Source organism: Lotus japonicus, chromosome 6 (genome assembly GCF_012489685.1).
Source record: "Lotus japonicus ecotype B-129 chromosome 6, LjGifu_v1.2".
In the NCBI taxonomy this organism is placed as follows: Eukaryota; Viridiplantae; Streptophyta; class Magnoliopsida; order Fabales; family Fabaceae; genus Lotus; species Lotus japonicus.
In genome coordinates, this window is record NC_080046.1 from 4,028,004 (window position 1) to 4,091,990 (window position 63,987).

Genomic DNA, 63,987 nt, shown 5'->3' on the forward strand with positions numbered 1-63,987 from the left:
ATATCATTCATTCGAAAACTTTAGTCATCATTCTTAGATAAGTAGTGCATGTGTTCTTTAAGTTGGACGACACATCATCTTATAGTAAGTAATATGCTTTATCAATTACGAAGCTTGTTTTCTCCTCATCCAGCGGGTACATTGGTATTTGATTATACCTTTGCTCAAATCCATGTAATCAACGCACATCCGCAACTTTTCATTCACCTTTTTTACAAACACGGGATTAGTGAGCCAGGTTGCATACTAGAAGATCATATTTTCTTTATCCGCAAACCCTTAGAAGTAGTGTGCTTAGACTTGCCATATACAAAACAACAACTAGAAGGATTATCATGAGTTTTATACCGTTCTTGTTTACTAGTGTATCCTAGGCCTACTTTTTCTAAGGGTGATCTTTTGTCTTCAAGTAGATTGTTTGAGTTTTTGTGCCATCTGGTAAAGTTTCCCAAATCATTAGTAAGTTCAATGATCTTCATATTTCAAGTGTTGTGAAGATCGTGACTCATGTATCTTCCGGAAGTGGTCAACACTTTTCCTTAGTTTTAGGTTAGTATTGCACACATTAGTTGCGCGTAAAATGTCAGTAAACTATGTTAAAAATACCTTTTGAAAATAAAGCTTAGCATATTTTTTTTTTCAAAAGCACAATTTTATTAATGAAATAAAATATATACAACGAGAACTGAGCAACATGCCATAAGCAAAAAGAAACCCCCCGCGCGCCTTAGTCATAACTCACAAAGATTCGGGTGATTAGCCTTAGTTTGCTCCGCTAACCCCTTAATCATGAGATCTTCACTCCACCTAGTCTTCCACCAACCCATATGTTTACCAAACAACCAAGTTGACCGGGCTCTAGTCATCACCCTAGACTCCCCTCAATCGGATCCACCCTCCACGCTTGAGCATCCACCGGCGTCTTCGGTTTATTCTTGCTACTCTTTGGACGACCTCTCTTATAAATTTGAATCATTTCAAAAATAATGTTAATTTTAATAATATACAAATATATAGTTAATAATTTGAAATTTTGAAATTTTAATTATGTATAATTAAGTTTTTTATGTATATAATTAATACTAGTAATAGGTATGATTAAATGAATTTCAAAAAAATAGGTATGATTAAATATATTTTAAGATTTTCAATTAAAAAGTAATTAGTAAATGTTGACATTTGAGTTATATACAATTTACTATTACATTTATTAATTAATATACTTATCAATATATTTTTATAAATAAATAATATAACCGATATTTATTAATATTATAATGTATTCCAATTAAAGTTTTTAATTAATATATCACTAATACTTTCTCAAATAAATTTTACTTATATATTATAACCTAAATGATGACACATTCTTTCATTAGTTTTTTGGATATACTTGTATTATATTTAATATTTTAAAATTCAAACAAAATTTTAATATAATATATCACTACTTGTTATGAATAAAGAGTAAGCAAGTCAATAAGAGAGGAGAATAGAGGAACAAGAGAGATAGAGAAATAGTGTGATGGGGATGCTCTGCTAGGTGCAGACTCCCTTGTATTTATATTATTAGGTTTGGAGTGTTGAACAAGTATACATGTGGGCCTGACTCATGGACTCTTAACTTTGATGGTCATCCATATATTTCATAACACTCCCCCTTGGATGACCATCCATTAAGAATGTGCCCCATTAAAACCTTACTAGGAAAATCCAGTGGGATAAAAACCTAGTGAAGGAAAAAGAGTACATCATTCTATAGTCCGTCTTTGTACATTGCCTCATTAAAAACGTTATCATGAAAAGCCCAATGGAAAAAAAAAACATGGTTAAGGAAAAAGGAGTACAATGCATTCCAATTGAGATCTTTGAGCCGACGAACTCCTATATTCTACACAAGCTTTTCAAATGTTGTAGTTGGAAGAGTCTTTGTAAATAAGTCTGCTAAATTATCACTTAAACGAATTTGTTGGATGTCTATGTCACCGTTCTTTTGTACATCATGAGTGAAGAAGAGTTTCGGTGATATTTGCTTTGTCTCATCTCCCTTGATGTATCCTTCTTTTGATTGAGCAATGCATGTAGTATTATCTTCATATATAGTTGTTGGCGGCATCTTTCCAGAGGACAAATCACCAATATCAAGTACGCATTGAATCACGAATCTCAGCCAAACGTATTCTCGTCTTGCCTCATGTAATGCTAATATTCCTGCATGGTTAGTTGAGGTGGCTATCATAGTTTGTTTCCCAGATCTCCATGAAATGGTTGTTCCTCCACATGTAAACAAGTAACCTGTTTGAGATATTTAGACAAATATCCTACATCTGCATAACCAATTAGATCAAGCTTGGACATAGAGGGAAAAAATAAAATCATATCCAATGTGCCTTTAAGATAACGAAAGACTTGTTTTATTCCATTCCAATGTCTTCGTGTAGGTGAAGAACTATATCTTGCTAATAAGTTAATAGCAAATGATATATCAAGTCGAGTATGACTAGCAAGATACATTAATGCTTTGATAGCACTAAGATATGGTACTTCAGAACCAAGTAATTCTTCAATCTTTTCTCAAGGTCTAAAAGGATCTTTATTTACATTTAATGACCTTACAATCAATAGAGTACACAATGGACATGATTTGTCCATATAGATTCCTTTTAATACATCTGCAATATAAGTCCCTTGGTACATAAATACCTCAGCCTTTAGATACTCAATTGATAAGGCTAGACAAAATTTTCATTCTCAACCATTTTATCTCAGATTCTTTCTTTAGCAAATCTACAGCTTTGGTAGCTCTTCTAGAGTCCCAATAAATCATTGTCATTAACATTAATTATGACATAAGCAATCTCACATCTCATCATAAATATGCATGAGTTGGTTGGGTCATTTTGTGACCGTCCTTAACCAAATAATCATCTAGATTGCTTCAATCTAGTAATTTGTTCATTGTTGAGAACATGAATTGTGTGCTTTAGGCATCTTACAATCTTCAAGGAGTTTTATAGAGATATCAATCTCAAGTGAGCCATACAAATAGGTTGTAACTCCAAGTATCCACCACGATTGTCACATGTGTCTTAAATATGACAACATTATTTCATTTTACTACAAAGACTCTTTAAGCCTTATCGTCTTTATACCTTTAGGGTATAGACATGAGGTTCAAAGACCCTTAAATTCAGCAAATGAATTGCTTCTTTCTATTTATGGCCAATCATACCCATTCATTTTTTGGTTCAAGATTCTCGCACATATTTCTAATATTGAGCGCTGTGAGACCCAAGTTTTTAAGCTTGGAATAAATTAGTGAAATTTCTTATTCACGATTAATTTGATGCAACATGAAGGAAAACCTGAACAAGTGTTTAATGAATGGAGTAAATTGTGTAGGAGAAAGTTCAGGTAAAGGCTAAGGATTGTATCAAAGTCGATAAAAGTTATAGCACGATTAGTATTCGCTTAGACCTAGGACAAGAACCCTAGGAAAAGATTAATTCCACCTTTGGAACACTGTAGGAATAAATTCCAAAAATCTTCAAGAGGAGTATAAGACTTTCTCTTATTCCTTTCCATAACAAGCGTTTCGATACGAAACCCTAGAATGTAAGAACGTCGAATTCCAATACTCGGAAGTTTGCCGAAACCGAATCACTGATAGTTCAGAAACCCTAAAATCAACGGACGATGAAGACTTTTTCTATTCGGAGCATCAAATAAAGATTTCATCCGCGCATGCCCACTCTAATCGACGTTCCAGATCTTTCTTCAGAAGGAAGTTTCTGCATCCGAGGTCAAAATCATAAAGTGCATAAAGTGCATTTTAAGCCGGTACACATTAAAAACAAGCCTCAAAAACCAAAAATCATACTGATATTTCTTTGGAGAATTAGAAGATTCAGCGGGAAGAATATCATGTCTAAAATACGTTGGAATCAGTAGGAAAAATCGGAATCGCGAAATTCTCATTTTTCCGCATTTTCCATTTCCTATATATAGTATATGAAAGAAAAAAAAAACAACAAAAAATCACAACACACACACACACGGCCGTAGCTTCAAGAGGAGGAAAAGGAAGAAAAGTGATTTTGCCAATTCTTGACCGATCGTCGTTCCGTTCGTTGCTACGCGTAGGCCTCGAGGTACTGATGCTTTTCCTTACCTCTGATCGCTTTTTCCATAGCTTTTCTCTAGGTATTTCTGTGCTCATAGTTTTGAGGTTTTTGCAAAACTATCCTGAATATCTCATTTTTGATTCTAAACATCTTCCCTACGTTCTCCTGAGTATGTTTAGCTAATAATACTCCGCCGAATCTCGAAAAACTACCGTCGAGTTTCCATTCTGGTGAAAATACCCATTTTGGGGCAAAGCTTCGTCCTTTGGACTGAAAACTATCTCCTTAGCTTAGTGCTAGTAGGATTAGTTGTCATAAACGTCGTTGGTGACGTCCCCATCCAATTTGCTTTTTGAAATTTCAGTTTTGAATTTCTGAGCTAAAAATAATGACCAAAATACCCCTGCGACAGTTTTTGATCCGATAATTTTTCCGAGTTTAGAATACCCTTAGTTACGGCTTATGATAGCATAGGAACCAAGTTTGATCGAAGAAAAATCGAGCCACCTAATTACCTAAAGTGGCCGAGCACTCTAAGGGGGGAGGAGGAAAATTCCTTTTTCGAAAACTTGTCCTTTCGCGCTAGATTTTCGTACCTCGGAGTATGTATTACTTCGGGTAACCTTAGTGAGCATTGATAGCTTAGTTTCCGATAGATGTTGATGGAATTCTGTGGTTTTTGCTCTAAGGTTTATTTGAGGAGTTTCAAGGAGAAGAAGACATAGAGTGTGAAGGAACGTTTGAGGAGAACGCTGGAATAACTATAGGTAAGGGCAACTTACCTTACTAGCTAATGCTTTAGGTGTCGATGCTTTCGACATTGATTTACTGTTTATGCACTTGTTTGTGGTTGATTGGAAAAATGTTTTCTGAGGCTTCGGCTGACAATGTAGATGATGCATCTACTGATATGTTTTTGAGATTGACTTACATGCTATGTGCTATGTGGGTAATCTAGGATGTGTGGTGCATGCCTTATATGCTAAGTGCTACGTGATTATTCTAGAATATGTTGAAATATGACATGTTCGTTGACTGTGTTGATGTAATTATGTCTTTCGCTGATATCTGCGATTCTGAAAAGTGAGAATAGCGGGCAGGTCATGCCGATTTTATTCTGAGATTTTGGGGAAAGTTTGATAGGACGAATGAGATTCGGGCCTTGTTATGGTTTTTCATGGATCGAGACATTCTCTGGAGTCATTTGGGATTTGGAGATCCCGGGAACTTATAAAATTCGCGATAAGATTAAAAGGATATTATTTTGTAAAGAAAACTCATAAGACATTAAACAACCTCTAAATATTTAAGTATTGGTAATAATCTCGAAGGAAGCTTGGGAGTCAGAATCTTAGTTTTGGAAAACGAGAAGTGTCGTCGGATCCAAGTGTTGAGAAAGTTGAGAAGTTTTGAGTATGTTGATACTCTTGTGCTGTGGGAGCAGTTGTGTCGTTGGGCTATCCGAGGGATAAGCCGGGAAATTGATAGTTTCCGAGTATGTTGATACTCTTTGCTCGTTGAGCAGTTTTGACCATCGGATGGAGATGAGTCGGATGATTTGGAGATCATCATGAGGTACAGTTTATGCCTTCGGGTACAGTTTATGCCTTCGGGTACAGTTTATACCTTCGGGTAATTCGGACATCGACGGGGGATATGATCGACCGTGAGGTTAGGATCGACCTGTTGATTGTCGGGCATAGCGGAGGGAAAAGTCGACCCGCAGGGTTAGGACTGATCCGGCTATGTCAAGGTTGTAAGTGACACCCGAGGGTTATGGTCGACACAATGCCAGTGTTAGGACCGACTCGATCGTGCCCAGCCTACTTCTTCTGGAATCGTCGAGATTGACGTTGCATGGGCATATCATGCACTCTAATTATATTCGTTGGGATTTGGATGAGTTGAAGTTGATAAACTTCATTCTGGGTATTTGATGAGTAGATGTTGATAAATATCGTTACGTGCTTTGATGATTGAATTGTACTAGAGATGTGATAACATGCTATGTTTAAACCTTAGGGTAGACAATGCAGAACTTATATGTATATATACAATGTATATATATACCCCTTATACTTTACCTGTTGTCTTGTATTCTCTATATTATATTCCGTAAGTTGACCCTTGCACGTGCTACCTGTGTTTGGGGGGCTATGTATGCCCTTTTTGTCAGATGTCGTCGATGGATTCCTTCGTGATTCTTCGTCGTTCGGGGAAGACCCGGAGCGAAATGACTACTACTGAGCCGTCGACGTGGACCCGGACTTCATGCATGACCAGATGAGAGTCGATGATGGAAGTATAGGGGATGGGTATTTAGAGTATACTAAGGTTGGGTGTTAGTGTCATAGCTCTGACTATTTCTCATTTTTGAGGGCTTGTGTTGCTGACACTTGACCTATCCTTTTGGGATTGTACATTTTGCCTACGGGCGTTACACTTTTCTACTTTCCGTCACTGGAGGTTACTCGTGACGAGGTTGCTACTTACAGCGGGGACTGTATTTATATTATACATTAGTTCTGTTATCTTTTGTTGGGAGTTTATTTCTTTCAGACTTTGGTTCTACTATCAAAAAAAAAAATATATTCACGTTTTTCCACCTTAAGTTTCTTTTTGGATCCTAAAGTGACGCCACCGAAATCGGGGTGTTACAAGCGCTACTTCATCATGTTGACAATTCTTCATATTCTTGGTTCCTTGGTTTAACTTGTAGAGACATAATCATATGAGATCTCTTAAATAAATAATTACAGGTACCTGAACCTCTTCAGGAGGAATAAACATTTTTGTAGTCTCTACACTTTTCAAGATAGTTTGCCTCATCAACAAGACCATCTTCCTTCTCTAGGAAATATCTTTTTGAACCAAGTTTTAGGCATGCCTTAGTCTAATAATGAATTTTCCAACTGGGATATTAAGTTAGAGAAGGATATTTGCAGCATATAAGGAATTTAATAATTCTTTTTAGGTCAGAGAATGCATCTTTTGAACTTCTGGTTCATAGTGCGAGTATACATATGCATTCTTTACAAATTTTCAGAGCTGCTTAATTTCCTCTCCACCTAATGCTGAGAAACAACAAGTAAGATATGAAATATCTATCGGTAATGGCTCAAATTGATTACATAATCTCAGCTTTCCTTGTGGTGTCACTTTAGTGCGTTGTGGTGGAGCAACTGAAACTATGTAACGCACATTGAAAATTCTTAGATGAGAGATATTAGGTTCCTGACCATGAACCAATTACAATGGGGAGAATTCCAATGAATTGTTGGCTTGATGCATGTCAATGCTGCTAATTGCAAAATCACATGTTCATAAATAAGGATATTTGTTCCCATATGTAATTGTCTAGTCATAAATATGAGGCGTTTAATTAAACAAATAAGCTAGATCATTTGAATACGAACATGTGCAACTAGATATTCAAAATCATGTCATTTACCAACTAGATCAAGGTTGGAATTTTCACTCTATCAATATTGAGAGTTGATGACATATATTTGGTCATTTAGTCGATGCATCGATAAATTTATGAAATACTTAAATGACTCATAAAAAGAGTGAATACGTGCACATGTATCGCATCAAATATACTCAAGAATAATGAGGGATTCAAATCCATACTTTTACCAATTATTAATTGGTCATGAGAACAATATATAAGAATTCATTATATTGAAGAATCTTCAGGTTCTTCGATGAGTGCTCATATGAATTCATATACTTTCGCATCATAAGACTCGGGATGGTCTAACCGGTCATGCCAATCACATTCAATTTGTTCCATATATAGAACTTTCTCATTCAAAATAATACTTCAATGTTTGAAGTAAAATTTTCTGACATTTTTAAATCCTTCAAGGATTTTGATATTTTCAACTTATAGTTTATCGTTACATCAATTAGATGTAAATAAAGCCCTTCAAAACTTTCAAATTTATAAGGAATATGTGTACATGAGAGTTGTGTCACAAGATGAGTATTGCATCTCATAATTTCCTTTAACGTGTATCCATGGCGTGGAAAAACACAATAGGTTTGACATCTTTACATGTTTGGATTACTACTGATCCAAGCAATAGCTAGCAACAATGTTTATATATGCTCTTTATATTTGTATGCTTTGATACCAATTTAGGGGAAGATAAAGGGAGCAGAAAACATGAGATCAAGCGCCAATGTGAGACTCTAACTCACACTTCAATTCTCAACATTCTCCCCCAAAGTGTGAGTCATAACCATATTATTATGCTCCCCCTCAGCAAGCTATTAGCAATTGCAATGCAATTCGCTTCATCCCCGTGCCAATAGGACACGTCGCCTGACCACCACATTGTGTTAGGAAGACTTTCGATATAAGGAGTCATTATCATGGCTATACCAACCATAGACTCTAATAGCATTTATAGGATTGCAACCACATTTGGGGTTGTTTCTTGAAAAAAAATAAGATTATTGATCTCTGGATCTTTTCAAGATTGTCAATGATCCCTTTTAAGATATAGCTTTGAAATTTCATAGGCTTCTTCTAGAGAGACACCACAAAAATTTCATTTCATGAGACAATACCATATATGCCATTGGATGTCCTTCATGGACATTTAAGGAGGTATGTCTGTACCTGAATTTGCTTCCAAGTTGGAATCTCTGGCGAAGCATTTCCAATTTTTCAACGATCATGTTGATGAGCGCTACATGTGTAAGCGTTTTGTTAATGGACTGAGGCATGATATCGAGGACTCGGTGAGGCCATTAGGAATTATGCGCTTTCAGTCGTTGGTTGAGAAGGCCACAGAGGTGGAGCTGATGAAGAATAAGAGGTTGAACCGTGCTGGAACTGGAGGGCCAATGAAGTCAGGCTCTAAAAACTATCAAGGCAAGGGGAGATTTCAGAACAGGAGGCCATATCAGCGTCCTGCTGGGAGAGGGTTTACTTCAGGATCTTACAGACCCATGACGGGTACTGCTGGTGGTTCTGGAGATCAGACTTTGAACAGGGAGGTGACCTGCTTCAAGTGTGGAAAGCCGGGACACTATGCTCGTGCTTGTCCCGACACGAGACCCAAATGCTTTAATTGTAACAAATTGGGGCATACTGCCGCTCAGTGCAGGGCACCCAAGACGGAACCAACCGTAAACACTGCTCGTGGAAAACGCCCTGCTGCTAAAGCGAGAGTCTACACCATGGATGGTGAAGATGCCGAAGGAGTCGACGGTCTGATCAGAGGAGACTGCGAGATTGACTGTAATCTCCTAACTGTACTTTTCGATTTCGGTGCAACACACTCATTTATCTCTAGAGAATGTGTGACCAGATTGAAACTTCCTATTACTGCTTTGAGCTTCGATCTTATAGTTACCACCCCTGCCAAAACTCTACTTGCTAATGCTGCATGTATGTATTGTCCGGTAACATATAGAGATAGAGTCTATCATGCTAACCTAGTATGCCTAACTCTCAAGAACCTAGATGTTATCCTAGGAATGGATTGGTTGTCCCACTATCATTGTCTTTTGGACTGCAACCGAAAGAGAGTGGTATTTCCTGACTCGGATCTTTTCGAGTATCTATCTGCCAATCACATTAGTGTCTCTTTGAACGAAGGATCTCAAGAGTACTCCGTATTGCTAAGCTTAGAGAGTAAAGGGAACCCGGAAGTTAACAATATTCCAGTTGTGAGGGACTTCATGGATGTTTTTCCTGGCGATGTACCTGGATTGCCGCCTGTACGCGACATCGAGTTTGCTATTGACATCGTACCGGGAACAGGGCCGATTTCGATTGCACCATATCGTATGGCACCTGCGGAGTTAGTAGAATTGAAGTCTCAACTAGAGGATCTTCTGTCGAAGAGATTTATCCGACCAAGCGTTTCGCCTTGGGGAGCGCCAGTCTTATTGGTGAAGAAGAAGGACGGGAGATCTAGATTATGTGTCGACTACCGACAACTAAACAAAGTAACCGTCAAGAATAGGTATCCGTTACCTAGAATTGATGATTTGATGGATCAACTTCGAGGAGCTGCGATATTCTCAAAGATAGACCTGAAGTCGGGTTACCATCAGATCAGAGTAAAGACTGAGGATATCCAGAAGATGGCATTCAGAACTCGTTATGGACACTATGAATATTTGGTAATGCCATTTGGGGTGACAAACACACCTGCTATATTCATGGACTACATGAACAGGACTTTCCATACATTCTTAGATAGATTCGTCGTGGTGTTTATCGACGACATTCTGATTTACTCGAAGAATGCTGAGGATCATGAGGGGCACTTGCGCCAAGTTTTACAAGTGCTGAGGGAAAAAGAATTGTACGCCAACCCTTCCAAGTGCGAATTTTGGCTCGAAGAAGTCAAATTCTTAGGCCATGTGATCTCTAAAGAGGGTATAGTTGTGGACCCAGCAAAGGTAGAAACCGTATTGGCATGGGAACGGCCAAGGACTGTGACTGAAATCAGAAGTTTTGTCGGTTTGGCGGGATATTATCATCGTTTCATCGAGAACTTTGCCAAGATTGTTGGACCCTTGACTCAACTTACGAGGAAGGATCAACCTTTTGCATGGACCGAAGCGTGCGAAACTAGCTTTCAGACGATGAAGGAACGTTTGACGACGTCACCTGTACTCGTTCTACCGCAACCAAAGGAGCCGTATGAGGTGTATTGTGATGCTTCGCATCAAGGTTTGGGATGTGTGCTGATGCAACATCGGGAGGTAGTTGCTTATGCCTCACGACAACTGAAGGTTCACGAGAAGAACTATCCGACTCATGACTTAGAGCTAGCTGCCATTGTATTTTCACTGAAAATCTGGAGACATTACCTATATGGATGCAATTTTACCATATTCAGTGATCATAAGAGTTTGAAGTACTTGTTTGAGCAGAAGGAGCTGAACATGAGACAACGACGCTGGATGGAATTTCTCAAGGATTACGAGTTTACCCTACAGTATCATCCTGGGAAGGCTAATGTTGTTGCTGATGCCTTGAGCAGGAAGATGCATATCTCGTCAATGATGGTTAAGGAGCTGCAACTGCTGGAACAATTTCGAGACTTGAGCTTAGATGTGAGATTGTCCGAGGGAGAACTGAAGTTCGGAATGATCAGAATCGCCAATGGATTGATGGAAGAAATCCGAGACCAACAGTTACAAGATGAATTTCTACTCGGGAAAAGGAACTTGGTAATTCAGGGTAAGGACCCGGAATTCAAGATAGGAAGTGACAATATCCTACGGTGTAAGGATAGAGTTTGCGTACCTAACAACCCTGACTTGAGGAGGTTGATTATGGACGAAGGTCACAAGAGCAAGTTGAGCATTCATCCTGGAAGATGAATTTTTGGTGGCCAGGAATGAAGAGACAAGTGGCTGAGTATGTAGCTGCGTGTTTAACATGTCAGAAAGCAAAGGTGGAACATCAGAAATCTTCAGGTATGCTACAAAGCTTGGATGTACCAGAATGGAAATGGGATAACATATCGATGGATTTTGTCGTGGCCTTGCCAAGAACTCAGAAGGGATATGATTCGATTTGGGTAATAGTGGATCAATTAACTAAGTCGGCTCACTTTATACGTGGAGAAACTATCGGAGATATACATAGCTGAGATTGTACGTCTTCATGGAGTACCGACTAGTATTGTTTGATTTGTTTCCGATCGAGACCCAAAGTTTACTTCACATTTTTGGGGAGATCTTCAGGAGGCTTTGGGGACAAGGCTGAGATTAAGTTCTGCTTATCACCCACAGACTGATGGACAGACTGAGAGAACTATCCAATCATTGGAAGATTTACTACGAGCTTGCGTAGCAGTTGGGATAACCTATTGCCATTGATTGAGTTCACTTACAACAACAGTTTTCATACGAGCATAGGTATGGCACCGTATGAAGCTTTGTATGGCCGCAAGTGTAGGACACCTTTGTGTTGGTATCAAAATGGAGAGAATCTGTTAGTAGGACCAGAACTTCTGCAACAGACAACCGAGAAGATCAAGCAGATCAGAGAGAAAATGAAGACTTCTCAAAGTAGACAGTAGAGTTATGCAGATCAAAGGCGCAGAACTCTAGAATTTGAAGAAGGAGACCATGTATTTCTGCGAGTTACACAGACTACGGGAGTTGGTCGAGCAATTAAGTCAAGAAAGCTTACGCCAAAGTTTATTGGACCTTATCAAATTACTCGTCGAGTAGGACCAGTTGCTTATCAGATTGCACTACCACCATTTCTATCGAACATTCATGACGTGTTCCACGTGTCACAACTGAGGAAGTATATTGCGGATCCGACGCATGTTATCGAACTTGATGACATCGAGTTGAAGGATGATCTGTCTTTCGAGACACCGCCAATTAGCATTGGTGACACAAGGATAAAAAAATTGAGAGGAAAAAAGATTGTGTTAGTGAAAGTCATTTGGAACAAAGACACCGACGATGCGACATGGGAGCTGAAGGAAAAGATCAAGGAACAGTATCCCGAACTTTTTACTGAACCTTAAGTTTCGAGGTCGAAACTTTCTTTTTGGAGGGTAGTAATGTAAGACCCAAGTTTTTAAGCTTAGAATAAGGGAATAAAATTCATATCCACGATTAGGTTTGATGTATCGTGAAGGAAATCCTGAACAAGAGTTTATCGAATGGAATAAATTTATGAAGGGGAAAGTTCAGGAAAAGTCTAAGAATTGTATCAAAGTCGATAAAAGTTATAGCACGATTAGTATTCGCTTAAACCTAGGGCAAGAACGCTAGTAAATAACTAATTTGCACTTAAATACACGATGGAAACTAATTCCAAAAATCTTCAGAGAAATGTTAGAACTTCTCTTAATCCTTCCATGACAAGAGTTTCGATGCGAAACCCTAGAATGTATGAACGTCCGATTCCAATCCTCGGAGGTTTGCCGAAACTAAAACCCTGATTGTTCAAGAAACCTAAAATGAACGGTTGATGAAGACTTTTTCTATTCGGAGCTTCAAATGAAGATTCCACACGCGTACACCCGTTTCTCTTGATGTTTCCAATCTTTCTTCAGAATGAAGTTTTCTCTTCCGACATCCACTGCAAAAAGTAGTTTATCGGGTAAAATAGATTTACACCGACTTTGGATTGTTTACCTTAATTCCAAGAAACCTCTTTTGAGTTTTGGAATTCTGTCACCAAAACCTATCTTAGAATTCACGAAGGATGGCACAGGAAAAATCGAAATCGCGAAATTTTCATTTTCCCGCATTTTCCATCCCCTATAAATAGGAGAAAAAAATCAAAACTCTTCACCATTTCCATACCCAAACCCGCGAGCTTCAAGGAGGAGGAGGAAGAGAATATTTTCGCCGTTTCTTGCTTGATCGTTGCTCTGACAATTGCTACTTGAAGGTATCGAGATATAGATGCTAATCCTTACTTCTGATCGTCAATTCCGTCGTTTTTCTCTATGTCTTTCTGTACTCTAAGTTTTGAGGTTTTTGCAAAACTGTCCAAATAACTTCATCTTTCTATCTAAACCTCTTCCCTACGTGCCCAAGAGCATGTTTAGCGGATTACATTTCGCCGATTCTCGACGAACTGCCGCCGAGTTTTAATTCTGCTTCAAATACCCATTTTTAGACAAAGTTTCATCCTTTATACTGAAAACTCTCGACTTAGCTTAGCGCTAGTAGGATTAGTCGTCATAAACGTCGTTGGTGACGTCCCCATCAAGTTTGTTTTTCGAATTTCCAATTTTGAAATTCTGAGCTAAAAATATTGACCAAAATACCCCTGCGACAGTTTTCGATCCGATAATTTTTCCGAGTTGAGATTCACCTTAGTTACGACTAATGAAAGCCTAGGAACCAAGTTTGATTGAAGAAAAGTCGGCGCACACAATTAATGTGTGTGGCCGTGAGCTCTCCAAGGGGGGGGGGGGAAATTCCTTTTTCGAAAACTTGTTCTATCGGGCTAGATTATCGTACTTCGGAGTATATTCTACTTCGTATAACCTTAGTAAGTATTGATTGCTGAGTTTCTGACTGATTATGATGGAATTCTGTGGTTTTTGCTCTAAGGTTCATTTGAGGAGTTTCCAAGAGAGGAAGGCGTAGAGTGTGAAGGAACGCTTGAGGAGAACGCAGGAGGAACTACAGGTGAGGGCTACTCACTGAACTACTAGTTAATGCTTTAGGTGTCGACGAATTCGACTTGATTACTGTTTATGCACTTGTTTGTGTTTGACTGGGAAATGTTTTCTGAGGCTTCGGCTGACAATGATGATTATTCATCTGTGAACTGTTTTTGAGATTGATTCACATGCTATGTGCTAAATGGTTAATCTAGGATGTGTGATACTGTGCTATATGCTAAGTGCTACATGGTTAATCTAGGATGTGTTGATATATGTGCCATGATTGTTGGACTGTGCTAATTTAACTATGCTATTACACATATATCTGCTGTACTTCAGAGTGAGGATAACGGGCAGTTATGCCAAATTTATCATGAGATTTTGAGAAAGTTTGACGGGACAAACGGAGGTTCGGGCCTTGTATTTATTTAGTGGATCGAGACATTCTCTGGGAATTACTTGGGATTATAGGATCTTTGGAACTCATAAGATTTGCGATAAGACTAAATGGAAACTATTTTACAAGGAAAATTCATAAGATATTAAACAACCTCTAAATCTTTAAATAATGATAACAATCTCGAAGGAAAGCTTAGGATTGGAATATTAGTTTTGAGAAAGGAGAAGTATCGTCGAATCCAAGTTTTGGGGAAACTATAAGTTCCTGAGTAGGTTAATACTCTTTCGCTCGAGGAGCAGTTTTGTGGTTTGGCTATCTAAAAGATAAGCCGGGAAACAGGTAGTTTCCGAGTATGTTGATACTCTTTTGCTCGATGAGCAGTTCATTGTTTGGCTATCTAAATGATAAGCCGGGAAACGGATAGTTTCCGAGTATGTTGATACTCTTTTGCTCGCTGAGCAGTTTTGACCATCGGATGGAGATGAGTCGGATGATTCGAGAAATCATCATGAGATAATACATCTTTATAATTAATTGTCTTTTGTCGCAGAATCGACATTTACCTTAGGGTATGCTTTTAGAGACAATAAGTTAGCTAGAACACGTGGCGACGTGTCGAGTGAGGTCGGAGACGTTGTTTGGCTAATCACTTTGCATTCATGCACACATTTTGAGGTTAATACACGGTGGGATGCCGGACCTCGGTGGATTCCAAAATGGTCATAAGACCCGAATTTCCACGTAAGAACACTGCGGTGATTCTTAGTAGCAGAACGAAATGGCAGACCTTTGGGTTTACTGCTGATCTGACTACCGTTGTTGTTGGTGTAAGAGGCACGCGGGCCGAAATGGTCCCACCGTGGCTGGTGTTAGGACTGATCCATTGATGCCCATCCCTCCGGAATGCATCTTGTCAACCGTTATTTCATTCATGCAACATGCATACTGACTTAGTTGCCGAGTGTGATTGATACTTGTTAATCTTATTTGATGCATGTTAATTATTATTATTGTCGTTTATTTTCATTGTGAAACATACAACTCTAGGATGCTATCTCTAACTTATAAGCCTAAGTAGCTATCCCTTAACTTTACCTATTGGAGTTATTATTTACATATGGGCCGGGCGGGTCGTTATAAGTCCACTGACCCCCCCCCCCCCCGGTAAGGCCAACAGGAAGGTGATTAGGACATGGGCCCCAGCTTGAGGATGTGGGCCCGAGTTGTTTTGTCTTGTTATATTGTACACATGTATTTATCTTATTCAACATAGGGATTTGGGCCTTGCATGTAAGGCTCAAATCCATGAACATTCTAGATAAGGATCATTCCTACTATAAAAAGGATGTCCTCACCTTGTACTAGGGACCTTTTTCATCATTTATGAGATTATTTCCTTATTTATGTATTACTTACCTCTTTTAGCTCTGCTAGGGCTTTTCAAGGGTACTTTATTACCATTGTCATACCTTAGACAGGAACAACATAATTCTTTGGAGTTGACCCTCGCGTCTTCTGTGTGTGCTTTGGCGGACTACGCCCATTGTCAGATGTCCATGGCGGACTGGTTCACGATGGTTCACCCTTCGGGGGGGACTAGGTTTGAGATGCTAGATCAGGATGACCCCGGCTCATGGGTGGTCGACCCCGCTGGCCACCGAGCGACTTACTCGGGGAGGATTATGGAGGACCGTGTCGACCGTCTGGGACACTTGACGGAAGGAGTGCTGGTGTGAACTCCTCTAGACAGGATTAGTGTAGGAGTAGAGTCATAGCTCTGACCGTCATGCTTCATTTGGGGACAGGGTAGTTTCCTGACCGATAGCTTTTTGTGTGGTTTCTTTACGGAAATCACAGAGAGTTGGTTGGACTAGGAGGTCTTGTCTTAGGCCGTTTGGGCTTACTTATTCTCATTTTTGAGGGATTGTGTTGCGGACACTTGACCTTTCCTTTTGGTTCGTACATATTGCCTACGGGCGTTACTTTCTGTTACTTCCCGTCACTGGAGGTTACTCGTGACGTGGTTTGCTACTTACAGCGAGGGCTGTAATTATATTGTACAATAGTCATGTTATCTTTTGTTGTAGATTTTTATTTCATTAAGTCTTTAGTTTTATTATTTAAACAAATCGAAAAAAAATATTCACGTTTTTCCGCTTTAATTTTCTTTTTGGTTGCTAAAGTGACGCCACCGAAATCGGGGTGTTACACCTTGCTCATGATGATTTGACCCACATTCTTAGCTTGATCAAAGACAACCAAGAGTTCAACCAAGAAGGTTTGCAACTCGACAAGGGCAACTGCCTGAGCATGGTCAAGACACTGGCCAATGAGAAAGGTGAGCAGATCCTTAACCTCATGGCTAGCCTGAGGGTCAGCCTGAATTCGGTCGAGGAAGCCTTCAGCGAAGACCAGGTTCTTAAGCTTGGCTAAGTTCTTAGTGATTTGATTAGCATTGGCCACCCCACGAGACTCAGCAGTTTCAGCGACGTCAACCTGGACAGCTGGAGAGTCAAGGTCCAGGGTACCATCGACGTCAAGGTCCAGGGTACCATCGAGAAAACCTGGGACAAGGCCGTGGTCCTCGAAGAAGCTGAACTTCCCTTGGCTTGTGGGGAAAGTAGAGCCATTCCAGAGTCTTGTCGAGCCTTAGGCATAGGGGAAGCTTGAGTCGAGGTCTGGGCCCCGGCGCCAACAGCAACAGGAGACTTAAGAGGAGGCATGACGTTAACCACTTGGTCAGGCTGAACGATTGGGGGCACCTGGTGCTCACCACGTTGAACTTCGACGTGTGGCACATTCTGCTCACGGGCAGGAGGGGAAGTGCTCTGAGTGTCCTGCGGAGGAAAATTAGAAAGGTTATCTCGACATTCCTTGGTATAATAAGGTTCACAACCAGGATGCTGCCAAGCAATTAGCTTTGAATTGAAATAGAACGTCAACTTGTCCCACACAGGGTCTAATTCGCTAGAGTCTAAACTCGAACTCGAGGACTCCAAACTGTGCAAAGGACTAAACAGAACGACTGGTGGGATATTAGGAGGTAACCACGTGGCTCGAGGCACAGCCATTTTGGACATACCGACCCTCTGAAGAAGGAAAGTGAGAATCCTTAAGGGGACATAAAGAGAAAGTACAATATGATGTGATGGACTACAACAACCAATGGTTACCTTATGAGTAGATTGTTTGAGAGGACTAGAATCCACTGAGCTCTCAGAAGGCTGTGAAGACTCTCTACTCGAACCTCTGCCAGACTTGGTTTTGGACTTCTTTTTCTTAGGAGCCTCCTCGATTGGTGTCTTCTCGCCATGTTGGCTAGAGACTTCAACGTTTGCAGAAACAAGTAGCTCGTCATGAGTTGGAGGGCTAGAAGTGGAATGCTCTTGCATCTCGACCTGCATCTCGACCTAGGAAAGGGAACAATGCATGAGTAAAACTCGACAGCGTCAGTTTAAGTACAATCATCAACATAATCAAGAACATGCAAACCTTGTCAACAGCTGAACTACCTTCCCCCACTTAAGGTTGGCTTGTGGATTTTGCTGGAGAAGGCCTACTAACAGTGGAGCCACAAGTAGTAGGGGTGGCCCCTCGTTTTCGGCCCTGGGGCAGAGAAAGGCTTATCATAGGACATGAATAAGCAAATAAAAAAAAAAAACTCTTGCTCAACCAGAAGATACCTTGTTTAAGTTAAGCTTGTCAGCCAAACTGACATCGTCATTATCATCATCATCGTCAACTTCAATTGTAACCAGAGGCACTTGGGGAGAAGCCTGAGGAGTTGATCGAGGAATGGGTTCAGCTGCAAAAGTTTAAAAAGAAGTGTCGGATAACCAATAGTGCAAGGAAGCCAAGTCGAAATGGTTACCTTGACCAATACGTGCGTTTAGCGATATGTGGTTGAAGATTTCGACCGACATATATAAAGGATAATTCCACATGTAGTATTTAGTCCAAGTCACTCGCTTCCGGGGAGGCAACGCCTCATTATAAATGTTCTTTATACTTACATGGTCAACCCACTTGGGAAGAACCAGAGGAAAGGCAAAGGCATACTGGCAGGTAGGCAACGATGGGAACGTAAAGCCAGTTTTTCGAGTGACAAAAGAAAGACCATCCTCATGAGAAGGGATGACCAATCGAGATTTCTTGGCTTTAGATTCCCACTTTTGCCTAAGGACCTGAGCAGCTTTGGCAACAGTTTCCCGAAGTCGAGGTTCCGGAAAATACACTACACCAAAGAATTTATGAAAAGCGTTGATTTCAGCTAGATGCATACCTTTGGTCTTCTTGGGAATCTGATTCTGCAAAAGAAAAGCATTGGTCATGCACTGAATACAATCCACAAGCTGCATTGAAATTTCAGTCCAATACCCGGACCACCAGGTTTTGAAGGACTTGGTCACGTAATAAGAAGGAACAAAAGGAAAAGGACTAAGGTCGAGAAGCTTCTTGTTGTAATAGTAAACGGTTTTGTCGAAGACACTGGTCTTAGTGACAGCGCCAGGATAAAGGACAAGAGTGCTATCAAACAAAGTGTTGGGCATATCCTGACTTAGCCCAAATTGTCGAGAAACGAGCTGGGGGTTATAGCCACACAAGGTATGATCATTGTTGGCAAAACCTATCATTAAAACTCGGGGAGACAAGATGGTTTGCCAGAGTTCAAGCTGATGCTGGGAGAGAGCTCCTGAGTCAGGAAGGTTAGGGTATGAATTCCTAAGCCATCGTGGGCCGTAGGTTGGTTTGCTATAAGGGGCAAAGCTGGATCGGTAGTGTTTTAGCTCGAGAAACATGCTAAAGTACTTCTTAAAATCAGCTTCGAAGTTGGAAGCATCATAAGGAGGGGTTAAAGTTTCAAGCCGATGAGCATCAATCCGGGTATTAGAGATTGCAGGAGGAGTCTTCTTGGCTGGGAGAAAAGATTCAAAAACCGCATTCAACCAGAGTTGAAGCAACCATCGAGGGCCAGCAGCATTCAAAGAGATGATTTTAGGATTTCGAATATCAGTCACTGCTTCGTTAATCATTTGGTACAAATTGCCAAGAACTAGCCTAGCCAATGCAAGCTTTCGACCTTCGTTAAGCAAGTTAGCTAAATGAAGTAATTTGGCGGGGATCCTCAAGGATTTGGTGCAGAAAACGTAAGCAGAAAGCCAGTACAAAAGAAAGGCAACATGCTCAGCATCAGACACCTCACCCTCCTCGACATAATGGTCTTTAACAAATCGGCTGAAGGCCACATTCTCCGCCGAGATTGCGATTGGCGCAGTTGGGGCAGCAATGGAATGATAATCATCGCCCATGGGCCAAAGGCCAGCAATAGCAACAACATCGAGAAGAGTCGGAGTAATCATGCCAAAAGGGGTGTGAAAGTAGTTAGTAAACCTCTCCCAAAGTAAAAGGAACTCAAAAGCATGGCCAGGTTATACGAAATCAGTGACCTCGACAATTGGATTAAGTCGAAAATCGTGACCTTCTTCCAGTGCTGAGCTTTACAGGCTTCTACTCTATTAAGCCATTTAAGGTAAGCACCGTCATTGGCAGAAGGGTTGAGAGGGGCAGATCGAAAAGCTCGCTTAGGGTCACTCAGGAAGGGCATCCGATAAGAAGATCAAAAAGCTAAAATAAGCTCCTCCTCTCGAATACTAGGGTGAAAGGTGGCATGTCCCTCAGGAAGACTATCAGGTGCACCCCTTTTTGCCTTTTTCAAAGGACCTAAAATGGCGCGCAAAGTACCATTAACAGTAAAAGGAATGAGTACCTGGGATTTCCAGATGGCTCTTTTCTCCTCAGCATTTGGGGGATCTGGAATAGGTACACGCTTAGCGTCAGGCATTTTGAGTTCAGAAGCCAATGGAACAACCTTGCTGGGGTCAGAGGCCATGAGAAGCGATTGAAAAGTCACCGGAGGAAAAGAAATAGCAGAAAAATTTCAAGAAAATCTGTGAAGATTCAAAGAGTGTGAAGCTTGTAAAAGCTTCAATGGCGTATTTATAGACGGAAAGAGGGAGCGGATGTGAAGCTGCATTATGCCATATTGTATAAAATTTAAAATCCCAACGGTTATTTTATTATTATAACCACTGCCTCCTAGCTTGTAGGTTAAAAAGGGGAATGATGGTTCCTAGCGAAAATACTGCACCTAGCAGTGAGAAAGTCAGACGTTATGACTGTTGATTGGACTTGAAAACGAACGGCTAGGATTGCAAGATGGTTAATTTTCCAGAGGAGATCAGCTACAAATCGAACTTAAAAAATGCTTGGTTTCTCCAAGATATGGTAGTCGAAGACCAACATTTTTGGGGGGCATCTGTTGGCCCAAAATAGTTTGCCCAAAATCAAATGGGCTTGTCGCAGAATGGAGCCAGAGAAATCAGGATAAACACTAAGTTATGTTGCTGGCAAAACTCGACAAGAGATACGTTAGAAGCAGTTGCTACAAAAAAGGGTCAATTGAGCACGTACTCGTAGCTCACGGAAACGGTTGGAGGAGCGTTTAGTCACTGGCCAAAGCCTCCACGTGGCGGACAAGCAGTTGAGACACACCCCTTTCCCACTACGCATGGAACTTCCGAAGCAAGCATCAGGTCGTGGGGAAACCAGACCCACTAACTCACTCATCGAGAGGAAGAAACCACCAAGAACGTGTGAGACCATGGAGCACTATAAGTAGAAGAACACTCATTCAGAAAAAGGGTTCTCAACTCAACTCTCAAACTCACTAAAAAGCTCACATGTCCGCATCAAAGAGACTCAACGAGCCTAACATGATCATGGAGGAGTATGTTGCAGAACCAGCCATTTACAATTTTTGCACTTAAGCGTTTTCGAATGTGTTGTTATTCTCTTTGAATTTCTTGTCGATTTTCTTTGTTTGTTTAATGTAATTGCAACTTCCCGAATTGTGTACTTTGTTTTTGCTTAATGAAATTTACTTTTATGCGCCTTTAGTTGGTCTTTGCATCTCGAATTACTGAATTAACTCTTGGACCTACGGTTGACGAGAAATTCCTATTTTGCACACAACGATTTGGCAAGACGTTTTCTCAAAAGAACCCTTAATTCGCAAAATTCTTAAACTTTTTCCAATCGAGTTTGGAAGATGTTTGTGTAACACCCCGATTTCGGTGGCGTCACTTTAGTAACCAAAAGTAAACTTAATGCGGAAAAACGTGAATATTTTTTTTTCGATAATAACTAGGACAAGACTGAATTAAATAAAACCCAAAAGCGACAAGCAACAGAACTAATGTACAATATATAATACAGCCCCCGTTGTAAGTAACAACCTCGTCACGAGTAACCTCCAGTGACGGAAAGAAAAGTGTAGCGCCCGAAGGCAATATGTACAGACTGAAAGTAAAGGTGAAGTGTCCGCAACACCATCCCTCAAAACTGAGAATCAGCTGGCCCATCGGCCTGAAGCAAGACCTCCTAAGTCCAACCAACTCTCTGTGATTCCTGTAAAGAAACCACACAAAAAGCTATAGGTGGGAAACTACCCTGTTCCAAAAGAAACAAATGATGTTCAGAGCTAAGACTCTACTCCTACACTAATCCCATCTTGAGGAGCTCACACCAGCACTAAAACCTACATGCTAGCATGATCGTCGTCCGAATTCGAAATCCAGAACGACCTAGTCTATGTACACCATCCGTCATCCTCTCGCTACCGCGTCGCGCTCCTATTCCAGCATCCCAACCTAGTTTCCCCCGAAGGGTGAACCATCATGAGCTAGCCCACCAAAGACATCTGACAATGGGCGTTTGTCCGCCAAAGCACACACAGAAGACGCGAGGGTCAACTCCAAAGAATTATATAAATAATACCACCGATAGATACAGATAAGGAAATAGCCACTTAGGCTTATAGCTAGGGATAACATCCTAGGGTTGTATATTTCACAATGAATGTAAACAGCAATAAATCACAGTTAACATGCCTCAAGTAGAACTAACAAGTATCAAACACACTCATCAACTAAGTCAGTATGCATGTTGCATGAAATGATATGCAGGTTAACCTAGTCAACCAATATGCAATCCGGAACGGATGGACATCAACGGATCAGCCCTAACACCAGCCACGGTGGAGCCATTTCGGCCCGCGTGCCTCTTACTCCAATGACAGCGGTAGTCAGATCAGCAGTAAACCCGTAGGTCTGCCATTTCGGTCTGCTACAAGAGACGTCTATAAACGCTCTTACACGGCATTCCGGGTCTTATGACCATTTTGGAAACCGACGAGGTTCAGAGTACGTCCTGTGTTAATACCTCATTAATGTTGCATGAATGCAGGATGATTAGTCAAACAACGTCTCCGATCTCACTCGACACGTCGCCACGTGTTCTAGCTAAATTAAAGTCTCTAAAAGCTTACCCTAAGGTAAAGTCGATTCTGCGACAAAAGACACTTCTTCACAACAACACATAACTCACGATGATCTCCAAATCATCCGACTCATCTCAATCCGATGGTCACATCTGCTCAACGAGCACAGAGTATCACACTCTCGGAAACTAACGGTTTCCCGGACTTATCCCCAGGATAGCCCAACAACACATAGCTGCTCCAACAGCACAAGAGCATCAACATACTCAACACAGCTGCTCCAACAGCACAACAACAACAACATACTCAATACCTCTCAACTTTCTCAACCCTCGGATCCGACGACACTTCTCGTTTTCCAAAACTAAGATTTGCATCCAAAGCTTCCTTTCGAATTTATTATCATTAATAGAAGATTTAAAGGTTGTTTAATGTCTTATGAGTTTTCTTTTCAAAATAATATCCTTTTAGTCTTATCGCAAAATCTTATAAGTTCTCGGGATCTCCTAATCCCCAACTAACACCAGAGAATGTCTCGATCCATACAACATCATAACAAGGCCCGAATCTCATTCGTCCTATCAAACTTTCTCAAAACTCTCAAAATAAAATCGGCATGACCTGCCCGCTATTCTCACCATTCAGAATCTCAGATCTCATTGCAAAAGCATAAATAACTCAGCACAATCAATCAACATGTCATATATCAACATATTAAGCAATAACCACATAGCACTTAGCATATAAGGCATGCACCACACATCCTAAACTACCCAATTAGCACTTAGCATGAAGATTCAATCTCAAAAGCATTCAGTAGATGCATCATCTACATTGTCAGCCGAAGCCTCAGAAAACGTTTTTCCAATCAAACACAAGCAATTACATAAACAGTAAACAATGTCGAAAGCATCGACCCTAAGCATTAACTAGAGATTCAGTGAGAAGCCCTCACCTGTAGGTTCTCCATAATGATCGTCTAACGCTTCCTCGCAAGCAAAGTCTTGTTCCTCGGGAAACTCTTCAAAAGCACCTTTAGAACAAAACCACAGAAATCAATCAAAATCTATCGGAAACTAAGCTATCAATACTTACTAAGGTTACACGAAGTAATCTATACTCTAAGGTACGATAATCTAGCGCGAAAGACAAGTTTTCGGAAAAGGAAATTTTCCTCCTCCCCCCCTTAATAGGTTCGGCCACTTTAGGTAATTAGGGGACTCGATTTTTCTTCGATCAAACTTGGTTCCTATGCTTTCATTAGCCGTAACTAAGGGTATTCTGAACTCGGAAAAATTATCGGATCAAAAACTGTCGCAGGGGTATTTTGGTCACTATTTTTAACTTAGAATTTTCAAAACTGAAATCCCAAAAATCAAATTTGACAGGGACGTCACCAACGACGTTTATGACAACTAATCCTACTAGCACTAAGCTAAGGCAATAGTTTTCAGCCTAAAGGTTGAAGCTTTACTCCAAAAACTCCAAAAATGGGTATTTAAGGCTAAAATTGATTCCGGCGGAATTCCGGCGACATAACGGAAAATCTAACCCGGCAGAAGTGATCTTGGGCATGTAAGGAAGAGGTTTAGAATCAGAAATGAAATATTCAGGATAGTTTTGCAAAAACCTCAAAACTATCAGCTCAGAAAAGTCTATAGAAAAGCTATGGAAAAAGCGATCAGAGGTAAGGATTAGCGACTATACCTCGGCACCTTGAAGTAGCAACTGTTGGATCGACGATCAAGCAAGAAATGAAGAAAATCTTCTCCTCCTCCTCTCCTCTCAAACTCGCGGCCTTGGTGGGGAAAATGGGTATGGTTTTGTGTTTTTTTCTCATTTCTTGGCTATATATAGAGGTTGGCAAAACGCGGTAAAATGAAAGTTTCGCGAATCTGATTTTTCCGGCGTCATTCTCCGTGAATTCCAAAATATGTTTTGGCGAAAGAATTCCAATACTAAAATGAGTTCTCCTTGTATTTTTGACGACTAATGCAAAGTCGGTGTAAAACTATTTTACCCGATAAGTTGCTTTTTGCATCGAATGTCGGAATAGAAAACTTCCTTCTGAAGAAAGATTAAATCATCAAGAGAAATGGGTGTACGCGTGTAGAATCTTCATTTGAAGCTCTGAATAGAAAAAGTCTTCATTGTCGGGTGATTCTAGGGTTTTGAAATACCAGGGTTTCGGTTTCGGCAAACTTCCGATGATTGGAATCGGACGTTCGTAGATCCTAGAGTTTCGCCTCGAAACAATTGTGATATATGGAAAAAGAGAAGTTCTAACATTTCTCTGAAGATTTTTGGAATTAACTTCCATCGTGCCTAAAAGTGAAAACTAGCTATATACTAGGGTTTCTGACCTAGGTTTAAGCGTATAACGATCGTGCTATAACTTTTATCGACTTCGGTACGATCCTCCGACTTTTCCTGAACTTTCTCCTTCATATATTTATTTCGTTTGGTAAACTCTAGTTCAGGTTTCCCTTCACGATACATCAACCCTAATCGTGAATAGGATTTTATTCACTTAGCATAAGCTTAAAAACTTGGGTCTTACAGTTTGTTTACTAAATATCACCGTAAACACCAAGGAAGCATGGGCACTTTGGAACAGTAGTCGTGTCATGTCTTATCCGTGTGTCTGATACATATTTGTGTTGGAGACTTCTAGAAATTTGTAAAATACAGCTAGAACTTCTAGTTGTACTTTACAAATTTGTACTTTAATTTTTGGTACTTTTATACTCATACAAATGGGGATGCGAAAACAATTAGATAAATGATCAGAGTTATCTGTCCCGTGGCATGCAATAGTTGACCCCAAAACTCTATAGCGGTAAAACTCTATAGCTGGTGGCGAGTAGAAGGATGGTTGCTTTACTTTTTTTTTTTTGGTACATCGGAAAGATAAATTGCACCCTCCAGAAATTGATCCTTGGACCTCCCCCTACCCAACCCATATGTCCCCTAACTCTTACCACTTGAGCTATCCTACGGGTACATGATGGTTGCTTTACTGAAGACATATAAGTAAATAAATTTTTATATATACTAAAATATAAAATATTATCTAAAGTTACTCAACGGCGTGTCTGGAAGGACCCTCCTCCTTTTGTCTCGGCGTAGTTGTAACTGGGTTCTGCTAGCTAGTTTTCTGTTTTAATTGTTACTTTTCCTCTTGTAACAAAAAAAAAAATGCACATTCATCAATAATGAATAGAAATAAATAGCTTAAGTTGAATACATAACTAATGAATAATGCCATGAGTGCAATTAAAGAATGTAGAGAGTAACAATTGTACATGGACATTCCACCAGGCTGAGACAGAATGCAATACAAACATGGTTGACTTGGCAATTCCAATAACCAAATTGAAGAATTAATAAATTCATCGAGAAACTGAAGAGCTCACCTGAGCACCGGTCTGAGCAGCAGTTGTAACTACTTCAATGAGGTCAGCAGGTGCAATGGGTCCCGTCGATCGAGCACCCACCTTCGGGAAGTTCTTAGGCACCAGTGAGTTTGTAATCGGACGCCACCCATTTTGGTGGAACTTCCTGTGATTTTCAGGGTAAGAGTATGAAAACTTGTATCCAGTGGTAAAGGGTTGAGGTAGAGCAGAAAATCGAGCGGAGGAGAAGACAAGAGTCATGCTTCAGTTATGAAATGCGCACTTTAACTTGGTCTGACTCCGCTTTCTTCGCATGGATCTGAATCGAGGAAAGAGGAACACACAAAACAAATGAATGGGGGGAGGAAAGTCCTCCACATATTCTCTTGGATAAATCAAACGGTCCAAACTCTTACACTTTGTTTGGATGAAAGGAATAAGGGTGGAAACGAGAAATGAATGAGGGATTATGGATGTTAAGGTGTAGCGTAGTTGTTTGGATAAGGAAGGGGTAAAGGGAGGGGGGTGGGAATATGACTAGAAAACACCCATTTGAGTTTTCTCCTTAACTTTTTCCGGCCGACAGAAAATCCATAATCCATAATATATATATATTCAGGGAACATTCAAAGGACTCAAAAATCCTATGTGGCAGCCTCAAAATTCACTTTAGGAGCTTCAAATCCGAGGTGGCATGTTCTCATTCATTCTTGTTCATGAAATGCTCTCTTCCTCACTCATTCACCGTTTGCATTGAATGCTCTTCGATTTCAACAATACCCACTCTCCAATACAATAGTTAAAGATGTTTTCCTTCTCATTGGTCTATCTCCCTTCCATAATAACGGAGTTGTGCACTCTTTCCATTTTCCCATGCATGTTACATCATCCATTGGGCCTACAGGATCACCTACAAAGCTTCCATTGGCATGTCTCCTCTTTGACTTGTTTTTGGTAGAGCATGCCACCTTTCGGTGGAGATTGAGCATTGTTCTTATTGGGCAGCGAAGTGCTGCAACTTGTCTTTTGAGGAGGTTGGAATAAAGAGGAAGCTTGAATTGCAACAACTAGAGGAGCTTCAGCTAGAGGCTTATGAGAGCTCCTAAATTTACAAAGAGAAGACCAAGAATTTTCATGATAAGATGATCTCTAGAAATAAGTTCTATGTTGGTCAAAAAGTTTTGCTCTTTAACTCGTCTCAAGCTTATGCTTGGAAAGCTTCATTCTACATGGGAAGACCCTTTGTGGTAACTATTGTTTCCCTACATGGTGCTGTTGAAATCAAGAAAGAAGGAGAGAAAAAATGCTTCAAGGTGAATGTACATCGCCTCAAATGTTTATGTGAGGCTCCAACCATGACGGTAGAAGAGGTAATTTTGATGGATCCCCTCTGCCCTCTTGAAGTCCTCCTTCGGCCCTTCCATGATTCTGGGTTCTTCCTATCACTTCTCTCTTATTGCACTTTGATAAGCCAATCTGCAAGTATACAGATTTGCTCGTAGTAATATAAAAGATATCGTACCCAAGGGATTGTGTTCAATTATCGATTAAGACTAGTTCTATGATTTAGTAAGCAAAAGTAAAATAAGATTGGGGGATTTGATTTAATTGTTCAATTGCATGGAAAAATGAGAAAGCTAATATAATTTGTGAAACTTAATTTGGAAAAATAGCACCTGGGTTAGCTTCGCCAATTATCACTTATGCATAATCAAACTTGTTTGTGCGAAATAAAAATTACTCTCTATGGTGATCTAGCCTAAATTCTGAACTTGCTAATTCCTTAAACAAGACAGACTTTTAATCTGAATATTAAGTCTGTTTTACGAGCACCTAAACCAACAGATTAAAGATAAAGTTATAATTCCGGCCACCATTATTAACTTCTACCCTCATTCCTAAGGTCGTAGAGAAAAGTTAATAAATTCCGTTCCCTTAAATCCCTAATTTCTAATCACTCTTCCAAGTCTCACAGAAATTAGTAAGGTATTTGCTTGCAATCAAATAAAATTAAAACTGAAGCAGAATTCATAGATTGTAATAGAAATTCATCACACAACCAAAGTACAAATTAAAGCATAAGATCAAAAAGACTAGGCATCCCAAGTGCTAAAGAAGAATTAGTTCCTCATAGACATGAGAAACAATTCAAAATCTAAGAAGAAAAACATAAAAGATCCAAGAAAACCTGAAAAAATACTCTCCAGAACCAAAATTGTGTCTTTGGCTTGCTCAAATTCGTCTCCAGGGGCTCAGAACATCAAAAATTAGGTTTAAAACGCTATTTATAGTGTTTTTTACGTTCTGGTGGGGCTGAGATCCAGTGTGGCAGGTTACAGTGTAAGAACATGCACCCTCGCAATTCCTGGCGTCTGATTCCAATCAGGTGGTGCACATGGGTGATGTACACCGTAATCACATGTGCGCGAAGCAGGGAGCTGGAACCCCTTATTTGTCTTTTCTGCTGAAGACGTGATCCGGTGCGGTTGCGCACGCTGTAAGCCAAAGTGGCACGAAATCTGGTGCGTTTAATTCCAGAACGCTAACAAGTGGCGCGATCGCACCAGAAGTACACGGTAACGTCGCGCGGCCGCGCGGCACATAATTCCAGCCTCCAGAATTCTTTTTTAATTCCGAATTTTCTCTATCTTTTCCAAATCTTCCCCTAAAACAACAATAAAAATAAAATAAAATCATTAGAAGATAATAACAGAAAATAAATAAAATATAAAAATAGTTATAATCCTAATAAATCCATAAAAATAATATATAAACTATAAAAATAACTAAAACATATTTAAAATATTAAAATGCATGAATTACTTCTAATGTGTCTTAAAATGACCAAAATATCCTAAAAAATATGTAAACTAAATGACAATAAACTAGGAAAATAGCTCTAAATCCCGGGTCATCACACTTGTCATATTAATTGTTGATTTATGTCTCACATTGAGGACAATGTGTGATTTGTGTGGGGGTGAGAATCTTAGTAGTTGTAGTTTTAAATTTCTGTTTTTATTTATAGAAAAACAAAAAAAAAATTGCTTTTGTTTTTCTTGTTTTTAGGTAATAATAGTGTGCAAAATTTCAATGAGTTTTAGAGATACTGAGTTTGTGAGTAATATAATCTCTTTTACGCTGAAAGTTTCATATCTTTAATGAGTGAGTGAGGTGAAGTTGCTTACATTTTGAGTCACCATGATTGCTTAGAAAACTTATTTGTTGGACTCAATGTGGAATATGCTACCATGTGAGATTTACCTTAAGAGTTTTTGGACTAATGCTTGAATGGTTATATCCATTTCTCTTCTTAAGTGTGTGATTTCCTCATGATTATATGCACTGCAAAACTTGACTTGATTTTGACTGATTTTGTTGTTTGTTTGCATGCATTGAAGTGATAAAGACATTTTTCGTTCTTTAAGTTACTGGCCTAAAAGCTGACATTGCATGATTTATCCTTTGTTTAGCCCCTTTGAGTCTAATCTTTCTCATCCTTTGTTTTAGCTCATTACAAGTCTCAACTGAAAAATCATCAAGATACCCTATGGTTTTTCACTCAGCAACGCACACCAGGGCAAAACAGCAACATTCGTGCTGTTGTATCATGGTAATAAAAATGTATCTTGATGATACGTAACAACATAAATCGTCACAAAGACCATCAAATTAATGTCATCATGGACTAATCCGAACAAAACTTTAAGCTTCCTCATGAACCACCAGATAGTGGAACAACACTTTCCACATATCTAAAAACACGTTGCTCAATTCCTAAGTTGAGAGAAAACTCATTCACCACCTGTTGTTCACCAATCTTGTACGAAACCAACGGTTGATACTCTTCCCCTCCTAGCACAAAAACATCATCATCGTCTTTATTCCAAAACTCCAAAAGAATTTCAGGGCAAGGTCCTCGCACAATTTTAAACATTCCCATCCAAGATCCTTCCACGCCATATTCATTCATCATCCAAATATCAAAATGAAATTTAGAGTGCATGTACTCTCTAACATAACCAACACGGTCATTCAAAACAAAAATATTTGAATGCCTGATGTAAAATTTGTTTTTCTCTTCCTCAAATATACCTTGGGGCAGATTCAGTTTCCAAAACACATCATCACTCATGTCAAAGCAGAGCACAAATTCAACATCACCAGATTCAGCTAACCAATGATAAACTCCATTCAAATAAGCATTAAACATGGAATTAGCTATGTATCAAGCAAAGACACCAACATTGACCACTTTCCATGAATCAAAATGAAGTTTATATACCTGACCAATGAGCTTTTCACTTTCCTCTGAGAAAATATCTGCACCCACTACAATGTTCACGACCTTGTAGTCATTTGTTTTGGGGTCAACACCAAACCCGTGCACCACGTGGAAGAAGGTACAATGTGTGTGTCTTGTTTGTAAGACCCACATTTTTAGAATTAGAATAATTAAATAATTTCCGACTCACGCCTAGGTTACAATGTAAGCGTGAGAGGAAACCTAAACGAGTGTTCACTAATTTTAATGAATTAATGAAGAAGAAAGTTCAAGAAATGACTAAGAATAGTATTATAGTCACGGTAGGTTATAGCACAAGCCATATTCACTTCCGCCTTAGGGCGAAAGCGTCAGTGAAGGGTTAATCCGCTCTTAAAGCACTGTAGAAACGAAATTCAAAAATCATTCAGAGGAATATAAGAATTTCTCTTATTCCTTTCCATGACAAGTGTTTCAACACGAAACCCTGGAATGTACAAACGTTCGATTCCAATTCTCGTAAGTTTGCTGAAACTGAATCCCTGATAGTTCAAGAACCTTAAAATAAACTGTCGATGAAGATTTTTTCTATTCGGAGCTTCAAACGAAGATTCCACACATGTATACCGATTTCTTTCGACGTTTCCAATCTTTCTTCAGAAGGAAGTTTCTACATCCGGCGTTAATTGCAAAAAGTAGTTCTGCGGCATATTTTGAAGCAGACTGCGTTCAAGCCATTTTCTTATTTAAAAACGAACCCAGAGCTAGTATCGACCTTTTATGGAATGATACTTAGCTTAATTGTATAATATGACAACGTCATATATGTTCTAATTATCTAACAATTATTCTTTAGCTTAATTTCTACTCATTTATTGGTTCATGAATCATTTTAATTTACTCAAAGTGATCATAATTTATATTTTACTATTTCATAAAGTTCCTCATAATTTTTAATATAGTTATATATCAATTATATATTTTTCTCTTAACTCTGTACGCTAAATTCTTCCCCATGTCTTCTCATTCCTCTCATCATCAACGTTTTCCTCTCCACCATGGTTGACCCTTTCTTCTTCTTCATGTTCAGCACCCACACATCACCATCCACTTCTCTTCATCATCATCTCATAACAAGCATCCATTCTTTCACCTCATACACCATCACCATTTTCCTCTCCTTTGCTGTCCACGCACACCATGTTTCTTCTTCCTCATCACCGTGCTTTCTTTTCCACACATAGCAGCAACCAAGAACTCACACCACCATGGATCATTGTCTCCACCCAAAACAGAGCAGCAGCCATCATCACAAGCTTCTTTCTCCATGGCCACAAACGAGAACGCCACGACCACCACCTCACCATCACGCGAGCCACACCGCCACACACCTCCTTCCACGCGAGCCACCACCTCCTCTGGTTCAAAGTCGCAAGCAACAGCCACCAACCGAGAGCACCATGGCGAGCTCCATGAACAAGAACAGAGGAAGCAAGACGTGAAAACAGAGCATAACGACGCGCCGACATCGCCGACGTCGCAAATTTCGATCTTTGATTCCGGTGTCCTCACACCTCCGTTCATAGCGAGGTTAGTACCGTTGGAACCCTTGCGACGTCCACAACAAAACCCATATTCCGGATCGTCGTTCCGTCGCTGTTGACCGCCGCCGCTGCCGCCTTCGGGAGCTCTTTCCGGTCAACTCCGGCGACCGATGGAAAAACGGAGGATACTGCTACGATCCTTGCCGTGAGGAGAGCAAAACCCTATTTTCAATTTCATATTAGGATAATTTTACTCGACGACCCCGACGACCACCGTCGACCTTCGGCTGAACTTTCTGGGCAAACCATCAGCTCTTTGGGGAAACGGACAGCGCCGTTGAGTTTCTGGCCGCGAAAGGATGAAGGTACAACCTTCCTTTGTGTCTCTGGCGACAGTTCATCCGTCAACTCCGTGAGCCGCAACTTTCTCTAGCGACCCTTCGCCGACAAGTTTCCGAAACTTGATTTTCGTAAGCCTTCAACTCTTGTATATGTTTTAGCCCAGTTTATGATTAATGATTAATGAATAGGCATGAACTACAATACAATAGCTAGGTTGTTGGAATGGAAAAAACTTAGCGGGATTTACGAATTCTTGAACTCTTTCTTAGATGGTGTTTATGACCGAATTTGAAGGAGTTTCCTTCATACGAGTTGTAGCTCTTTCTGTTAGAAAACTTTTGCCGCTGATTTCATGTCGTTCCGATTTTTGTAGCTCAAGTTATACGCATTACAGTGAGCACGGGTTAAGCTGTCCTATTTCTCACTAACTACTGTTAGTATTTGATTTTTCCCGAATTTTGTACTTCGAATTTAGACTTGAAAATTTACAGGGATTTAGAAAACATGTTAGATAACCCATGATAAAAATATTAGACTTTTTGGAATGTATTTGATGTATTTAAAAATTAGCCAAAGCTTCTGTACAGTTTATGTTCGTTTGGCAAATTGGCTATTTTAAGTGCAAAGGTTGTTTTGGCAAAAGATGAGAAAACCTTTTATTTTAAAATGATATATTTGGTTTTAAAATCGTTTCAGTAAGTCAAAAGCTTTTGAAACAACGTAAATGGTTGTTACTGTTTTGTTGTCATTATGACGACTCGTCTTGATTTCTGAGATTTATCCTAATGGGTTACAGCCAGTATGGAGATTAGGTTTAACATGCGTTCACTTCGAGTCAATTGCCTGAAGTCGCAGTTTTAGACCTTGAGTTAGTAGGTTAACTCAAATAGTAATTATGGTATGTGTACTTGTGAAGGGTACGAATGACGGGAGCGCTTGACGACGAAGCTAAAGAATAAAAGGAAGCGAACCGACACGAAAAAGCAAAGATGTGTTGAGATTGGAATTGCAGTTAGTATGGGAATTGGCTAAGGTGAGGGCTACTAACTGAATACTAGCTAATGCTTTAGGTGACGACAAATTCGACTTGATTTATTGTTTATGCACTTGATTGTGATTGACTGGGAAATGTTTTCTGAAGGCTTCGGCCGAGTGAACTAATTGAGACGTGTGTCTCCGTTTTCTGAGGCTTCGGCCGACATTGTTGATTATTTATCACTTGAATATGTGTTGATATATGTGTCATGATTGTTGGATTGTGCTAATTTGATTATGCAATTACACATATATATGTTGTACGTCAGAGTGAGGATAACAGGTAGTTATGTCACACTCATCATGAGATTTTGGGAAAGTTTGACGGGACGAACGGAGGTTCGGGTCTTGTTATTGTTTTAGTGGATCGAGACCTTCTCTGGGAGTTACTTGGGATGATGGGATCTTTTAAACTCATAAGATTAGAGACAAACCTAAATGGAAACTATTTTACAAGTAAAATTCATAATACACTAAACAACCTCTGAACCCTTTAAATAATGATAACAATCTCAGATGAAAGCTTAGGGTTTGGATATTAGTTTTGGAAAATGAGAAGTTTCGCCGAATCCAAGTTTCTGGGAAACTAATAAGTTTCTGAGTATGTTGATACTCTTTTGCTCGATGAGCAGTTTTATTGTTTGGCTATCTAAAAGATAAGCCACGAAATTAATAAGTTTCTGAGTACGTTGATGCTCTTTTACTCGATGAGCAGTTTATTTGTTTGGCTATCTAAAGGATAAGCCGGGGAACTATAAGTCCCAAGTACATTGGTACTCTTTGCTTGCTGAGCAGTTTTGACCATCGGAGTTGGATGAGTCAGATGACTCGAGAAGTCATCACGGGTGATTGTACTCTTTTTATAATTTATTGTCTTTTGTCGCAGAATCGACATTTACCTTAGGGTATTCTTTTTAGAGACAATAAGTTAGCTAGAACACGTGACGACATGACGAGTAAGGTCGGAGACGTTGTTTGGCTAATCACGTTGCATTCATTCACACATTTTGAGGTTTATACACGGTGGGATGCCGGACCTCGGTGGATTCCAAAATGGTCATAAGACCCGGATTTCCACATAAGAACACTGCGGTGATTCTTAGTAGCAGACGGAAATGGCAGGCCTGCGGGTATACTGCTAATATGACTACATTTTGTTTGGTATAAGAGTCACTCGAGCGGAAATGGTCCCACTATGGCCGGTGCTAGGATTGACTCGTTGGTGCCCATCCTTCCGGATTGCATCTTGTTCCTCGTCATATCATTCATGCACCATGCATACTGACTTAGTTGCCGAGTGTGATTGATACTTGTTGGTCAATCTGCAAGTGTACAGAAACCTCCGGGTTTTAAAATATCGAATCACAGGGATTGTGAGTGAGAATTGTGGATTTAAGCCTAAAGTTTGCAAGTTCTTAAAACAGTAAAATTCTGAAATTGGTTTTGAATGTTGATGACAAAGGGTTTGCAAAAGAGCAATGTTGAAAATGTTGAAATTAACAATTGATGGAAAAATGCCTTGGGTTGTTGATCATCTAATCCACTTTACTCTACCTATCATATGCATGTGAAACCTTGATTTATCCCTTATTGCTTTAGCCTATGTACTTACTAGTTGATTCCTCACAAAAGTAATTCTCCCAAATTGAAAGTTAAGCTCAATTCCTTGTGTACTTAATCATTCATAAGAGGTTTTTAAACATATATATTCAGGCCAACAAAACCCTACCCTCACTCTATTCCTAGAAGCAAGCATAGAATGGTCTATTCCAATTCATGTCCCTAAATCATAACAAACTTCCATTTGATTATAATCTAGTCTATAGCAAGGGTGCACCAAAGCTAAACATGCATAATGGAATTGAAATACAAGGTTAAATCAAGAACTCATGCATAGAGATAGGATTTAGAAAACTAAAGCTTCATAGAATCTCTTAAACAAAAAGCATAAAAAGAAACTAGCCACTCATGGCTAGAGAATCCATACAAGAAATGTTAAAAGAACCTGAGAAAAATACAAGTTGGAAGCCTCTCTAAAGCCCCAAGGTTCTCCTCAGCTCTCAAACTTGATCTAAAATGAGTAAAATCACTAAGTGTTCTGAAGAAATTGGCAAAAACCTTATTTATACACAAAACAAACGAGTCTGGGCGCTCAGGCGCCAATTCAAAGCCTGAGCGCCAATTCCATGGCAAAAACATGCCTCTGGAAGGCAATTGGCGCCTACGCGCCAATTCCAAGCGCTTGGGCGTCAATTCCAGGAGGCTCAGGAAATGTAACTAGCGCCTAGGCGCCAATTCCCAGCGCCTAGGTGCTCAAGCTTCGCAGGAAATACTTTTTAGCTTCTTTGTAACTCCTCTTCAAGCATCTTTAAGTCCTCCTTCAATTCCATGCTTCTTGGCCTTCGTTCTCCTTCAGTTTCTGATCTGCAAACTTAACCAACAAGCCAAGGAAAATATCCAGAAGCTCAAAGAGCTTTGTTAGCAAAGAGGACCCTCAAATAACATAAGAAAATCATGCAAGTCCTAAACTTACTTAAAATGCAAGAAAAGTCCCTATAAAACTACAAAATTACCAAAACAAAATAAAGACTCAAAGAAAGATAAAAATGCATGAGAATGCATGAAACACTACATGAGACTCAAAAAAAAAGACTTAAAACAAACAAAGAAATGACCCTAAAAACACTACTAAAATAGGGTCATCAATACTTGTTAATCTTACTTAATATATGTTAATTGTCATTAATTATCATTTACATTCAATTGGAAGATATACAATTTATAATGCTATCACAAACCTCTAAGCCTAAGTAGCTATCCCTTAAACTTTATCTACTTGGTGTATTATTTATGTAATTCTTTGAGTTGACCCTTGGACATGCTGTTTGTGTTTTGGCGGAATACGCCCATGGTCAGACGACGATAGGTGGCGGTGTGAGCAGATGCTACTCCATGTCGAAGAACTATAGAAGACTCGAAGAATAGAGTCGGGTGTAAGGCTAGAACTTTTTGGGTAAAGAGCTTATCATTGTTGGTTAAAGCTTATAGGATTATTTTATAAGTATTGTTTGAAGTTTTGGGTAGGTTTCGGTGCATTGCTATCTTGCGATTCTCCGATGTGGAAATCGTAGGGAGTATATCGGATTTATTATTCATTGCATAATAGATTCCTCGTTGAATCTAATTCTATTCGTTAGGTTTGTAAGTTGGGTTCATCTGTTGTTACCTCCGGGTACTTGCCTTGTTTAAGGCTGAATGTAAATTTATGTACAGTTGGGAGTATGCATTTCATGATTTAGAAATACTTTGAAAAGAAAAAAAAAATACTCCCATTTATAAATCCCTTTTAGAAAATATTACATATTTACTTTAATAGGTTACTAAAGTGACCCCCGGAAATCGGGGTGTTACATCGTTGGAGGAGAGAAAGGAAGAAACTTTACCTCTCTTGTGGCTGGATTCCAGAGAATCTTTGGATTGGGGCTCTGGGGAACACCACCTAGCAGTTCAAGGTAGATGATGCCATTGGAATGAGCATGGGCTATGATGTTGTTTACACTTTGTGTGAAGATGAATGGTGGCTTCAGATCAATAGTGCGTTGTGATTTTTGATCCTCAGAGACCACTGAAATGAAAAACCTATTGTTTATTTGGTGAAACACCAAAAAGTTAGGTTTGTTTTTTGCCTTAACAATGGAGCGAGAAAGATGTCCAGTGATGAAACTGGTTTCTCTAGTGAGAGCATTATAGTTTTTTGTTAAGCTTCTAAATCGCACTACAGACTTTACAGGGAGCTTAACAATGATTTTCATCACTATCTCTTCTGGTATGTGCTCTTTAGCCATTTTTTAATCTCTACCATGGTGCTAATTAAAAGACTATGAAAATGGAGAAAGTTCCTTCCAAAACATGTATATATAGAACTGGAACAAATACATATAGGAAATAGGGGACAATGGATGTTTGTTAGGCCATAAAACACATTAAATTTTCATTTAATTAGGATTTCATATCATATACTATAATCTAAAGTCAAACCCAAAAAAAAAGAGTAATCCTTGACATAGTTGACTCTACACCTTTTTCTTACTACTCATAATAACTTGCTATATTTAAAGAAAATAAAGTTCAGCTCATTTTTTACAATTAACATTATTAAAATAATAAGCTAATTTATTTACGAATTTATCTAATATTTAATGCAAATTTCTAAACTTACTATTATTTTAAAAAGAATATAATTTTTATAGAAACTTAATAATTAATGATGCCCTATAAATTATGTGATTAATAACCTTATTTAATTTAAATAATATCAAATTTTAAGTAAATACTAAAGTTTGAATTCTAATGCAATAATAATAAACGTTTAAATATTTTTAAAATTTTAAATTAATCAATTAAATTTTTAAAATGGTAACATTAATGAATAACTTTAAAGATACTATGAAAATTAGTAAACTTTCAAACTAAGGTTGAATACTACCTTTCATACTTTTGAAATTAATTAATTTCCTATCAATACTAATACCAAATATTCTTAAACGTTTTTAATTTCAATTGATGATTTGAAAATACTAGAAAAACAACTAATTGATATTATAGATACACAAGTAATTAGGATAATCCAAATGTTTATGCCTTTGTTACATCATATTGTACTTGCTACTTGCCTTGAGTTATTTTATACTCAGGTTATTTTTAATAATATTCATTCATCTTTCAAAAAAAAAGTAATTAGGATAAACATCTAACAATTTTTCTTGTATGTTACTATGTTCTTTTTTTTTTTCTAAAAAATCCTAACCCTATGGCTTTTCTCTATGAAAATATCAAAAACATCAGATGTGGTCTAAAATATTTTACATGATTCACTATTATTCTATAATCATTTTTTTAAGAGGAAGTTCTTAATACTATTATTACTATAATATATATATATATATATATAACTTATATTAAAATGAAGTTTTGTTTTTCCCGGGAGTTCAAAAGGCAAAGTATGGAGGAATTTGATCAATGCATAATTGATGCATATTAATTGTAATTTTCTAAGCTTGAATGAATTACTTTTATGCAGTATTTTGGTGACTTAGCTCAATTCTAATATTTCACACCTATTTGGGTTTTTGATGGAAAATTGCATAATTCTTTGGTTTTAGCTTTTATGGTCATTTGCACTAAAACACGTTGAATATAGAGCTACAGAGATCCAAATTGGACGAGTAATATATCGTTGGAAAGCTTACTGGAAGCCCTACAACTTCATGTTCAGCAATTCGAGAATCTATCTCTAACTTCTGTGAATATTTAGACTTTAATTTTCATAAATTAAATCTTATGATTACTAATCATAATTTTCATCTTCCATTCTCCTTAAAATATATCACGAAATAATCTTTTCTTATTTTCTTAATTTTTTTATCAATAATCTTCCACATGAAATTATGAAAATATCAATACTCTTGGAAAATCCTATTAATTTTATTATTCATCAAATTCTCATAATCAATTTCCAATTATATTCTAAATAAATAATTTGAAAATATTACTATTGAGTTTCTTTAAAATAATTTTATCCATATTATCCCATAATATTTATCTTTACTTTTTAATTTAATTCCTAAACATTAATTATAATATTAAGGAAAATTCCATATTAATTAAAATAGTAATAATAAAATTTCGTAGAAAATTATTTATAAAGAATAAACATATATAGAACTAGGACAAATACATCATAGGAAATATTTATAAAGAATTTTCTGCGAAATTTTATTATTAATATTTTAATTAATATGGAATTTTCCTTAATATTATAATTAATGTTTAGGAATTAAATTAAAAAGGAAAGATAAATATTATGGGATAATATGGATAAAATTATTTTAAAGAAACATAATAGTAATATTTTCAAAATATTTATTTAGAATATAATTGGAAATTGATTATGAGAATTTGATGAATAACAAATTATGAGGATTTTTCAAGAGTAATGATATTTTTATAATTTCATGTGGAAGATTATTGATAAAAAAAATTAAGAAGATAAGAAAAGATTATTTTGTGATATATTTTAAGGAGAATGAAAGATGAAAATTATGATTCGTAATCATAAGATTTAATTGATGAAAATTAAAGTCTAAATATTCATAGAAGTTAGAGATAGATTCTCGAATTGATGAACATGAAGTTGTAAGGCTTCGAGTAAGCTTTCCAACGATATATTACTCGTCAAATTCTCATAATCAATTTCCAATTATATTCTAAATAAATAATTTGAAAATATTACTATTAAGTTTCTTTAAAATAATTTTATCCATATTATCCCATAATATTTATCTTTCCTTTTTAATTTAATTCCTAAACATTAATTATAATATTAAGGAAAATTCCATATTAATTAAAATAGTAATAATAAAATTTCGCAGAAAATTCTTTATAAATATTTCCTATATGTATTTGTCCCAGTTCTATATATACATGTTTTGGAAGGAACTTTCTCCATTGTCATAGTCTTTTAATTAGCACCATGGTAGAGATTAAAATAATGGCTAAAGAGCACATACCAGAAGAAATAGTGATGAAAATCCTTGTTAAGCTCACTGTAAAGTCTGTAGTGCGGTTTAGAAGCTTAACAAAAAACTATAATGCTCTTACTAGAGAAACCAGTTTCATCACTGAACATCTTTCTCGCTCCATTGTTAAGGCAAAAAACAAACCTAACTTTTTGGTGTTTCACCAAATAAACAATAGGTTTTTCATTTCAATGGTCTCTGAGGATCAAAAATCACAACGCACTATTGATCTGAAGCCACCATTCATCTTCACACAAAGTGTAAACAACATCATAGCCCATGCTCATTCCAATGGCATCATCTACCTAGAACTGCTAGATGGTGTTCCCCAGAACCCCAATCCAAAGATTCTCTGGAATCCAGCTACAAGAGAGGTAAAGTTTCTTCCTTTCCCTCCTCCAACGAGACACACACATTGTACCTTCGTCCACGTGGTGCACGGGTTTGGTATTGACCCCAAAACAGATGACTACAAGGTCGTGAACATTGTAGTGGGTGCAGAGATTTTCTCAGAGTTAAGTGAAAAGCTCATTGGTCAGGTATATAGCCTTCATTTTGATTCATGGAAAGTGGTCAATGTTGGTGTCTTTGCTAGATACATAGCTAATTCCATGTTTAATGCTTATTTGAATGGAGTTTATCATTGGTTAGCTGAATCTGGTGATGTTGAATTTGTGCTCTGCTTTGACATGAGTGATGATGTGTTTTGGAAACTGAATCTGCCCCAAGGTATATTTGAGGAAGAGAAAAACAAATTTTACATCAGGCATTCAAATATTTTTGTTTTGAATGACCGTGTTGGTTATGTTAGAGAGTACATGCACTCTAAATTTCATTTTGATATTTGGATGATGAATGAATATGGCGTGGAAGGATCTTGGATGAGAATGTTTAAAATTGTGCGAGGACCTTGCCCTGAAATTCTTTTGGAGTTTTGGAATAAAGACGATGATGATGTTTTTGTGCTAGGAAGGGAAGAGTATCAACCATTGGTTTCGTACAAGATTGGTGAACAACAGGTGGTGATTGAGTTTTCTCTCAACTTAGGAATTGAGCAACGTGTTTTTAGATATGTGGAAAGTGTTGTTCCACTATCTGGTGGTTCATGAGGAAGCTTAAAGTTTTGTTCGGATTAGTCCATGATGACATTAATTTGATGGTCTTTGTGACGATTTATGTTGTTACGTATCATCAAGATACATTTATATTACCATGATACTTCTTTCAAAATCTTTTGTAGGATGTTACTTGTGAACATTTTAATTGATGCTTTTTCGTTCTTAATGTTTAACTATTTTAAAATAATAATTATTACATGTAATACCCAATTCAGCTAAAAAAATCTCCTAGAACATTCGCTTCAAGGAGAATATGAATAATATATCTTTATTGTCGCTCCATAAAATGCAAAATAGTTGTAAGAATGGACACAAAATAGTTGTAATCACATGCTATTCCAATTGATATTTAGGGGTATTAAAATGGGCCAACGCATCTGCCCTGTTGTCAACCCCATTAAAACATGTCATCATTTCCATATTTGAGAAGTAGGTTGTATAATGCACTCTGCTCTATTTTACAACATGGTTAGCGTAACGCAAAATGCTAGCATCAGTTTAGCCGACGCTACACATGTGCCACGATGGCTGACGCTACTATCTTGCAATTAGTGTCGTTCGTATAGACCGAATCTCAAACTTTACGACATAGCATCGACCATGTGTAACATCCTCGAGGTTATATCATAATGTAAAATGGATAAATAAAATGAATATTTAAGTCTAAAATAAACTTTATAAAGAATTTTCTACAAAATTATATTATTACTATTTTAATTAATATGAAATTTTCCTTAATATTATAATTAATGTTTAGGAATTAAATTAAAAAGGAAAGATAAATATTGTGGGATAATATGGATAAAATTATTTTAAATAAAATTAATAGTAATATTTTCAAATTATTTATTTAGAATAAAATTGGAAATTGATTATGAGAATTTGGTGAATAATAAATTATTAGGATTTTCCAAGAGTAATGATATTTTCATAATTCCATGTGGAAGATTATTGATAAAAAAATTAAGAAAATAGGAAAATATTATTTTGTGATATATTTTAAGGAGAATGAAGGATGAAAATTATGATTAATAATCATAAGATTTAATTGATGAAAATTAAAGTCTAAATATTCATAGAAGTTAGAGATAGATTCTCGAATTACTGAACATGAAGTTGTAGGGCTTCAAGTAAGCTTTCCAACGATATATTACTCGTCCAATTTGGATCTCTGTAGCTCTATATTCAACGTGTTATAGTGCAAAGGGTCATAAAAGCTAAAACCAAAGAATTATGCAATTTTCTATCAAAAATCCAAATAGGTGTGAAATATTAGAATTGACCTAAGTCACCAAAATACTGCATAAAAGTAATTCATTCAAGCTCAGAAAATTAAAATTAATATGCATCAATTATGTATTGATTAAATTCCCCCATACTTTACCTAAATCAATTGTTGGTCCATCAATCCTTCGAGAAATTACTGAGGGCTCAGGAGGAGTTGATCCTAATCTCACTAAATTACAAGAATCTGCAGCAAGAAGTGGAGCAGGTGTCTATCTCACAAGGGCGACGAAGGTTTGGATGTTAGGGAAATTAGTGGGTTTGGTTTATCCTGGAAGCGACGAGGAGGCCATCAGAGGTCTTGCAGAAGAATTAGAAGAGGACCATCCCACTCCTCTTGCTACCTAATTCCATGGGTAGAACCAGGCGGTGGAGCTCTTGGAATGTCCGAGGGCTTGGCAGTGCGAAGAAACGACGTGAAGTTTAGGAAGTTTTAAAAGGCTAGACTGGAGGTATTTTTTATTCAAGAAACCAAGTTGAGCATTAGCAGATACAGAACTAGTGAACTCTTTGCCAAGTCCCTCAATTTTAATTTTGCAGAAGTTGCAGCAGTTGGGTCAGCAGGTGGTCTACTGTCTTGTTGGGATCCAAACTCTATATCTGTGTTAGATATTATATATGACAAGAGGTTTATTCTTTGGGTAGCAAAGATGTTTTCTTTGTCTGATACCATGGTGATAGGAAATGTATATTTCCCCAATTCGGATTCTCAGAGAAGAGATATCCAAAAATAAGGGGGAGGGTTTTGCTTTTGAACCTGAGGTCTGGGCAATTCATGAAATGCTCCTTCTTTGTGTATCAAGGCAGATTAATTTCCTAATCATTGAAAGTGACTCATCCCTAGCTGTTGGTTAGGTTAATAACAGGAATTACATGCCATGGAAATTGATGAATGTCCTAAATCAAATTGATTTATGGATAAAGGACGTTAGATGCTTAAAAGTGAATCATATTTACAGGGAAGCAAATTCAGAAGCTGATAGATTGGCTAAGAGGGGAGCAGATTTTGCAAAGGACCTTGTATATTTTAAAGATACTATTTAAGCTTGCTGTAGGTAGTGGAGGCCCCTTTGTACTTATTCATTCTGGCTGGTTGTGTTTTTTCCATTCTGTGTAGGGCGTGGCAGAGGGTTTTGGGACCTATGGTTAGTGTTTGTTCATAAATAAGTGCTCTTTTTCCTCTCTTGGGTTTTTCCCATTGGGTTTTTCCTTGAGAGGTTTTAACGAGGCTTGTTTATGAACTTGATTAAACACTTTTGTTTGAATCCCTCTTGCCTCTTTTACCTACTATGAGAGGGTTGTTCTCATAGACTTTTCCTTTTCAATTATACAAAGCTTTTTGTTCTCAAAAAAAAAACTCCCGGAAAAAACAAAACTAAAATAAGTTTATATATATATATATATATATATATATATATATATATATATATATATATATATATATATGGTGATGTATCTTATGAGAAAGGTAATCTTATGTAAGAAAATGAGAATAAATCACGACCGTTAGATCTAACAATCAACGGTTAAGATTAAAAGAATTTAATAGTCATGTGATTGTCACATGATCACTTAAAAAAGTCACATGACTTAATGTTTTAATCTTGACCGTTGATGATTAGATCTAACGGTCATGATTTATTCTCATTTTCTCACATAAGATTACCTTTCTCATAAGATACATCATCTATATATATATATATATATATATATATTATAGTGAAATGAGAAACTTATTTATTTGATGAAAGACCAAAAAGGTGTGTTTCTTTTTTTCCTTAACAATGGAACGAGAAAGATGTTCAGTGATGAAACTGGTTTCTTTGCTGAGAGCACTATAGTTTTTGCTTAAGATCCTGAATCGCACCAAAGACTTCATGGTAGCCTTACAAGGATTTTCATCACTATCTCTTCTGGTGTATGTTCTCTAGCCATATTTTTAATCTCTAGCATGAAGCTAATTAAGAGAGAGAGAGAGAGATAAAGTGAGTGTGAGTAAATTAAAACTCCGCTAATATGACTATGGAAAAGGTGGCTTCCAAAACGTGTATATATAGAATTGGGAGGAATACGTATAGGAGAGATGGGACAATGGACGCACGGTTAATTTGTTAGGCTATAAAAAATATTAAATTTCATTTTATTCGTTTGGGGTGGTTTTATGTGACCAGTATCTTGTACCTTTTTTCAGTATAGTGCTTTATAAAAGAATATATTAAATGCAGATATGTAGATATTAATGGAGATTTAAAACTTTCAATCCATATGCTAAATAGCACTTCTCTATATATAGAAAATGATAAAAGACTATAAAAAAACATTACATTTTCATTTAATTCGGATATTGACAGTATAATGCTTTATAACAGAAGATAATAAATCCAGATATGTAGATATTAATGGAGGTTGCAAACTTTCAATACACATTCTCTATATGGAAAATGATAAAAGGTATCAAACAAAATTTCATTTCCAATTCTAATTGGTCAATAGCACTTAATTTGCTTTCTAATATTGAACGGTTTTTTTAACCAAAAAACGGTTTTTAATATTTGCTTTCTATGAAAATAATCAAAATATAATTTTTCATTTAATCAATATATTAAAAGAATGTACTTTATATCATGCAGGTTTATAAACTTTTCAAATAGAATCTCAATAATATATAAATAAACTTAAAGCTCAATTGTTCTGTACTAGAGAATATCTTAGATAAGAAAAGTACATTCAGAAAACCCTAGGAGAGCTCAAATTAAGACATGATATAATAAAATGAAATATTCTCATTAAATGTCATCAAAGTTGTCAGATACAAGGTAAGAACCTCCCTTTTATAGTGGGTGAGGTCAACCATCTAGATTATTCCCATATTTGGGCCTTTACAAACGAGGCCCAAATCTCTATACAAATAAGACAAATTCAAAAGAATCTTCTAGCTGGCAAATGAGACCACCGATAGAACAACAAACCTTCCATCATCGCTCGTGATCCTTGCTAGACCTGTCGCGTCGTTATGTTTTTACTAGTGTTTGGGCGGGCTTCACAATAGGGATGCCCCGCCCAGTCCATCAATAAAATATATCTATTATTTTCCGATGTATAAAAAAAATATCTATTATTTTTATTTTAAATATATTTTTTCCCTTTTATATAATATAACTTTTACAGAAAAAAAATTTCATTTTAAGGGTTTGTTTAGTTTGAGAAAAAAAATTCTATTTTCATTTCTTGATTTTATTTTCTAAAAATGATTTTTTTTTTTTTTTAGATTTCCAACATTAAGAAAACATGTTTGACTAGACTTCCTGTTTTCCATTTTGAAAAAAGAGAATATATTGGAAATGTGTTTGGTTTAGTAATTTAACTAATTTTCAATAAAAAAATTAATCTTTTTAATATACCCTCTACTCTTGGAGTAAATGGAGCCCTCCTCTCTTGGGGAAGAGGAGGAAGTAAAGAATATATTTTGCAATTTAATTTTTTTAAATTTATATATTTATCAAATAGTCAAAAGTTAATTAGAATGAACAAATAATAATTTAAAATGATATGGATATATTTGAATCAAATTCGTTTCCCATATGCATTTATTTCTTACAATTTTTTATTTTTAATTAAATATTTGAAAATATTACATGGTTGTTTATTTAGAAAACACTGATAAATTATTTAAAGTTTAAAAAATTAATGACTAGAATTATTAACTGCATGTATTTAACCCGTGCAATACACGTGCAATGATCACAAATGTTTTTTTGAAAATGTTTAAATTTGAAATATAAATTTCTAATAAAGTACTACTTTTAAATATGACTTATATTTTAAATTAATTATGTTTATTAATCATGAATTTACTTTGTTCGTAAAAACAACATTGTTGTGTTCAAGCCAAATCATCCAACATAATTACCTTTTTTTATAGGAAAATGTTAGTTTGTTAGTAATGTTAGTAAATTAGTCCTCATCAGGGTTCGAACCCTGACCCTTTCATCCCACCCAACCCTTATGTCTCTAGCTCCTTACCACTTGAGCTATCCTTCGAGAACGAAACCACAACTACCATGACCACCCAAAACTCGGAAAACTTCCCACCCTGCTTTGTCCCAAATCACCACGCCCATTTGAGAAGCAAGGCCCTGTTCTGGAATCACACACAGAAAGCCCACACACCAATTTGACTCCCCTTACAAACTTGCTCCCAAGCCACCCATGGAATTTTCTGACCCCCACTTACCCGGCCCCATAAAAAAGATCGTATCAGCCTCTCCAAATCCGCAATCACACTAATCAGAGCACGATACAGAGCCATATGACACAAAGGTATCGAACTTACCACCGCCCTTAGCATCTGATGACCCGGGATTTAAGGCTATTTTCCTGGTTTATTTGCATGTAGTTTAATATAGTTTTTAGGATATTTCGATCATTTTAGGACACTTTAGGCTTAGTTCATGCATTTTAATGTTTTCATTTAGTTTTAGTATTTTTCTATATTTTTTATGTTATTTTTATAGATTTCATTAGGATTTAATCAAGTTATTTGAATTCGGTATCTTACTCTATCTTCTAGTTAATCTCTATTATTGGTTTTTAATTATTTTCCTTTATTATTATTGTTATTTTAGGAGAAGATGTGGAATCAATGAGCAAATCAAGGGAGAGAGCCAAGAATCTCGAAGTCTGGAGCAATCTGGATTTCTTTGCGCCACTTCTGCACCAATTTCCTGTTGCATTTCGCGCAGACGCGCTAAGGAAGTAGCTGCTGGAAAATTCTGCGCCAGTTTTGCGCGAGTGCCTTCACGAAGTTCGCGCATTTGCGCGAAATATCTGTCAAACTCTATTTAAGTGCGTTTTAAACCTAATTTATACACTTTTTCACGTTAGAACTTGGAGAGCTGCGTTTTTGGGTTTTTGCTTAGAGCTTACTTGGTTCTTTGTCAAGATTTTGAGGTTTGTCTTGAATTTTGATTTGTTTCCATGACTATGTCAGGCTAAACTCCCTTGTGTTAGGGTGATTGATCTAGTTTTCCTTTAAACTATGTTTTGAACCAAGTTTCAGTTATGATTATGATTTCTATTGTAGTTTATGAATTTCTCATCTATTTTAATTGATACTTTCTATTGCAATAGTTTGTCACACTATTTTCTATGCAATTGGAAAATTGGTAGAATTTAGGGATTTGAGGAGGAATTGAGCAAGGGTCTTTACACCTTAGGGATAAGGGTAACAAATTGCTTGTGTTTGCCTGATCTAAATTGAACTTTTATATCTGATTAATTAGGATTAGGTACTAAGGAATTAGCTATCACTAATTAATTGGAAGGGACACTTATGCAAGGAATTGATAAGTGGACAATTAGGCTTAGCACCTTGAAACTTAATTTGATACATAATTATAACTGATTGGGGAGATACATAGGGAGAAGGTTAATGAAATCAGGATCTCTAGCGCGCTTTTAAATTGAATTCACTTAAACCGTGTTATTTGCTTTCTTTTATTTTATTGCAGTTAAGTTTCATACCAACAATCATTCATCTCTCTATTTTTATTTTTATTTCCACGTCCTTTCATTCTAAGTTTAGTTAATTTAGAGTATAAACTACGCAATTTCTTGCAGGTTCGATCTTTTATTACTTCGAGCAATCTGTACACTTGCAGATTCGCCACGTCGTTGTAGTATTGTGGTAAGTATTCCCGCCTGTCACGCGGGTGACCCGGGTTCGATCCCCGGCAAAAGCGCCAAAAACTTGATAGCGAATCTGCAAGTGTACAGATTGCTCGAAGTAATAAAAGATCGAACCACAGAGATTGCGTAGTTTATACTCTAAATTAACTAAACTTAGAATGAAAGGACGTGGAAATAAAAATAAAAATAGAGAGATGAATGATTGTTGGTATGAAACTTAACTGCAATAAAATAAAAGAAAGCAAATAACACGGTTAAAGTGAATTCAATTTAAAAGCGCGATAGAGATCCTGATTTCATTAACCTTCTCCCTATGTATCTCCCCAATCAGTTATAATTATGTATCAAATTAAGTTTCAAGGTGCTAAGCCTAATTGTCCACTTATCAATTCCTTGCATAAGTGTCCCTTCCAATTAATTAGTGATAGCTAATTCCTTAGTACCTAATCCTAATTAATCAGATATAAAAGTTCAATTTAGATCAGGCAAACACAAGCAATTTGTTACCCTTATCCCTAAGGTGTAAAGACCCTTGCTCAATTCCTTCCCAAATCCCTAAATTCTACCAATTTTCCAATTGCATAGAAAATAGTGTGACAAACTATTTCAATAGAAAGTATCAATTAAAATAGATGAGAAATTCATAAACTACAATAGAAATCATAATCATAACTGAAACTTGGTTCAAAACATAGTTTAAAGGAAAACTAGATCAATCACTCTAACACAAAGGGAGTTTAGCCTGACATAGTCATGGAAACAAATCAAAATTCAAGCCAAACCTCAAAATCTTGACAAAGAACCAAGTAAGCTCTAAGCAAAAACCCAAAAACGCAGCTCTCCAAGTTCTAACGTGAAAACGTGTCTAAATTAGGTTTAAAACGCACTTAAATAGAGTTTGACAGATATTTCGCGCAAATGCGCGAACTTCGTGAAGGAACTCGCGCAAAACTGGCGCAGAATTTTCCAACAGCTACTTCCTTGGCGCGTCTGCGCGAAATGCAACAGGAAATTGGTGCAGAACTGGCGCAAAGAAATCCAGATTGCTCCAGACTTCGAGATTCTTGGCTCTCTCCCTTGATTTGCCCATTGATTCCACATCTTCTCCTAAAATAACAATAATAATAAAGGAAAATAATTAAAAACCAATAATAGAGATTAACTAGAAGATAGAGTAAGATACCGAATTCAAATAACTTGATTAAATCCTAATGAAATCTATAAAAATAACATAAAAAATATAGAAAAATACTAAAACTAAATGAAAACATTAAAATGCATGAACTAAGCCTAAAGTGTCCTAAAATGATCGAAATATCCTAAAAACTATATTAAACTACATGCAAATAAACCAGGAAAATAGCCTTAAATCCCGGGTCATCAGCATCACCACCTTCCCACTTAAAGATAAGAACTTGGACCCCTAGGAATCAAGTCTCACCCTTAACTTTTCAATAATTAGCTCCCGATACTTTTTCCTTCTAGCATTGTCGCCTAACATTGAACCCAAATAAGACATAGGCAAATCACCCACAAACACACCCAACCTTGCGGCCAAACGAATCACCACATCCCTCTGCATGTTACACCTAACCAATACCAATTTTGAAAAATTAACCTTCAACCCCGGGCTCCATAAAAAATCCACCAAAACATCAAGGGCCTGTTTGATTACAGTTTTTGAAAACCGTTTTCAGTTTTTAACAACTAAAAAACCATAATAACTAAAAGATGTTTTCTATTTCAGTTTTTTGGTTTTCAATTTAATTTTTTTAAATGTTGGAAAACATATCATTTAAATAGTTTTTTTTTCTTGAAAAACAGTTTTCAGAACCAATTTTTTATTACAGTTTTCAAAAACTGCAACCAAACATTCCCTAAATAACTTCTCCATTTACAGAGAACTTTCTTCGTAGAAAACGAGCCCATCGTTCGCAAACTGCATGTGATTAAGGAAAACCAAAGGCCTCAATTGAAACCCACACGCCCCCTCCCCCTAGACCTAGGGAAAAAATAACTTTAGATGATAGAATACATTATCTCTTGGGTAAAGAGATTAAAAGAAGTGTACAATGCACCTAGTGAAATTGAAAAAAATGATAAGGATTGAGTGTTATTTTTCCATAAAAAAAGGAGAAGAGGAGGAGGAAAAAATGTGGGTAGTAGAAAAGGACGTGAAAGTCTCTATCTATATAACGAATTTGTATTTCAAAACGCGTATAAAATTGAAGATTCATGATTGTTGAGATTTCTCTAGTTCCAAATTATATGTTTTGAATTGGAATTTAAATTTTGGAATTTTTGTGAAATTTGAGAGCCAACCAATATGATTCATTATGTTAAAACCTTGGAAAAGATATAAATCACTTTGATTGCTTACTAATTATTAAGAAATAAATTAGTATAATTTCAATCATAATAGTTTGTCAAAACTACAATAGCCATGTACCCAAAAAAAAATACAATAGCCCTGTAACTCGAGATGCCAGCCATATAAAAGATTGGCTAAAAAGCATTTTTGGCCCCTGATGTTATAAGATTGTGCAAATTCTGCCCCTACTCTATTTTGGTCGACGTTTCTACCCTTCATGTTTTCAAACAGTGCACCATCTACCCCTCCGTCAGTCACGCTTTCTCAGAAGAGGTTCCTGAGTGCATTGGAGAGATGAAGATGAGTATATGAAGTTGATGATGATCAAGGAAATGATATAAATTAAATTTGCTTGATGTATATATCAATTATGTATGTTAAATGCATGTTTTGCTACTTACAGGTCTTGAGTTTGAATCTCTCATGTCCCCTTTTTCCAATTTCACTTGTAATTTCAACGTGACAGGTCTAAAAAATATAAAAAAATCCAAATCAGCTCATTCAGTGAATTTTTTAACGTATGACTGACGGAGGGGTAGACGGTGCACTGTTTAAAAACATGAGGGGTAGAAACATCAACAAAAATAGAGTATGGGCATAATTTGCACAAACTTGAAACATCAAGGGTTAAAAGAGCTTTTTTAGCCTAAAAGATTCTACACCTTTCGCGTGACTTAAGATGGATGTTTTGGTGTAATCTGATTTTTGTTTGGCTATATCAAGTAATTTTTTTTTATCTTCTCTCTTATCTATCAAAATAGATTTTCTTGATAAGCTAATTAAATTAGCTTTTTCAAATAATTAGTTTTGAGTATTTTTCAAAATATATATATTTTGCAAAAAGCTGAAACAAACATCTTAACATTTAAAAAAAGTGATGTATTTAATAAAATAAGCTGAAACAAACACACTCTAAAGTAGATTTTCTAAATAATCTATTTCCATTTTTTTAAAAATAGTGATATTTTAAAAAGTTTAAAATTATAGGGACAAGATTATAGACGATAAGAGATTATGAAGGATTAACCTAATGCGCCCATATCCAAATCCCAAATTGTAGAAGGAAGAAGATGAAGCTGTGAAGAGGAGGCGAATATCCAAGTTCTATCATCGATGGCAAGAGGTTGCTTGGAGACCGAAAAAACCCGTGTAATTTATGCCTATGATCCAGCTCAATTGGGGGAGAGAAACAACCTAGCGTGAATTATTCATCAACAATGATATTTGTACTTGCCCAATAAACGAAAATATTAAAAGTAACGGTTAATATTGATTGGGGAAACACAAGTTTTTAAAAAATATATTAAAAAATTAAATCTGTTGATATAAGTGGTTTTGATATAAAAAATAGAAAATTAATTAGTTTGAATTGATGGTATGATAGATAATGATTGATATTATAAGTTTAAAAAATAGAATCAAAATTGAATTATAATTAATTTTGAATTATTTCATTAAATAGTAATAATGGTTACATTGATGAGTAATTACGAATTTGAAATTTTGTGCATTAATTAGCATTAAATTTATTAATTTTGAATAAAATCATTATTTTAATGAAAATATTAATTTATTTAAAGCAACATTTTTTTTTTGAAATGAAAATTTATGCTATTTAGTCAAACTTTGATTAAATTTAATAGATAATTAATTATAGTAAAGGAAATTTATTTAGTATTAGAAATCAATAATATTTTCTAATTTTGAATCGTAATTAAAAATTAATTGCTTATTTATAATAGTAAATAAAATGTAGTAAGTAGTATGAGAAATTAATGCCAATTTTCAAGATTTGAAATTAGTAGTTAATGGTTTCCAAAAAAAACAAAAGGAGTTAACAATGTAATATAATTGGAAATATTTTTGCTAGCCATAATTACGCAGACCATAAATATCATTACCGATACCTGGTTATAAATTTAAAATGGTTTAGAGCGAACCTTCTAGCACTCTGATTTCTTTCACCGCACTATCCCACATGCAAGTCAATGATTTTCAGAAATTAATGTCCAAAAGTTATTTTTAATGAAAATATTAATTTATTGAAAACATGAATAGTTTTTAAAAAATTATGGCTTAAATGCACTTTTGGACCCTCATGTTTTAACTTTTTGCGATTGTCAACCCTTATCTTTTTTTCTACGAATGGGAACCCTATTCTTTCAAAACGCTGCATCGTTTACCCTTCCGTCCAAATCCGTCAAAAACTTGACGGAACACGCTGATATGGCCTTCCACGTGGATAAAAGGGGGATTTTAAAAAAATGGCTTAAAAGCACTTTTGGACCCTCAAGTTTACATTATTTTGCGATTGTTGATCCTGATTTTATTTTTAGTTTAAATGGAGACCCTAATCTTTCAAAACGTTGCACCGTTTACTCTTCCGTCGGAAGGCCAGGTAAGTGGGTTCCGTCAAGTTTTTGACGGATTTAGACTGAAGGGTAAACGGTGCAACATTTTGAAAGATTAGGGTCTCCATTCGTAGAAAAATAAGATCAGGGTCAACAATCGCAAAAAATATACTTGGGGGTCCAAAAGTGCATTTAATATGTTGATATAAGTGGTTTTGATATAAAAAGTAGGAAATTAATTAGTTTGAATTAATGGTATGATAGATAATGGTTGATATTATAGGTTTTAAAAATTGAATCGAAATTCAATTTTAATTAATTTTGAATTTTTTTCATTAAATAGTAATAATGGTTAGATTGATGGGTAATTACGAATTTGAATTATTTTACATTAATTAGCATTAAATTGATTAATTTTAAATAAAATCATTATTTTAATGAAAATATTAATTTATTGAAAACATATATAGCTTTTAAAGCAACATTTATGTTTTTTTTTAATGAACATTTATGTTATTTTGTCAAACTTTGATTAAATTTATTTGATAATTAATTATAGTAAAGGAAATTTATTTAGTATTAGAATTCAATAACATTTTCTAAATTTGAATTGTAATTAAAAATTAATTGCTTATTTATAATAGTAAATAAAATGTAGTAATTAGTATGAGAAATTAATGTCAATTTTCAAGATATGAAATTAGTAGTTAATGGTTACCAAAAAAACAAATGAAGTTAACAATGTAATATAATTGGAAATATTTTTGCTAGCCAAAATTACGTAGACCATAAATATCGTTACCTAAAAGATAATACTTGGTTATAAATTTAGAATGGTTTAGAGCGAACCTTCTAGCACTCTGATTTCTTTCACCGCACTATCCCACATGCAAGTCAATGATTTTCAGAAATTAATGTCCAAAAGTTATTTTAATGAAAATATAAATTTATGGAAAACATGAATAGTTTTTAAAAAATTAAATCTGTTGATATAAGTCGTTTTGATAAAAAAAAAATAGGATATTAATTAGTTTGAATAGATGGTATGATATATAATGGTTGATATTATAGGTTTTAAAATTGAATCGAAATTGAATTTTACTTAATTTTGAATTTTTCATTAAATAGTAATAATGGTTAGATTGATGAGTAATTACGAATTTGAAATTTTGTGCATTAATTAGCATTAAATTGATTAATTTTGAATAAAATAATTATTTTAATGAAAATGTTAATTTATTAAAAACATGAATAGTTTTTAAAGCAACATTTATGTTTTTTTTTAATGAACATTTATGTTATTTAGTCAAAATTTGATTATATTTAATTGATAATTAATTATAGTAAAGGAAATTTATTTAGTATTAGAAATCAATAACATTTTCTAAATTTGAATTGTAATTAAAATTAATTGCTTATTTATAATAGTAAATAAAATTTAGTAATTAGTATGAGAAATTAATGCCAATTTTCAAGATTTGAAATTAGTAGTTAATGGTTTCCAAGAAAAAACAAATGGAGTTAACAATGTAATATAATTGGACATATTTTTACTAGCCATAATTACGCAGACCATAAATATCATTACCTAAAAGATGATACCTGATTATCAATTTAGAATGGTTTAGAGCGAACCTTCTAGCACTCTGATTTCTTTCACCTCATTATCCCACATGCAAGTCAATGAGTTTCAGAAATTAATGTCCAAAAGTTATTTTAATGAAAATATTAATTTATTGAATACTTGAATAGTTTCTAAAAAATAAAATTTGTTGATATAAGTGGTTTTGATATAAAAAATAGGAAATTAATTAGTTTGAATTGATGGTATGATAGATAATGGTTAATTTTTTTACTTAAAAAATAGGAAATTAAAAATTGAATCAAATTGTATTTTACTTAATTTTGAATTTTTTCATTATATAGTAATAATGGTTAGATCTCCTGCACCACCATACCCCAATACAAATTGTTCTAGTTTAAATACACGCACACAAAGAATGATATGTTCTTATGTGGTTCATCATGATCACGATGAAAATGAATTATCATAAAGAAGAAGTGCTACTACTACCAGACTGGTCCAAGATGCCAACAGAGATGTTGGAGCAGGTTTGCAAGCTTCTTACGATTCCAAATCTGGCTCGATTCATTACTGTGTGCAAGAGTTGGCTTTCTGCTAACACCTCCAAGAAATCCTACCACTGGATACCTGACGCACCATGGCTTGTTGGTAACGACTCCACCAGCACTCAGTTTCAGGTAGTGAATGTTGATTTTTAAACATCAAGACTATACATACACACCACATATATCACATTTTCTCTCTATACCTCTTATCATCATACCCTGTCATATCATATATCACAAACAATAATATTATATTCTTAACTTGTATCTCATTTCTTTATCTCCTCAAAGTACCGAATCCATATAATTTTAGTATCCACGTAAGTTTATAATTATCTAATCCATGCACATCATACATATTTATCAATTGATATGCAATATTTAATTGGTGCCACGAGCGCGACAATATATTAATTATATCTATCATTTACCTCTCTTCTATTTTATTCTCTATTATTCAATTTTGGTTTAGTTGGGTGTTTACTAAATATTTTTATTTAGGTCATAAGCACCACAGACAAGCAAGCCTTCAATATTTACAAACCCTTCAACCCTTTGCAAAACACCGCAATTGTAGGGTCCTCAAAAGGGTGGTTGATCCTCAGATCCGATCAAAGTCTTTTCATCCTCAACCTCTTCTCGAAGCTTCGCCTTGACCTCCCTCCAATTAGAACGATGTCGTGTTTGCTTTGTTCCAAGGGTGATGATTGCTTTGGCATGCACACACCCGTAGCTTTCACAATTTCCATGTGTCCCAACATGAACCCCACCTTGGTCGCAGTAGCCACTTACAAGGGCGAGCTAGGGTGGTACAAGGTGGGAGACACTACATGGAAAGGTTATCACACAAGTGATAAGTTCTATACCAATGTAACTTTTCATGATAACAAGCTTTATGTCGTGGAACGAGGTGGTTTGAAGGTGAACATGTTCAAGTATGATGAAGGGGTGCTCATTCAGGTTGGTGAAGAATTTTCATCTAAATATAATATTAAGTATTAATTTATGTGTTGAAAACAAGTATGAGGCTAAATTTATTGTATTTAAGAATCGTATCCATAGAAATACATTTCAATTAAGTGTTAGTAATAACTTTATTTGATTAAAATTTAATTCTTTGATAAATAAGTTTATAGTAGATAGCTTATAACTTATCATATTTTATTTATTTTACAATTAAATAATTTCATAAAAATATCCTACTACCTTTTTTTATTAGGATTTTTTTCGCTCAACCACTAACCTGAATATAATATGTTTCAAATTAACTAAAACAATCAATTAATAATCCATTTAAAAACATTTTTATAGAAATAATATTCTTTCAATTTTTTATTATAAATGATTATTTTATATTATTTGAAACTTTACATCTATTTCAAACATAAATTTAAGTGTTTCATTCACTCCTACTTTTTTTTTTCATTACATCCTTCAATTACTTTTATGGATTTTTTTAACATTTATTCAATTTTCGCTCCCTTTACTAGTTTTGTTGGTTCCTCTTTGCAGGTTGGTAGTGTGGTATCCACTAACCCAATTGAACATATTCCTAATCTATCAGGAACCATTAGGTCCTATTGCATGACCATTTACTTGGTGGAGTGTGGAGGGAAAGTTTTTGTTGTGAAGAGATTCTCTGATGACACCAAATTTAACACACCAACTATAGACTTTATTATTTTTGTGGTGGAAGAAAACAGCACCACACCTCAGTTGGTGAAGGTGAAGAATTTGGATGATCATGTTTTGTTTGTGGCTAACCTCAACATTGAATGTCTTGATGCGAAGTACTGCCCAAAATTTCAGCGTGGCAGCGTGTATTTCACTGGCTACTCTGAGAACTCATTCACTAATGAAGTGGGAATGTTTTCAATTTCAGATAGAACTATACATAAGATCCCCCTCACTAACCCCAGATGCACTCTCCATCTCCAGTTTGGATGATGCCTAGGTTTTCATTTGAATGTGATTGTGAAGTGTGCACCTCTGCACCGTGGTATAGGCCGAGGCAATTGAGGAAAAGACATATGTTGCGTAAAACCAATGTTGTGTGAATAGTGTTTGATCTTCTAGCAGAGTGACCTTTACAATCTCATAATAATTTTTACTTGCATATTCTGGTTTACTAGAAAATAATCTTACAATATTTTGTTCACTTATACATTAGTTGCTTATCAAAAAAAAAAAAAAAAACTCATACATTACTTTAGCTCATTATATGGTTAATAATATGAATATGAATTGAAAAAAATAGGCTTAATTGCAACTTTGGTCCCTGACATTTACAAAAGCCACGATTTTGGTCCCTCACCTAATTTAATTACAAAAATCGTCCCTCACCTAACACTTCGTGAACAACGTTGGTCCAACCGTCAATTTTTTAACGGAAGAAGCTTACGTGGCGTCTGAAAGCTTATGTGGAAGTGCCACTGGCGTCAGAATCGATTCTTCCTCTCCTCTCGGCTGTTTTTTTTATCTCATAGTGAAGCTTTGCTGTTGGGAGGCCTAGTTGTTGGAACGCTGGGATTGAGGTTGTGTGCTATTCCTCTGAGTTTTTTTGTTGTTTTTTCCTCTGAGATGTAGAGGCATGTGCCTCCCTCTCTCCAGTGACACTTCCACCTAAGTTTTCAAACACCACATAAGCTTCTTCCGTTAAAAAATTGACGGTCGGACCAACTTTGTTCACAGAGTGTTAGGTGAGGGACGATTTTTCTAATTAAATTAGGTGGGGGACCAAAATCGTGGCTTTTATAAATGTCAGGGACCAAAGTTGCAATTAAGCCAAAAAAATATTAGTAGCTCAAGATGCAAATAAAAATTATAAGACTTGTCAGTAGGGATATGATATGGATCCATTAACTCAAAAACCATCAAATTCATCCACAATGAATTCCATCCAACTATAAGATGAAAATTAACTGGATAGATAAGATCCATTCACTAAGTTTATTGGATGGATAATAACTTGTCCATAAATTTTTGAACTTTATTGGACCAGGTAACATAAAAAAATGGATTAAATGGATTCTTGACCATAAACAAATGGGTTAAATATTAAATTAAATAGCTAATAAAAGTTTTAAAAATTATCTATATAATTTTTTACAAATTTTATTTTAAAAACATCTCTCCTCCTCTTTCTCTTTCTTTCTCCGTTCTCTCCTCATTAAATCCAAGTTGCATCTAACACGGTAATTACACCAAATATATTGTTAGTCAATGGAAGGAAAAGTTTCATTCTCTCTGTCATATTGAGCATTCTCAATTGTTGGAAGACTACTGCCAAATTTCCTACATGATATCTGGTGTTCATCGTTATGACAATTATATCGTCTATCTATAGCTCAAGCTTCTCCCATATCATCATTCTTTAATAAGTAGCGCATGTGTGTTTTAGTTTAACGACATCATCTTAATAAACTGAACAGATTTAACCCAAAATAAAACAAACAAAAAATATGAAACAATTCTTTCTGATTTTTTCTCTTTCTAATGAGCCAAAAACTCAATAATCTCCACCTTGGCGAATTCTCGAACTGCCTGTGAAGATATCTGCCTCAGTCTTCAGAACTTCGATTCCTTGGGATTGTACTCCTCCTCATGCTTAACACCGAGAACTTTGTAATAAGCCCAAGCCCGGCTCGAACCTGTCATTGGTGACTGGCAAGGTCCATAGTCGCACTACCTTGCAACCGAACTCCACCTTGCTCAACACCCTGTTGCTTCACTCCTCCACCTTGTCATCCATCCACTTCTCCTTCCCTGGCGTGGCCATCGCCTCTTGAAAGTAGACAGATCTCCACCTTGTTCTGTGTCTTTCAGATCTGTCGGTTTCTCCCCTCACAACGACTTCTGCAATCCTTGTTGACCTCCCTTCACAGCGGAAGATATCCAACCTTTGTTCCGTCGTTCGCACCATGGTCCAACCATGTGCTACAAGACACTCCACACGGACCACACCGTCAAGGAGACTTTCGATACAAGGAGCCATGGTCCCACGAACCATCGACTCTGATACCACTTGTAGGGGATTCAAGCACCTCGATTGCACGAAGTAGTAGAGCGAGAAATCACAGATAAAGCACACAACATCTTTGGTCACGCAGTTTGGCCAAATTGCCTACCTCTGCGGCTATAGAGTAGCTATAGCTCCTTTGTATTACTTGTGGCATGAAGCATGTGGTACCGGGTACAACTTTTAGGGTTACAAAGTTTATATATTTATAGGATACTACTAACTCTAGTAAAAAATCATAAAATCTTTTAAGCCCATACACAATCCCCTTAAATCAAATCCTAATAAATTGAACAAATTTAACCCAAAATAAAACTGAAACAAATCTGAAACAAATCTTTCTGATTTTTTCTCTTTCTAATGAGCCAAAAACCCAACATATATATATATATAAATGATGGAATAATACATGAATACACAACCTTCAAAAAAAGGGGAAATACCATCCAAAAAGATAGTAAAATCAAGGACAACCCAACAAATCAATTGCCCACCAAAACACCCACAACAAAAGATAAGACGGAACCCCCCAAAACCTATAACTATCACCACAAAAACCAAACAACAAGGCAGAATAAGACCCAGAAAGAACCAAAACCCAAAACCCAAAAAAACCTCACTACAACCTACTTCGCGCAAGAATTTGGGCCGCAATTTGATTTAAGACAACATCATCTCTACAGTCATGAACTAAGCTCCAACAAAAGAGAACTCCGCGCCCTAGTCATAACGACATCATCTTATAACCTTAATTTGCATTATCAATTATGAAGATTGTTTTCTCCTCATCCAGCGGGTACATTGGTATTTGATTAATCATATATTGAGTAAACATCCATGAATTAAAGAAACTGGAAACATAAAGAATTGTCCACTAACTTATCTATATTATGAAGTGGGAATAGATATTTGAGGAAGACTTTGCTCAAGTCCGTGTAATCTATGCACATCTGCAACTTTTTATTCACCTTTTTGACAAACACGAGATTAGAGAGCCAGGTTGCATACTAGAAGGATAATATTTTTTTATGAGCAAACCCTTAGAAGTAGTGTGCTTAGACTTCCCATATACAAAACAACAACTAGAAGGATTATCATGAGGTTTATACTGTTCTTGTTTACTAGTGTATCCTAGGCCTACTTTTTCTAAGGGTGATCTTTTGTCTTCAAGTAGATTGTTTGAGTTTTCGTGACATCTGGTAAAGTTTTCCAAATCATTAGTAAGTTCAATGATCTTCATATTTTAAGTGTTGTGAAGATCGTGACTCATGTATCTTCCGGAAGTGATCAACACTTTTCCTTAGTTTTAGACTAGTTGAATTGTCCGTGCAATGCACGGGTGATTTTTGTTATATCTAAAATTTATTTAATACTATATTTTTTAACTTTTTACAATTTTTAATTGCATAAATGTATAAATATTTGTTAGATTTTTTTGTGTGTTAAAATGCTCTCACAATTTTGACTCGAGTGTAGTGGAGATCAAAAGTTTATTTAAAAGTGTGACTCTTAATGATTGAACTTTCGACATATACGTTCAAACAACCACCTTATTAGAAAAATATATTTAAAATTATATTTTATGTAATATTTCCTATAAAGACTAAGATGCTAATGTTAATTAAAAAAAATCTTTTGGATGAAAATTGTACATAAGATATTAACATTTAAAATCATGATAATAAGGGTTAGTTTATAACAATAGCTAATGGAATAACAAAACTTACAAAGTTAAGGATACAATATGAAACACTATATAAAGTTATAAAGCCTTCTAAATAATGTTATCATATATTCCTCATTTTATAAAGTCTTCTTTGACGTATTCTAAGAAATCAATAATGATCTACTTGCTACTGGATTCATTAAGGATAACATAGTAGCATGTTGCATTTTACAGTAAAGCCTAAATATGAAGGATGAAAATGATAAGATCCTCTGCCTAGCCCAGCCGATTGATTTTGATGATTTCACTGAAACATATAGGAAGTTGGTTAAAGTCTAAACTGTGGAACATCAAATTTCCCCCTATCGTACGTCTAATTCCATGCCTTCACTATCTGAGAAATTTTGAACCCTGTAATTAGGAAAATTTATTTCTTAGTTCCCTGAAAAATAAAAAGCAATAGATAAAAATAGACATAAAGATGTTAACGTTAGCCTTATAATTACTCACATTTCATAAAGTGCAACATAAATAAGAGAAAAAAGGCAAATTATATATATTGGTAGAGAAACAAACAGTAGGTCTTCAATTGTTAGGCAATCTTGAATCAGAGGAAGAAATCACTACCATATGATATGACATCAAAGCATCAAAGATAGAAAAACATTTTTTTCTCACTGTGAAAAGAATATACCTTTCTATGAAAATCTCTTTCAAAGAGCTTCAGCAATAACAACATAGGAGAATGTGCACACTTTTAAACAGACAAATCACAAAACCTAAGAAATCACCCCTACATGATGTGATTAAGGCAAGTTGAGCTGGGTTCTTGCCCTCTTTATACCTAGATCAACTTCATCTTCATTTAGCCTAACAGGTCCCAACATCAATACTTTTAATCGCTACCAAATCTCAATCCTTAAACATGAAAAAGAGTTTTGTTGCAGTGACTTAATTCGAGACCAATATTTGGACCATGCCCTTAACTTAATCCTTGTGATTTGTGAAAAGGTAAAGCTCTTTCTTTCCCTTCTACAAACAACCTTCAACCAAAAACATTATTTTAGCAACTCTACTCCATAATTTATTCAAGGAATCAGAGCGCCTCTGACTAATTAGGATCAACTTCATATTGAACTACCACGCCATATTCCTTAAGCTGAATCTGAGCAAATGCATTATTAACCAAGTAAACTACATTTCGACTATCTAGCTCAATTGCTTCTGTATATAGACAATCTGCTTAGGCATTTTTTGGACTTGAAAAATGGGGGGAAAAGTGCAATAGTGTACTTGATCATTTTGCTTTGTATTGTTTTAGAGCGATATAGATTATACCCATATAAGACTGAATAGACTTTATAAATGGCATCAACAAAAAAAATAAATGAATTTGACCATTCTTTCAAAATTAACCAAAACAAAAAAAGAGTACGAACTTTTGTGATTATCAATTAACTCCTAAAAAAGCTGCATATGGTACATATCTTGAATTATTTTAAATTTAACATGACAAAGATGGCACCTGATTAATGAACATTGACTTGTTAAATCAAACATAATCAAAATTGCCACATAATGTGTTAAAGAAGTAGCAAAGTAAGGATAAAACGTTTCTGATATTTCCTCAACAATGGTGTGCAAAAGTGCTACTAATCATATTGAGTGAGTCAGCTTTGTTGAAAAATAGCTAGGAAGAGAAAAAAAAAAGAATATAAGAGTTTAGGAAATTCACTTACTTAATTCTCCCGAAATTGATGGCCACAGTGGGTGCATGTGTAGAAAGTAGTTTTCCCTTCATCTGTTGATCTCATCTGAAATTAGAAAGATTCAACTACATATGTTAAAGTACTCATGGAGCTACAAATAAAATTGGCAAATCGATAACATAAAGTCCTCATTGTACCTCTGGTCACTTTTAATATGAAGCCTCTGAATCAATACATGTTTATTCACCCATAAGGATGCCTAAACAATAAAAACAATTCAGTTCAACCAAACAACAAACAAAGAAACACACATATATATTAATCCAAATTAAAAGAAAACACCAATTTATATATCACTTGTGAACGAAATAACATAACAATGAAGAAAGAAAATACCAGCATTGTAGTGGTAGCCTCCTCAAACACATGGTAGTCCTACCCCACGAAGTAAGTCCCAACCTGAACCAACTCATAAAATACAAATTACAAAGAAATCAGATAGATTTGAGTATTTTACAAAAGCAAGAGAGAATGAAAAGGTTCAGAACAGGGGCAACACCAATTTCAATGAAATTAATGTCAAAAGGTGAGGACTTAGATCTCTGATGGCAACAGTTAGATAAGAAGGGAACCTAAAGGCAAGGGCACTTAGTTAAACTTGGCGGTGAAGGGTTCTTTATGATGCGGCTAATGTTGGCCATAGGGAGGTACCTCAGATGTTGGAGCGAGGGTTGTGGTTGGTGCTCTCTTGGCTACCGTCGCCTGGAACTAACTGAGAAAGGAAGAAATGAAAAACAATGGTGAAATTGAAGAAACAACAAAACCCTACTCCTTAAAGAACTTACCTTGTAAGAGTGAAACTATGTCGCAGTCATCTCGATGTCTAAGTTATGATTGAAGTTCTCCCATGGTGGTGGGGGAAGCCTTGAGGTCGCGGTGGTCGCTTCTATTGATTCACCTGAGTTGGTCGGGATATCGCCCATAACGTGAAATTTAGGCCAAAGGGAAGGTTATAAAAGCCAACACGCACAGTGATCAAAAGGAAAAGAAGAAGGTGAAGATGGGAAGCCAAAAAGTGAGAGAACAAAAGTTCAATGTAAGGAAAGCGAGAAGGTCAAGTTGGGGGAAGTCGAAAGGTGAGAGAATTCCAGTAACTAATCAAATGCACGGTCAAGATTCAAATAAACGTACGGTGAAGATTAAATCTCTAACTATTTTACTCATATTTATTGAATTACCCATGAAAAAAATTTGATTCATGTACAATTGGTTTTAAAATGACCGGTTTGCCCTCAAAGCTGTAGAAACTCTTCCTTTATATATATTATTATAGATATAGATAGATAGATTATAGATTATAGATTATAGATAGATTATAGATTATAGATTATAGATAGATAGATAGATAGATAGATAGATAGATAGATAGATAGATAGATAGATAGATAGATAGATAGATAGATAGATAGATAGATAGATAGATAGATAGATAGATAGATAGATAGATA

At 36.2% G+C, this 63,987-nt stretch overlaps 3 protein-coding genes across 3 annotated transcripts; 2 read left to right on the top strand and 1 right to left on the bottom strand.

The window, feature by feature from the left end:
* Positions 1–30,096: 30,096 nt before the first annotated feature.
* Positions 30,097–30,594, bottom strand: LOC130724734 (uncharacterized). Its single transcript, XM_057576023.1, has one exon. The coding sequence runs from the start codon at positions 30,592–30,594 to the stop codon at positions 30,097–30,099; it is 498 nt and encodes a 165-aa protein (XP_057432006.1).
* A 9,504-nt stretch (positions 30,595–40,098) lies between these two features.
* On the top strand, positions 40,099–41,253 carry LOC130724735 (F-box/kelch-repeat protein At3g06240-like). The gene has a single exon (XM_057576024.1). The coding sequence runs from the start codon at positions 40,099–40,101 to the stop codon at positions 41,251–41,253; it is 1,155 nt and encodes a 384-aa protein (XP_057432007.1).
* Positions 41,254–54,990: 13,737 nt separating this feature from the next.
* LOC130724736 (putative F-box protein At5g66830) lies at positions 54,991–57,033 on the top strand. Its single transcript, XM_057576025.1, has 3 exons — positions 54,991–55,218; positions 55,588–56,046; positions 56,599–57,033. Exons 1-3 carry the CDS (start codon positions 54,991–54,993, stop codon positions 57,031–57,033), a joined length of 1,122 nt encoding a protein of 373 aa, XP_057432008.1.
* The last annotated feature ends 6,954 nt before the right edge of the window (positions 57,034–63,987 follow it).

What these genes read in the sequence shown, in the direction of transcription:
- LOC130724734 (XM_057576023.1), bottom strand. Translation starts at nt 30,594, where the DNA reads ATGTTTAATGCTTATTTGAATGGAGTTTATCATTGGTTAGCTGAATCT.
- LOC130724735 (XM_057576024.1), top strand. Translation starts at nt 40,099, where the DNA reads ATGGTAGAGATTAAAATAATGGCTAAAGAGCACATACCAGAAGAAATA.
- LOC130724736 (XM_057576025.1), top strand. Translation starts at nt 54,991, where the DNA reads ATGAAAATGAATTATCATAAAGAAGAAGTGCTACTACTACCAGACTGG. An exon ending in CCACCAGCACTCAGTTTCAG is followed by an intron (nt 55,219 to 55,587) that starts GTAGTGAATGTT and finishes ATTTTTATTTAG; the next exon opens with GTCATAAGCACCACAGACAA. An exon ending in ATGAAGGGGTGCTCATTCAG is followed by an intron (nt 56,047 to 56,598) that starts GTTGGTGAAGAA and finishes TCCTCTTTGCAG; the next exon opens with GTTGGTAGTGTGGTATCCAC.